This window comes from Mastacembelus armatus, chromosome 14 (genome assembly GCF_900324485.2).
Source record: "Mastacembelus armatus chromosome 14, fMasArm1.2, whole genome shotgun sequence".
In the NCBI taxonomy this organism is placed as follows: domain Eukaryota; kingdom Metazoa; phylum Chordata; class Actinopteri; order Synbranchiformes; family Mastacembelidae; genus Mastacembelus; species Mastacembelus armatus.
In genome coordinates, this window is record NC_046646.1 from 13590158 (window position 1) to 13662246 (window position 72089).

The 72089-nt window shown below is 38.9% G+C and overlaps 1 protein-coding gene across 1 annotated transcript; it reads right to left on the reverse strand.

The window, feature by feature from the left end:
- Positions 1 to 21158: 21158 nt before the first annotated feature.
- Positions 21159 to 23686, reverse strand: pou4f4 (POU class 4 homeobox 4). Its single transcript, XM_026328798.1, has 2 exons — positions 23567 to 23686; positions 21159 to 22088 (listed from the first exon to the last, which is right to left on the reverse strand). The coding sequence occupies exons 1-2, from the start codon at positions 23684 to 23686 to the stop codon at positions 21159 to 21161; spliced, it is 1050 nt and encodes a 349-aa protein (XP_026184583.1).
- Between the last annotated feature and the right edge of the window lie 48403 nt (positions 23687 to 72089).

A 72089-nucleotide genomic window follows, 5' to 3' on the forward strand; every position in this document is an offset into this window, starting at 1 on the left:
TTCACTCTGTTTGAGTAAAAGTAGTATTTTCATTCCAGCTGAGTGCTAACTGTTCATACTGTAGTAGATCAGGGTTTATTGTAAGAGATTAAATAGTAAAAATGTCAGGAGATCAGGCTGGCTGTGCATGGCGAGAGGCATGAAACTGCATATGGAAGATGGCAGCTGTAAATTGGGCGGTGGAGACAATGGAGTCTAGCGGCTGTACAAAATGCATGAACCCACAACAGTGTGGCTGTTTGCAGTTTTTTTTTTCCTATTCAGTCTTTTGCCTGTTTTTTCTTCCTTCTATCTTCAGGTTTTTTTTCTCTTCTTCCACAACAATGCTCCTCACCATATTTCTCTTTGTGGCCCAGAACAGCACAAACATTTCTCTCATTCTCTTTGTCTTGTGTTTCATGTTTTCTTTCTCAATCTTCATCTTTAGGAGTGATATGTGGCTACAGCTGTTTCTGAATGGGAGGAGAGGATGTAGGGTATGTCAGGAGGGATGCTGAGAAGGGTGCAGAGAAGGGCAGATGGCACGTGGAGGCGCGTGGAGCAGCAGTGTGGGAGAAGGCCTGATGCTTCGGGTGCCAATAGACAGAGAGGAGGTGGTGAAGGATGAGGTGAGCGGGTTGATCCCTCTAAAAGCCTTGGTTTTTACAGCAGGCTCAAATTATTACCACCGTGCAAGGAACAAGGGCTCTGCTTGAGGGTGAGCCACCCAGGAGAGCACCTAGCCTTGGGGCGATTTTTGAGAAGAAAGTAACACAGGAGAAAAATAATGGGATGTGGGAGTACAAGGAGGAAGAAGGGGATGGGGGGGGGAGTGGTGAATTGAGGGTTTTGGAGCTGTTGTTGAGAAAAGTTAAGGAGATTTTTACTCGCATGCCTGCCTCCTTGCCTCGGTGCTGCACTCCTTCATGAAAGGCCTCCTTCTCTGAGGCCTTTCATGCTTTCCACTACACTATCCTCCGCTCGGGCATTTCTCCCTTTTTATCTTTGATTTCTATCAATTCTACCATGTTTTTTTTTTTTTTTTTCAAAAAGACCATCACAATAAGGTAATAAAGCTCTTTAGGCAGATAGATGACTCCCCTGTCTGTTACCTCCCTTTTCTAGGCATGCTTTTCATTCACTTGCCCCACCTTCTCTCTCTCCCTCTCTGCTGCCATCTAACTCTTCACAATTGATCGAGGTCTGCTGGCAGGCAGTGTTGACTGGTGTTTCTCTATTTTAATGTAAATTGTCACATTCTTAGTATTTTAGTTTATACCTTCTGCTTTTTAAGTGTGGTCTAATCATTGTTTTCACCCCTGGGAACTCCAAAAAACTTCTGAACCTGCCTCTGCATTGATTGCCTCCCATTTTAGTCGCATTTCTAAAATATTTTATTCTGTGATATTAAGCCTTTTCTTTATTGGAACTAAGGGACCAAGCCCAAATCAGGATGAATATGTTATGGACAGGGTTGTCTACATATGTTTGGCCATATAGTGCATCTCTCTCCTCCCTCTGAGTCACATTTCATAATCTCCACTCTTTTCTCTTAAACACAGATGGCCCTTTTAAATATTTGAAGGATAACCACCAAAAACAAAGGCAGGGATTGTCAAACAGTTTAAATGATGTATAGCTTTATGAAATAGAAACATAAATGTGTTTTCTTCATTTCTTTGTGATTCACTGGTTCCACCAGAATCAACAGTTTATCATGCTGCAAAAATCCATGACAACATTTAAGTGACAACATTTCCGATTTGAGCCTTTATTTCTTTGTATGGAGTAAATTTGGCCACTGCATTGCTCTGTATTGACAATCATGCATGCTAATTATTAATCTACTTCACTTATCTAGTAAAAATCTCAACATCTGCTGGATGGAATAGGACAAAATTTGGTACATTCATAATCCCATAAGGGACAAATCTCAGTGTATTTGAGATGTCTGGACAATCCTTAATGAGTTTAAAGGTTGAAAATTGGCAGATGCCAATATGACATTCCAGTCCTGTAAGATGTTAAATGGGAAACACTGTTGTAGGGTGTATCCTATGTGATTGCCCAAATGGTGTGCTGTATGAGGAACTGATCAATGGAAATAAGTCAAAGGACTGGACAGTGATGATGTTTTTTCTCAGCATAAGCTACGAGAATAAACTGTAGGATGGTGAGTTTAATATATCGGGGTACTGGGAGGGTCTAACAAAGGATGTATTGACAATTGTAGGATATCCATCATATTAGGAACTAATACCTGTTGTAAACAATCTGTCATTTGTAATTCCCCTCATTTTATAAGATCTGTACAGTCACCATTTCAAAGATGAGGAATATTGTCATTATTTGCAAGAAATGCATTTTTAAAATCTGTTTCCTTTTTTAAAACTCACTTAGTTTCTCTACAAGTTGTGCTCATATAAACCAGCCTTTTTTTTAATTTTTTCTTTTACCCTCTCACCATCTTAACACAATTTTAGCTTGTTTCGGAACCTAAACCACACTACTTGTGGCCTTAGCACTTAAAGCCCAGGCTCTAAACTAACCCCTGGTAGAGATGACAACCTGCTGAAACTGCCTCACCCAATAAAACATCCTCATTCCAAAGAGATAAAACTCAACCAAGGACAAAAACACACTCACTAATGCACTTAGTCTTACCCATACCCTCTCTTTCTCTTCGTGATGTGAAAGTCTACGGGCCACAGCGTGCTGTGACTGATATATGTTCTGACATGTCAAACGGGGAGGTGGCGCGGTAGTGCCCGTGGCAACCAGGAGAAACATGCTAATAGCGGGGTGCATTAGTGCACTCACAGACAGCACCACTAATCAGAGAGGACGTTTGCCTCACTCCGAGTCTCCTGCAGTGAGACTGGCTGCTCCATCACTCTCATCGCTCATCCACCATCACCAACACCAACCCACCCATACAAGCTGTCGGCTCCTTGTCCCAGTCCACAAAGAAACTAGTAGAATGGCTTTTTTCTTATAGCAGTATCAAAATACCCAAGCTTATATATACCAATGTGATGTAATTTATATAAATTTTAATGTGTCCTCTTAAATCTGCATTTTTTGATCACCACAGGAAAGACATACTATATAAAAAGCTGATAGACTGACACTCAGGCTCCAATGATTGAGTTTGTATGGCTAACTTGTTATCAAACAATTGCTTAGCCTATTTACACAAGTTTCATTTCTTTAATTTGTTGTTTTTGTTTTGTCTTTGTGCAGCCATAGAAATAAAAGAGGTTAGGTTTAGAGCTGATTCTTATGATCCCACTGAGTTGATTCTTACTGGGATCATACACAAACATTATCAGCACATTGAACAATTTGAATCTGTGTTGAAAAGCGATGCTTTTCTTGACTAATTCTCTTTTTGTTAATTTTGAATGACATGTATGCTATTGCTATCTGTCTATGTGCACATGGTATTAAATGCAAATGTTTGCTGCTGCTGCTACATCCCTGTTGGTTGAAAAAGCTTAGCTTTGCACAACTAGCTATAGAGGCAGAGTACAGTGGTTGGAAATTAGGGTCTGCCTAGTGGAGGTTCATTATAGAGGGTTTGTTGGCAAGTCAGTCTTTTGAGTGAATTAGGTACAAATAAGCAGATCAAGCTCTAGTGGCTTAGTTGAGTCCTTTCCAAATAGTTAGTGGATGAGGCAGGTGTGAGCCCTGCTACTAGTTTGGCCTGCTGCTACAACCTTAGTTTGTTCTGTTGCTGGGCAGGCTGTGCAAGCCAGCAGCAATCAAAAAGTTACACTTGTAGTTTTGGGACTGTAACCTTTCAAGCAATAGGACCCTGAAGTCAATCAGTCCAGTTCGGGAGGAAGGTAAAAGGTACAAAACAATAAGCAAAGGTTGTAAGAGGAAGTTAACACACAGGCTAGACATGAATTGGCAACAATCAAGGAGTGAGTGGGAGTAGGAGAGCTTTATAGAGATGCAGTCTGATGAACAGCAGGTGTGTAATTGAGTGAAGCAGGGTCATACAGAGGAGAAGGCGGGGCATGTAGAGGGGATGGTGTAGAGCCTGAAAGCACAAAGGGGACACATATGATGAGAAAATGTGCAAAATGGCAAACAATGACTAAAGAAAGTGCAGAAAACATGACAGGGACCCAGGAACCACACTGTTGAGCCTTTTCAGTGCAGTGGGACCCTGTAGATTTGCCTGCACTCTCACAGCCAAACTGAAGCTGCATAGAGCTTGTACATTTAATCCAAAGGAGTTGCTGTGAGTATCCCTCCTTAGATTAATGTATCTGATAATAGTATTAGGATAGTAAGGAGAGGGCAGAAAGTAACTTAGAATATAATATGCATCAAGGTATATGATAATTAAGGGTTGGAGAGCAGGTTTGTTGTGGAGTCCTGAAGATTTATGACAGCATGGCCTGATAACCTGCTCTCTGGAGCCAAATGAAAGGGTAATCTAGATAGACAGCTTCCATGCAACATTACATTGTGTATATTGGTAATTTTGCATCACATTCAAATTTTGTAATTCTTTTCATATCAGTGGAGACGTGATATGTAAGTACAAATCCGATTGGTACAGAACTCAGGTTTAATAAACGCTGACCTGTGAATTACAGGTTTTGAAACCTCCACCAGTATCATAGCATTGTGAAGGATCAGCCCCTTTTTAGAAGAATTAGAAGAAGGTCCATTTTTCAAACAAGACTGATTCTGTGGCGAAATGTATCCCTTAATCAATTAATTAATTGATGAGTGTTACACATGGCCACAAACGTAACTCTGGTTACTGATCAAGAATAATGTGAAATCAACAATTATCTGCATCTGAATATAGAACTGAAATGATGATGGCCCAAGTTCAACACATTTCCATTTGATTACCAAGTTTTTAGCAGAAAAATAACATTTATGGACATTTAAGTCTTAACAATTAAGACTTCATATTTACTATTCCGTGAAAAAGTGTTTTCCGTAAACCTTTGTGGACAGAGCACCAGTTATTTTTGATAGAAAAACTTTTAAGGTTAATGAACGTACAAAGGAGCAACAATTTATTAAAAAGAACACTGTGCTACATAAAAAAGGCTTCTCTAAAGTATAGATTTTTTATGATTTATACTGCCTTTTAAGAAAGTTTGCAGTATATTAAATGAATGTTAAACAAAACATTTCTAAAAATGGTCAGTAGTTCTTCCAGGGAGAAAATAGGTTAAAGGAATATCCTTGAATCAATTTAGTTTTAAAGAAAATAATTTAAAAATTGCTCCTTATTTCTTTACTTGAAGAACCTCTTAGTGTATTATAATCTGAAAAAATATGAGCATATTGAACTCCATTCCATTACTTGACCATCATGAATATGCTAGCATGTACTGTATTAAGCTATTAATATTAAATCTGCCATAATATATCCTACATACTTAAGTGAACTCCCTGCCTATCAGTGTTAAGTTGCTGTGTTATATAGAAATTTTAAAATGGCCAGTAGAACTCTGATTGTGACTGTATAAAAGAAGCACAAAAATGTATTCAAATCAGTTTTTATCATAGACTGAAGGCCATCACGAGATCTAATATTCCACCAGCATTAAATATCAACCTGGTAAATTAAAGGATACCTCCAGTTTCTTTCAAAATAAGTTTTATTTTATTTATTTATTTATTTTTGTCATTTCAGTAAATATGTTGATTTCTTATAATAGCGCTGTACTGCGATGGACTGGTGTCCTGTCCAGGGTGTACCCCTGCCTTTCACCCAAGGAGAGCTAGTATAGGCTCCAGCAGATCCCTGTGACCCTAGTTAGGAATAAGCGGGTCTAGATAATGGATGGGTGGATGATAACATAATGCTGGCACACAGAAACATTAAAAAGGTTTCTAATGGCAAAAACCTTGAAGAGAAAATGAAGGCAGAAGATAAATAACTCAAATATCTCACTCCTTGTGAGATATTTACTATGTTGGATGTCACTATAAAGATGTTGCCATTTTTTTAAGGTCGAAGGACTGTAGGTGTTACATACTGTACAAAATATAAAGCTCTTTCAGGCAAATTTCTGATTTGTAATATTGAGCTAAAATCTTATGCTCAAAATCTTATGCCAAATTGCCATGAGATTCATGGCCATTCATGGCAGGCTAACAGACAGCTGCATCACATGTGGGGTTGGATAAAATGTGTTCATGCTAATTCAAAAGCTCCTGGATCAGACGAAGGATATTATTTTTTACCAAAGGCACAAGTCAAACTAACTCCTTCAGCTCTGTTATATACACACGATGGTTTGATGTTCAGGACATAAATCAAAGTCTTATCATTCTATTTGATTTCATCCATCAACCATGGGGATATTATTAAGAGCTATCAAAAAGCCCCTATTGAAACCTTTTTGCTCCATGAGAAACACGTGCCCTTTTCCCCACTACCCGTTCAGTCCCGCTTAGGGAAATTATAAAAAAACAGAATTTCATTAAAAATGATGGCCAAAAGAATATTAACACCAAGTGAGGCTGATTAAACTTTAATCATGAGCCAACAGTCTTCGGGCTCTCTTGAACAGTGGCCTCAACAGGTCTTAATCTCCAGTGGCTGACCAAACAAATGGGTCGATTAAAATGAAGCTCAGGTTTAGAAAAAGGAGAAAAATTATTGACTCATTCCTTTCCCTTTCTTCAGGAATCAAAGCCACTGACTATTTGGAATCAATAGACTTCTGCATCTTTTTGTTTGGGATCATGGCGATTCATTGGGGTGATTACAGTGTTAGTCTGTCAGATCATTTTCAGACAGTGCGCTCATTAAGATCATCCCAGCATTAATCTACTCATCAGAACTCATCAATCCATTATTTATAGCTCAAAAGGAGCCAACAAAGTCTGGATTTTTGTACGTTTTCATATCTGCACCTCCTTCTGTTCTTCATCTACCTTATCCCATCACATTAGTCCTGCTATTCTTCTTTAATAATAATAATAATAATGCATTTTATTTATATAGGCGCCTTTCTGGTCACCCAAGGTCGCCTTCCAGATAAAAGATAAAACAAAATAACTTTTATAAAGATAACATTGAAAAATATTAATAAAACAAAAACAGAGTCATAATTTAAGATACTTGAAGACAAATAACTTGAGTGGAGATTTGAGTGCAGCCTTACATCATGCAGGATAAGCGGTTCTAAATAAATGAGTCTTAAAAGTGAGATGTGAATTTCCCTGCACAGAAATGCTAACTCTCCCTGCAACTGCTCCCTATTTGTCTTCCTACTTTCTCTTGTCCAGCTCCATGCCTTTCTACTCCTCCATCTGATCTTCTTCCATCCCCTGGCTTGTGTTCATTGTTTCTCTTCTCCACCTGATCATCATCTCTTCTTTCTCCTTTCTTCATCCTATGACACTTTTTACCCTTGCTTTCTAAACTTATTCTCTTCCTTCTTTTCCTCTTCTCACCCAACCTCATCCCTGTCCTCTTTCTGCACCTTGCCTTCCTCCTCAGCCATCAGAACACAAATATCACCACACACTCACACACACATTTAGCAGCACGAGGACTGAACCTGCACACAAATGGGGAACGAAACAAATTTGAATTCATCGAGGGATTTATGGGCTGCAAGGCTTGTACGGTAATTCTGTTAACAAAAGGTATCCTTAGATGGAATTAAATATTTATCCACTCTATGAATAACAATTGGCGAGGGAACGGAGAGGCAGTGTTTACTTTTTCGGGGTTGGCAGGAGGGAGGACTGATTCCGTTCTGCATGCCGCCTCGGTGAGCTGATTACTGAAAGGGGAGGAGGGAATGAGGGTTTGGTTCAGGACAACCCAGGACTGCAGGTGGTCATTACGCACAGTTCTGAGCCGTGTTCCAGCTTTAATCCTCACCCAGAATAAAGCCGAGCTGCCTGGGACTCAGCAGGGACTCTGCTTGATGTCCGACCCGACGTTCAGGCTCCTGCTGCTTGTCTGTGAACCAGGATCCGTGGGGCAGCTGACCTCGCTCTGCTCCTTGTAATAGCATCTGTCTGATCCACATGTAGAGTCCCGTGAAGAGAGGTCACATAGAGACACATAGAGAGAAAAGGCCTCCATATAAGACATGTTTATATAGTGAGTGAGTCAGGTTGTGATTTTGAGAGTTACATTGCTTCTGTGAGAGAAGCATGACAACCAAAGACATTAAAAAAATCATCAGTATGTGTCACCGATAGCTGCAGGACAATCATCATTGCTTACAGTGCTGGTGGTCACTGGTTGGTAGGTGTGCTCTTCTCACATTGCAAGTTGCTCACTTATTAATTTAGGGAACATCTTATCAATGTAAATGCAAATTTTAAAAATAAGTTGGAGTCCAAAACTGCCAAGCTGGCTTTCAGAGTTGTGTCTGCATTAGCTACTCACCATCACCAAAACTGCTCTGGCATCTCACAGGTGTGTTGCATCAGTGGCTGATAACAAGTCAGACCAACACCAACACAAAGTCTACCAAATTCTAAAGGACTCGTTAAAACAGGCAAAGGTTCCCATCTTGCTTAGTATAAACCATCAAGATCAGGGGTGGGCAACCTTGAAGGCCCTGCTTGTTTTCCTACACACTGCTGATTACCTGGATCTGGTGTGTTCAGTGAATTAGAAGCTGGAAGATACTTTGTCATCTGAGATGGTATCTCAGATGAGGTTGGAGTTGCCCACCCCTGTACTAGACCTCACAGCCCAATGACAAAGATCAGATCACACATCTGTTTTTACATCTGTAGGGTTACATTTAGGCAAATAAAACTACTTGGTTAATGTGTGGGTGAGATTGTGGTCATATCTTATTAATTGGCTATGAAGTGCTATGAATGCACCTTAAGATTTGGACTTTGACCACTAAACAAACATAAAACACCTACACATTAAGTGCAACTCTTACTGTAATAATCTTGCCTTTATTCATTAATTCTCACAACCACTTCCTACTTGTCATGAAAACGTAAAGTTAATAATTGGTATTTAAGTTTTGGTAGCAGCAACGTTCTTTTCTTGTCTGACTGGTAATGCCTGGGAACTGTATCTGATTATGAAAACAGTGAATGCTGAACCTCATTGCATATGCATAAGCGTTTTCAATTAGTATAACTGATTAGACCTCCATTGGTGCGAGTTATCCCACCACAAAACGCACAACAAAGCGGACAATGTGTGAGTCAAGTTCAGTCTATCAGCTGCATATGAAGGTGCTGAAATGTTCTTAAAAACAGGAGCTATTTTATGAAAAAGCAGCAGGTTACTGTTCATATTTTACTGATCAAAGGAGACTCTACATTGAGAAACATTTTCACACTTTAAGACACCAGAAACATCAAACAATTTTTCAACATTGCATCTGCTTGTTTCCACCTGCTACTGCTAATTTAGGCTTCATAAATAAAAATCGGGTACTGTGAGTTCACGCAGGGTGACCCCTCCCTGACCACACGCAGGCTGGAAAGATTCTTCCAACCCTCCAGATATAGATCCTGTTTTTTTTTTTTTTTAAATAGCAGAGGCCAGTGGCTCCCTGCTATACTGAGTGGAGCTGGCAGAGGTTGGAAACACTGGTTAAGCAAATTGGTATTTAACTGGAAACTTGCTGGCCTCTGAGCCCTGCATTATTCATCACCTAGACAAGAAAGTAGCGCCTCACACATCCCTTCAGCAGCAGCAGCAGCAGCAGCAGCCTCCAGAGCAGAGAGGGAAAGAGAGAGCGAGCGAAGGCGGACAGATATATAGGGCAGAGAAATAAAGCAACTCATTCCACAAGGAGCAAATCCCCAAACACAAGCAACCGTACACACACCCTCATATCCACACATCCATCCAGCCTCCGCACACACCAATTATTGGTTTTTCTGTCAGTTTGTTTCTGTCAGTTTGTTGCATTTGAAAGGGACTGCTGGGAAGATGAGTTTGCTTTTTAATCAAAGTGGCCCAGCAGCCCAATTCCAAGTTTTTCATCCAGCCTGCTTTGCATTTTTTTTTTCCAGTGTATTGGTGTGTGGTGTTTGTACTAAAAATGCAGAGGTCCAGTGATACTCTGGAGTGGTGAAGGATTAAAACAACCACCTACAAACAAAAAAAAAAACAACTTTACATATATGTTTACTCATAAAACATGCTATTATTTACCAGGAAGCTTGCAATTTTTTTTTTTTCCTTTTGCATTAAGCAACATGCACCTATATGCAGTATATATATATATATATATACATATATACAATTTGTATGATTGATATATATATATATATATATATATATATATATATCATACAAATTGTACCTGCAAGAGTGTAACTTATTTATCAATAATAATCTGAAATGCACTGATTAAAATATTTACACACTAAGATCAAAATAATTAAAGGCTAATTACAGATGAGTTATAATAACCTTTTTGTTTGTAGTCACACGTTTCCCCATGGAAGTCATACAATACTAAATCTAATCAAATGTCAGATAAACTAGGTAAGTGGGGTTTGTAGTGATTTAATATGCAGCAGAAACATGAGCTCAAATTCGTTTTACACTATCTGAGCTTTTCATCCAGCTGAAACCAGAACTCTGCTCTCCGCCGTCAATAAATTTAATTTCATTAAAATTGTACTGTAACTAAACGCTGAAGTTTAGCCGGTGTCCGTCCGAGAAACGGGGCTTCATGTTGTAGCCGCTCTGCGTTTCGGGCATCCTGTCAGTTTTAAAATGCATTATTGATGAGACATGATTAGAGAAGCCCATACCAGTGCGTCTCTTTGAACATATTTCTCTGAATTAAGTGGAAGTTCGTATTTATATCTTGTTTCTTCCAGTCGGTTTTCAAAAATAGCGAGTTGGATTGGTTCTGGTGGATGGTTTTGGAAACTTCAGCTGTGCTGAAGAGGAAAATCCACCTATTTCAGTTTCCTCTTCAAACTGTTTCTGGGGACAGATGCGATAAAAATGTTAATTAAAGAAAAATACTGTCTAATTGAATGATTCCATTAATGAAGAAGATTAAATCACCACCTGGTAAAGGTGACAAAATCACCAAATGGAGATGTTTACTTATCAGAGGCTCTGAAGCCGCATTTTTCTGGCCTGTTACCGGTTCTGACATTTCCGGTTCAGCGGGCAGATGCAGTTGGTTCCGCAGGCCCGCGGGCTCAGTCATTAACTTTCACACTGCGGCGTCTTATTTTGTATATCGATGCGTTGCTGATGAGCATCTAGTATCAGCTGGAGGAGGCTGTTATCTGTATAAATAATTCTGTGTGCATGCGGGCGTGCACGTACGTGTGCATGAGGGAGAAACAGGGGGAACGGATTCGCCGTCCAGCTAAAATGCGCTAAAACGTTGATGGTTTTTAAAGTTTGACATCATTTAGGAGCATGGCCATCACAAATACAGTCAGACTGAAAATAATAACAGAAAAATCAGCTGTTGTGTTTCTTTTCTGACACTGTCATTGCTGTAGTTATGTTGATTTTGTATTTAAGGAAACATTTCTTTTTTACTTTCAAACAATTAACCACACCAGATCACACTTACCTCATTTCTGACCTTTCCTGAAAAAGAAGTAGCGTCTGTATAATAGCGAGCAAGTCTAATTTTCTTGACTAACCTGTGTGTCGTTCCTGTGTTCAGTTCTGTTTATGGCGGGAAAAAGTTGGAGCGTGCTCGCGTGTGCGTGCGGACCTACGGGCTCGTGGAGGTGCGGTCCCGCTCCTCTCGCGCACGCTGAATAAAGATGCACTTACAGGTGGGAACGAGAAGAGCATTTATTTATTTAATATTATTTTTTTTTTTTTTCTCAATATGACTCCTTTTAACTCCGCGCGGTAAATATAGGCTATTATCTGTATAAACGGAGTGTAAGCGCGAAATGAATATTTAAATGGCGGGTAGGTGCTACATTATTGATAAGAATTGAAATCGCCTATTTAACTTGAAGTTTGACACAAATGGCACAGAAATGCTAACGGGGGAGTGTACGCCCATAATAGGAGTTAAACTTTCATTTTTTATTGAGTAGGAGTGTCAGACGCTGCCCCAGTCAAACCATTCAGGACTCCACACCAACATAAACTGCACAAGTCGTTGACAATAATCGATAAACAACAAAAAGTGTGACTAGAATTTATACTGTGAATAATTGTGATTTATTTATCTAATCTGGACCGTGGCATGGAAAGAAGAGGCCTGTTTTAGGGTTTGTAAACATATCATACTCTTCTTTTATCTTTCCCTTCAGTGGGCTAAAGAAGGGTTTCCCAAGATCTGGGATTCCTGTTGTGTAAATATTGATATTGCTGCTACGATATTGTTATGGTTTTCATAATTCATGCCACTGCATTTTTCATTGAGGCTGGAATTTATTCAGTCGGTCCTGAGTGTTTTGTGTACAGGTACAAACACCAATAATAATAATAATAGTAATAATAATAATAATCTCACATCTCCAACTCTTTTTTTACTAGTTTTTGTTTCTCATTATTGTGTCAACAATAGAAAGTAATGATAATAATAGTGCTGAATGAACGGCAGAACTGTCATCCTGCTCTCTGCCCATTACGCCTCATAACTTGGCTGTTTGATCATCGCCTTGCCTACCCCCCCTGCTCATTAGGTCTGATTAGTTATACAATGTTCCTAATTATGGTCGCCATGTTTTAATTACGGTTTCATGTGCATAATGTCATCACCCACACTCACCCCACCACACACAAACACACACACACACACCAGCCTCACTCATTACCACACATCCAAACCTTTGCTCAGGGGTATTTTTAAGACACATCCTTATTTATGGTGGATTGAAACACTTTTCTGCAGTGCTTTGCAGCAAGACGCTGACCTTTGACCTTCCTGTTGGTTTTCTAGAAGCATGAGCCGATCATCGAATTCTGTGATCAGCTTTCACCTATAGTTAATGTTTTCCACACTGTAGCTTCCCAACATGCTCTTTGTGTCTGTGTGTGTGTGTGTGTGTCCCAAAAATAAAGACGTTTACAGATGGCTGAAAAGAAGTATTAATCTACGAACCTTGCTGATAAATCGACATTGACAGAATTGAACACTTCCACTGTGTGTTGAGAGCAACCTACTGGTGTGTGTGTGTGTGTGTGTCTGTGTGTGTTTTAGCTGCTGATATGAACTTGGTTTTTATCTCCTTAACAGAATGCTAACAGGGGTCGACCCCCCTCAAAATACAATAAATAATAACTGGTCAAAAATCACACACATGCACACACACACACAAATTAGACCTCCACTGGCTCCCTGACAACACCCTTATTCACACACACACACACACACACACATACTTTCTTCTTAATCCCCAACACACACATACACGTTTGCATTAGTGTGTGTTTGAGAGAGAGAAAAAGAGAGAGAGAGCAATAGTAATGTAACAGAGGGCTGATTCTCTAAGGCCCCAGCGCTGCACTCAAGACTCTGAGCTTCATTAAAATTTCATCTCCACGGCGCTCGGCCAAGGTCTATTTATGAAAATGTGCTTCCTTGCTTCATGGAAAACACAAGCTGGATGGAGTAAGCTGAAAGAGAGAGGAATTAACAGCATATCCTGCTTATTCATATATACTCTGCTCCCTTCTGGGCGCTTGTGTGCTGCCACGAGGTAGCACTAGGTCTGCCATGCACAGATGAGGGAACAAAAACCATACGGACCACTTTCCAGATGTTTTGATGTTTATATCTTTCCCTGGTGTTGAATGAGACTGAGTTGCATGTTATCAAACCAGAGTGGTTTTTGCACTAGGGATAGCAGAGGGTCTGGAGTATTGCATTCAGGCCTATTTTAAAGCTCTCTATTTCTGTATCAATACCTACTATATATATATATATATATATATATATATATATATATATGACATTATACACAAAAAATATACATACATACATATATATATATGTATGTATGTATATATATATATATATATTTTTTTTTTTAACAAATGCACCCAGTAAGCGTACAACAAAGACCAGTGAAAATAGATCCAGTATGTCCAAATGAAGTTCTGCCAGTGGGGAATCTGTGAACATATTCAGCCATAAAAGCATATGAAATTCTGTTTTGAACAGCAGCAAGTGGATGCTTCACTCAGAGGAATCTGGAATCACCGGTGTCGAATGAACCACTTCACTCATCTCTTTCAAATACATTTAAAGTAAACATAATTGCTGCCTGGATTACATTTCCTAGCAATGTTTTTTTTCCAATCAAGGAAGTATGACATTCTCATAGGTGCACTTAGGTGTATGGGGGAGGTTTAGGTTGGATAGCTGTCATACAAAACAAAGAAATAACAGGAGATGGAGATTTGCATCCTGCATCACACGCTGTTAGGTTTCGGCAACTGAAACATTTAGTATGGCCGTGGTCTTGGTCAAATAGTCTACACTGACTTGAAGGATGAATGGAATAAGGTTCTTTCACCAAACCCATACAAAATGTAGTGAGTTTCCAGAACCTGGTCCCACTCACTTAAATGCTGCCAACATTTTAAGATTGATTGAGTAGTTTGTCCTGAGTCCTGGGAATGACTTTCTCCAATCAGAGGGCCTGGGCTGGATGCGGTGCTGTGGTTAGAACTGTTACCTCTCAACAGGAAGGTCTGGGGTTCAACCAACCGGACTAGGGTCTTTTTGTGTAGAATATGAGCGTGGGTTTTCTTTGGGTACTCTGGTTTCCTCCCACAGTCCAGAGACATGCAGTTTGGGGTTAGGTTAATTGGTGACTCTGAATTGCCCTCAGGTGTGAATGAGAGTGTGATATGTCTGTCTATGTGTCAGGCCTGTGATAGACTGCTGATCTGTCCAGGGCGCATCCCGCCTCTTGCCCCAGGTCAGCTTGGATTGGCTCCAGCTCTCCCATGACCCTCTACAGAATAAGCAGTATAGCTAATTGACAGAAGGATGGACTAAGGTTGAAACCGAATCCAAACAAATATAGCTTCATAGAGTAAACATGGAGTACATGTACCTGTAAAATGCCTGAGTTTGGATGATCAATGACACAGAAATGGGTCAGTGCTGCTTACTGTCAGTTTTGTCTTGCAGGATGTGTGATCCACAACAACAAAAAAGTAAACAGAAAATAGTTTAAATGCAAATAACATTTTACTTGGCTCTATTTGGAAAATCCCTTGCCACCTACTCTTTGCCAATGCTAACATAGCGTCAGTTAGAGATACTGCATTCAAACAGTAAAAGCAGGCAATCTATGTTTATGTTTTCCTGCCAAGTGTCCTCCTGAGGTCACACAAATAATAACTGCTGCCTCAGCTGCTGTTATTAATGGGAGGACGTCAGGGTGGACAGTTAGACATATGAGTGTCTAACTTGGAGACCAGAAACCACAAGTAGCCTCCTCTGTCCTACCCTCAGCCAACCTCTGTTTCATTTAAAAAGTGACAAAACAGTAACCACATAGTTGTAGTTGCTTAAATTTGACCACAGAGAGGTGGATGGGAAAACAGGTCATGCTGGAAACAATGATTAGTTAGAGCACAAAACACCATAAGACACACACACATTAAAGAACACAGTGCCGCACTGAATAATGATTGTTGGGTTGCATTTTATTGGAGACACTTGAATAACCATTGTATCTTTGTTTTATTGTAATGACCAACATATTTCCTTAGAGATGTTAAGGTTTTTGTTTTGTGAGACTATAATGTATATTAACCTATGATTTGGTCCATTGCTGACTATGGGCTTATATCAATGAGGCTGTACATCACATCATTTCACCTCAGTAAGATTTAGGACGGCTGGCTGACTGAAGTTGTCTGTGTGTGTGTGTGTGTGTGTGTGTGTACACTCGCATTACCCCTCTGGTGGTTCATGATGAAGGAAAGCCTCAGTCTGATTTGCTTTTGTTTGGATCCAACACAGGCACAACACAGAGGAGGAAAACGAGGCCTCTCGTTTCTTAATTATTTAAATCAAACAATTAACTACGGCTGTCCTGGGAAAAGCTCTTTTAACCGCTAATCTACAAAGAACAACAACAGCCAGGGTGGGGTCTGGAGGACGATGGATCACATGGACAACGCCAACCAATGGAGGAAAACAGTCATATTTTTGTAGTTTTTAATTATTGAACTCACTTGTTTTTTTGACTATGCAGGTGTGTTGCAGTGAACACGCTCCTAAAAAAAGCGCCACAAATCTCTCACGTCATTTTTTTGTTTCGGTGCATTTTCTGTTGAAAAACTGATCATAACACCACAGAGGCCTGTCACAGCAAAGTGTTTGGTAAATAATCCTAAATAAAAAAAATATTTAAAACTAAAATAAGAAGATGGGATTGCTTTGGTTGTTGATTCAAATTGGATGTTGAAATTTTCAGACACTTCTCCCATTTGAACCACCCTCACTTCACAATTAACAACTTTACAGTGTATTGCATCTTGTCTTAGGTAGTGCTATTATTGTGAAGGCCAAATAAAAATACAAGGTGGCAAATTCTGTAATATAGAAATATTTTACTTACTGGGAATGGAAAACTAAAATGTAGTCACTTCTGCCTCCAAATAGAACATTTTAAAATATTGTAGTAATAATATAGCTTCTCCTTTGTTGTTTTCTTTCTTCTGTGTATAATTTGCATTCTGTCACTTTGTCTCAGGAAAACCTGATACACTGTTCACATTGATTACACGGTCAATTATATATAATTTATAGGCTTCAACTGGAGTGCTGCTCGGCAATTAAACTTTGATGAAGCCATGTACTACATTCTTTGTCATGCCAGCCACTGTCTGCTGGGCAAAAAATATCTGTCAATATTGACAAATGCATAGTTCACAAGACAAAGCCCCTAAAACCTGAAAGGTATATATGATTTTTTTTTTATTGTAATTAAATGAATGTTATGTAAAGACAAAACACTTCAAGAAAAAATATCAAAAACAATTTGCTTAGAACAAACGTTAATGGTAACCTATTTTTACATTTTGCATATTTTTTTTTTAATTTGGAAAAACTTGGCCTGTTATTAAATTTTCCTTCTGTTTATTTGTATACTACTTTAATATTTTTTTCTTTGACTTTACTGGTGTGTGACAATCTTCTTAGAATATTAATAGTTTTTTTCTTAACTGAAAGGAGAAACCCTGTCACTGTGCACACTTTGAATCATGAAATGTAAACTGTAGGTGTTTCTTGTGCTGCTGGTGAACCTGCTGGGTCATTCATCAACGCCAAGCAGCAATCAAACCCACTTTGGGACCTGCTGCATTAACGGCCTGTATTGGGTTGCTCCAAGGGGATCAGGGCCCGAGCCGCTGTTGTACAACAGAGAAAAGTAGCTTCTTAACAAACACATGCAAAAATCAATAGTATCATAACATCTGATATTTATTATTCATTAATAACAGGTTTAGGAGCCAAAACCACCTGCTGAGCTAAAGACCAAAGAAAAGCGAGATAGTAATAAATATAAAATATGCAGATATTGTAGATGTGTTATCTAATATAGAAATAACTTTCAGGTTTAGGTGGTTTAACCTCAAGACTAAAAGTGTCCATTTTAAATTCAAACCTTAGTGTTTACAGTCAGTGCTCAACATGTTATTCTGTTTTCTATCAGTTTCCAAATAAATATGCTGCCACTTTGTGATTACATTAACCATTTCACATTTATGTAACAAAAGGTCGTGAAAAATGAGGCTGTGCACACCTCATGGTAAAAACCCATTTGTTGATATATATGCTTTTGTTTTGAAGGTAAATAATAAATAAATATTTAAGGTTTGGGTAGGCTATATTATATACACAATACTTACAATGTATTGATTAATTTAATTTATATTTACACATACACTGGACTACACATATCCATTCAGTAAGCATATTTTCTGCTCTTACACTGCTTTCATCTGGAAAAGTGTGATTGGTTGTTGTCTAATGATCTAATCATAGGCAAATTTTGCATTTGGCATCTGACAGAAATGTCTTGAAGTTTTATGTAGGCTTATAGTTAATGAACAGTTGATGGCAGGAGGAAATAATCAGATTTTTTAGTAAAAACGTACTTGTACCTATCACCATGTGTGACCTCTGCTCCTCACCAAGGCAGAGAGACAGAGTGGAAAGTTAACATATAGTTTTATTGGGGCTACCATTGAAAACTAAGTGGTCATTCATTATTTTCTGTTTTCCGTTACGAATTTGAAGTGTTCGCACCTCGGAGATAGTTTAGATTCTACATATGTTGATGTTTTGTAAGATAAATTGTGTAGGTTTAAATTTTCAGTCCAAATAAATACAATGAAAAATAAAGGTAACATTTTCTTTCCAGATTTCTAATCTTGAAGGGTGGAGAAAATTTAAAAAAATAATTCAGACCTTCACACTGCAAAGCGCAACTTGCAGAACTGAGTACATGCTGTTTTGGTTTGGTTCAGTTTTTTTAGGGGGGGTGTTGGGGTCCATGACCTCAGTCGGCTACAGCCCTGGATATGCTTTGGTCTAAAGTCATTCTTCTGGTATTTCAATAATTGGTAAAATGCAGACAGTGTGTTCCCTTTTCGTTGTCTTTAAATATTTTCCTATGGGGTTTATAACTTGTTGCATAAACTAATCCACTAACATAAGAATTTGTGTCATTCATTCAGTAGAAGGCTTATAGAGTTTACACATATCTTTCTTAACTTTTTTTATTTCCTTTGTTTATTTTATATAGGCTAATTGAGTCAAAATTGCATCGTTGAGTTTTCTAACTTTGGAAAGCTGTGGCTCTTTACTGGATCTGAGGTTTCAGGGTTTTTTCTGCCTCTGAGAGAAACATCACATGCGAGGCCTGTGCTTTTCATGATGTGCTAGAGCAGTGCACTCTTCATACCCAGCAAAGTTGATCAATATTAGAGTCACTCAAGTATCAAATCCTATTCATCACCGTTGGGAAGCAGCTTTCAGATGGACCTCCTTCACCTCCAGGGCTCTCCTGTTTCAGAACAGCAGCTGCTCTGCTCTCTATGCACAGAGAGACTGCTGCTCCAATCTCATATTACATCGCTCCATTAATTCTGTCTTTTAAAGTAAGGATATTAACACCTGTATCAGCAAACACAGGCTGTAGTAGTGATAAAGCTGCATTGTGTCATTTAATTCCACACATTCAGGATAAACGCATGTTGTGACTCAGTGTAATAATAAAATGGAAGAAAAAATATTTTTTAAAATTCTTTTGAGACTGTTCTGTCCATTCCAATGTTTTATTTTCCAAAGAAAGGCTGTCAGAGAGTGAAGTAAAACGTGCACGGTTTATTTCAGCTTCTGTCGCTTACACAGACACATTTAAAGCACACTTTCACAAATGAAATATGTTTTTTCTTCTCCAAAATAAATTAAGTTCAAATAAATATAAAGGGAAAAAAAAATTAAACAAAAATGTATGTTTCTCAGAAGTGTTGAAAAAAATATGCATAAATAAGGCCGACTATTTCCCTTCATCAGAATATCTACAAAGTGCGCTCCACAAAGGTGTCAGCAATAATAATAATAATAATAATAATAATAATAATTTGATTGTCAAAGCTTCATTGCAGTGAAATTGAACATACACTAGTTTTACACATCAGTGAGTCTTCTAGGCCTAATTCACCACTGGTGGAAGAGGAACGAAAAGAAAAAAACAAAAACACATTTTAAAAAAAAAAAGAAAACAAAAAAATTAGTTTTTTTTTCTTTTCTTTTTTTTAAGCTTGTGTTTGTTTTGAAATCACCATGAACGTGCCAACACTTGCGTAATGAGGTAGACACACAGCTATACCGTGTGAATGTGTGTATATTCGTGCGTGTGTTTGTGTGTGTGTGTCTTCTTATTGCAATGCATTCACTTCGGGAGGGGTGGGGGTGATTGGGGGGGGGGGGGAATATGGGAATTAATTTCATCTTTTCAGAGCCAGAAACGTACAGATACACCCCTCTCCCTCTTACGAGTAAACCATGCAACGGATTACAGTAGTTATTGTGCCTCATGAATTAGCCCACAGACCGAGGGTTTGTTTGTTTTGTTGTTTTTTTTTTCCTAACTTGGCCCGATGTGTCCCCCCTAAGACTATCCAATTCCCTACAGAAACAAACACCTGGGAGGAGAGACAGCGAAAATTCAATACATTTCAATGAGCTTTTTCCACACACGGAGGTGTAACATATTCACAAATATGTACAATGATAAATATAAAAAGCTATTCCGACTAAGGAGAATAATAACAATTATTCTTCGATTCTCGTCATTATTATTATTCTTATTTTTTTGTACAGTAATTGCCATATGAATGAACGGGACGGAGCACTGTTCCCCTCTTTCTCTGCCACTTCCTGTGGGGGAACCATAAAGATCTGAGAGTCTTTAAGTTTATGGACAGGGTCTCAGTCTTTTCCTCCCAGTCCCGGTGCCTCCGTCTCCACTGTCAGAATAATAATTAAAAAAAGGTACACCGTTGAATCCAGCTGTTTTTGTTGCTTCGTAAAGCTGGAACCTTTCAAAAACATTTTTCAGTCGAGTCCCTGTTTATACTGAGCTGAGGAAAGTCACCAGGTGCCCCACAGACCAACCTTATCGGTGTGTCTACAATACAGCTGAAACACTCCAGAGACGAGTTTTTGTTTGCATCTGCTTTAAAAGCAAAAAGTTGCTGCCTGGGTGTGTTTTCTGTGAAACCGTTCCCACATCTGGAATTCAGGCACTGGTGCAAAAACAAACAAACAAACAAAAAAAAAAACACAGCTGTATCTGCTGCTCCTTTAAAAGGTGGACAACACTATAAAGAAACAAGCCATTTAGTCCATTATTTAGTTAGAAAATGTGATTTCTCTCAAATAAATGATAAATTCAGCCAATGGAGAGATGCAGCATCTTTTTAAATGAGGCCTTATCGAATCTTTAAAGCAAAAATTACATAATGACAAACTTTTATCACAGAAAGAAACCAACACCCCATACTTTAAGACTCCATAAGAGATTAAATGGCTTGTTTAAGATGGGTATTTATAAGTGCGCATGGCTTGTGGCAAACAGGCCCAGCCCCAGTAACAAAAGGTACAACGGTGTACCTTGTTTTTCTGACAGTGCGCAGCAGCAGCGTGTTCTGATTTGTCTGTTTTGTAAACGGGGCAGAGACCTACAGGTTCCCCCCGTTGGCCTTAGTGCGTCGCAGAAAACTTCATTCGTTTCTGCTTTTGCCTCTGATTGCAAAACCAAACCCGGACCACATTTTTTTTCAGGTCCAGTTTCTCGGCGATTGCAGCGATCTTCTCCGAGGAGGGCCTCGGCTGCACGGCGAAATAAGCCTCTAGGGAGCGCTTCTCCGGGGCTGCGATAGACGTGCGTTTCCTCTTTTTGTCACCCCCGTTGAAGATCTCCGGTTTGGACATCTTCTCCCTCTGTGCCCGCTCCGCCTCCTCCAACCAGGCTTCCAGGATCGGCTTCAGGGCCACCATGTTGTTATGTGACAGTGTCAGAGACTCAAACCTGCAGATAGTACTCTGGCTCAAACATCCGACTCCAGGGATCTTTAGGTTGGCCAGGGCCGCGCCCACGTCTGCCTGGGTCACCCCGAGTTTGATACGTCTTTGTTTGAACCTCTCGGCGAATGACTCCAGCTCTCGCGGATCGGGCTCCGAGTCTCCACCGGCGGACCCCAGGGAACTGTGAGAGCCCAGCCCGTGTGGATGCATGTTCATGGACTGTGAATGGTGGTGGTGCTGCATGTGGTTGATTGCCGACATGTGAGCGGCGGCGTGGGCGGTGTGTGAGGCCGAGGAGCAGACGTCCGAGCCGGGCATGCCTCCTAGAGAGATGCCCGGTGTGAGGTGGTCCAACAGGTCTCCCTCCAGACCCTGCGCAGGCTGGTGGTGCGCCGGGTGGTGGTGGGAGGTGAGCACCGATGGGTGATGCAGGTGCGCGGAGGAGGAGGTCGGGGTGCAGGTCATGCTGGTCATGGTGGTCATGGTGTGGTAGGTCGCGTCTGGCTTGAACGGGTGACTCTTCTGGGCCACAATATCCACAGCGGCCAGAGCCTCAGCTCTCTGCAGCAACGTCTCATCAAAGCCGGCGAAGATGTTGCCTTGAAGCTGCGAGAGGAGCAGAGTCAGGTCGGTTAGAGGAGGAAATCATTCAAACCCAAAATCTGTTCACATCGTAAAATCATCGATCACCAATTCAAACAATTTCATTTCTGCACTGTGCTTTTATGCGCACACACCTTTCTATTACGCACGAACGCTTAACCTTATTAATAAATATGGATATTTAAATTTCCTTAAGGCATTCATGTTCAAATCTCTGAAAATGAAACAATCTATTATTTTATTCGTTTCTTTCTCTTAAATTGAAAATAAAGCTGCAACAAGTTTAAAGTTAGTAAAATTTCAAAGTAAAAAACGAAGGTCTGGCCAAAAAAAATCAAATAAGCAAAAACGGAAAACCTACTGTCAGTTATCAGTTATCAGTCAGTCGAGTCTGTCATATTTTTTCACGTTAAGTATAATAAACCTCGTTATGACAACGAATTATTTTACGCCACTTTTACACGCAAAATCTTTATTTTTACCTTAACATTTTCTACCTTTGAGATGGACTACCAGGTCAACTTTTCAAACTGGAACATCAAGCAGCTAAAATTTAGCGTTTCAGGGTAAATTTCAAATATGCACAATGTTTCCATCAGGCAAAATCGATTTTTAAAGCCTAAATGCACAGAGATAAAATAAGCTCCCACTTATATAACAATGTAACCTAAAGGGCATTAACTTGTTTTGGACATTATTGGATCTGGTCAGCGCCTAGAAAGTGTGTCAGCGTGGATGGATATTCATTTAAAATTAATATTTACGATCTCCTGAATTATTTCTGTGGACAATGAAATGAGACGAGTGTGAGTTTGAATATGAATGGAACAATATGAGAGAACATGCGCTTGGAGAGTCCAAGACGCCTTTTCCTCTGCGTTTTATCTTCTTTCACATTCAGCAGCGTCACTCACACGTTCAATACAGGATTTGGCAGCTCAGAGCCGCATTTGTGCGTCTTTACGCACCGAGTTTCTGTAACCAGATACTCTTATTTTCCGAGTTGCCCTCGGTGTGACTCTTGTGCTTCTGATCCACCATGTTTCATCTATATCACGGGTGAACAGTTAATTCCATTTTTTAAAATAAATATAACACGCTCTTTTCTTTCTCTTTCGAAATGGAAAGATTTTGATTTTAGTAACGAAAAAAAAAATTTTTTTTGTTGTGAAGAAAAAATTTGGTTAATTCAAAAAACGATGAACTAAAACAGAAATTCAAATTAATTTGGAAAAAAATATTTTGAAACGCAATGCGGATCCAATGATTCCTGTGTGCGTCTGTGAGCAATAGTATCAAGCTCAAATAAAATAATTTACTTTTCAGATGGATCAAACAAAAAAAAAAGTTAAAAGGCTAAAAGCTGAAAAACATATTTACTTTTTCTTCACTGTATTTCCAGAAGTTTGGATGTGTTGAAGTTTCGCTGGCAAATGACAGGAGCTACCGAAACTCTGTATCAACGTGAATTTTGGACTCACCGACGGTGTGGGCAGACAGGCCCTGCGGATGGCCTCCGAGCTGGAGTGCAGAGGAGTGTATTTGGGTTCGTGAAGGATGGGGTGCATACTGAAAGGCTGCTTGCTGTTCATAGACATCATGATTGCAGAAGTGAGGGAGGGTCGTTGTCCGTCTTCCTCGTTCGGCTCCGTTTTGGTGGTTGTCTATAAAGAAACGCCTCAGAGAGGAAAAACCCTGCAGGACGCAGACTTATGGTGAAAAGTCTTGTGTGATCGGTGTCACAGGTGCAGTAAAAAAAGCAGAAAAAAAGAGCAGAGGTAACTCCTGTGCTCCCGCTGATCTCCTATCTCCTTCTCGTCTGTAAATGACTCATATAATAAAGATGCTCCTCGCCTCCATCGCCTATATTGGACCACTGGCGCGCAGGCTTCTCCTCATTGGTGGAATCGCTCCCCCCCACGTTAAACTCCTCCACCAATCACGTGGAGATCTCCGGGTGAAGCCACCCCTTAAACGTGCATGGCTGGCTGGAAAGGAGCAGCGAGGAGGAAGGATGCTGTGTGATTCCACTGTTCAAAATATTCGTTGAAATATCTGAAAATCAACACCTGCGAAAAGAAACTGCCACACATTCCCAAATCTCTGGATGACACACTAGATAACTGCTGTGTGTTTGCTCCCAACCCCCTGTACACACCCCCCTTTCACACGGTGAAACGACAGCACATCTTTTTCAGATCCTTAAAATACACAGGCAGATTATTACAGCAATACGTTGCTTCTTCAGCCAGACGCTCATTCTGTGTGACTCGTTCATACTTAAAAGTTTCTTGCTGATGTTTCAAAGCTGAAATGCTGAGATGAACTTCACTACAATACAGAGTCAATGCTGTGATGATCACAAGCAGCAAATATGACCGGGCAAAGACAGAAAAGCAATCAATCGATCACAGCTTCAAATGACTGATCGATTGGTTCGTTCTCTGTGATGTGGAGCGGCTCCTGAAACCCCTCAGCTCTGACCGATTAAAGCAACGACTACGCGTCTTTGATTGAACCTGCTCCAAACACGTCACTCACTCACACACACACACACACACACACACGTTTATACAGACCCCCTACCCTCACCCTAAACTAAATCCTCAGAGTAAATCTTAAGGACTGGCCAAAATGCCCTTACATGCCGCTAAATGTCCCATGGGTTAAAACTTAACCTGGTTTTCACAATGTGTATCCACACACACACACACACACACACACACACACATTTATTCAACTCCAATTATTAATTGATAGCAGACGCATAGGAATTCCTCTGCATGAACCTCATTCACTTTCTTGGCAATTAATACATTAATTAATCATGTTTCATTTACTTTGTGGCTGTAGTAAAGCGCGCGCGCGCACACACACACACACACACACCTGCAGCGAATTCTCTCAATTAGAGAATAAATAGGCCTGAACAGGACCAACAGAGCACAAGCAGCAGACAATGAAATATTTACAAATGAACCGCGGGGTCAGCGGGGCGGCAGCTTGTCAGTCACAGAGGGGATTTCCGGCAGGCAGACAAGCGCGGGATAAGACGGAATAATTATCGCGATAATCACCCAAAGGTGTTCTCAAAAAGGGAGGGGTGAAAGAGTAGACAGGGAATGGTGCGATGGGGAGGGGTTAAATAATCCCTATCTTGTGTCATTAAATTGCTAAGTAGACAATAATAGTAAGAATAATTATATATGAACTGATTTACAATATAAAGACTATATTTGTATTCAGGAAATCATAATTTAATCAACCAGAATGAGTGAAGGCTGAGTAATGCTATGAATTATTAATACAAATAAGAAAACATAGAAACTTGTAGTCAAATATTTAAGCACTCAATTCACTGACCTGGAGCATAAATAACCAATGTTTTTCTATTCTATTTTTGTGAATATGCTAATGAGAAAATAGCTGAAGTCCAGGTTGATTTTGTTGTTTCTCAAAGGAGAACAGTCAGGCCTAGGTATGTATCAACTTTACTGCAGCAGCTATGTAACTACTTAGAGACAAGGTCTTATATTATTGCTTAAATAAGGTAGTAAGTTCAAAAACTAATTAAAATGTGTAAAATATTTCCTCTACAGCATCTTATGAGCTGAAATGCCATCTGTGCATGTTAATTTTCAAACGACAGGTGACAGCATCTTGGCAGTGTCAAAATGGTCAGAGAGCTCATTCCTTTTAAAAACTAAAAGGGATCATATCTACATGTTATAACTCAGCAGTTTAATTCAGATCCAAGTGTTTATTCCACTGCTTCAGAACAGACTGCTGGGTATGGCCCCTGCTGTAACTCTGCCTCTTGGGCTGCTGCCCTAGCTGAAACTCCAGCCCTGACTCACCAGCTTCACCTACAAAGAGACCGGCGGTGTTGGTGTCGGCCAGCAAGAAACCTGAGCGAGGCCCATTGTCCTGCTACAGCCACAGCCCTCCAGAGGATCCCCAGCACACGCTCATCAAATATACATCACCCACCGCCTCTGGGACGCTGGCAGGCAGGATGCTTGTTCTGAGAAGGCAACACTGGACAGACATAACGCAGGGAGTCCAGACAGAGGAGGGCGAGAGAATGAAAGGATGGAGAATAAGTCCAGGAAAAATTAAGAGAGAAAGAAGAAAGGAGGAGTCAGAAGAAAGGGAGATTTTTCTCAAATTCTAAACTTGCATTGCTTCTGTTTGATTAGCTTTGTAAATATTTTGTATTACTCGCTGTCAACTAAATATTATTAATCATGTAGAAGTCATGATGGTAAGGAAAGAGCTAGATATGAAATGTCATGCTCTAAGGGCATATGGGGATCCACATCATGTCAATAAAACACCTCTATCACAACATATCTCACTGTTGGGATTAACCCTACTACGTTTGCCCTTCCCATACACTTATATTGGATATAACTTTAGTCATTAAAGACTTAGTTGAGCAGTCGATCAGTCTTTGTGGCTGATGAATCTACCCAATGTATTGAAATAATAAACCCTCTTTCAAAGTCACTTTTACTCCTTCCCATCTTGACCCTTGAAAAGGCATTTTTTGTATCATCCAGTGCACTTGTACAGGAGCATCTGCATTGTTGTGCAACTCCTGCAGATTCAGCTGACCATTCTGATTTGATTTTGAAAATAAAAGTAAGTAGGTTTGAAGTCTGGCTACACACTAGATGATTTTATGTCAAATTCTGGGCCCGATTTGCCCCCTCCAGTGATCATGGTGGTATGGCCCAATTCAAGGCTTGCCATAACCAATTAATTTGACTAAATAATCCCAAAGTGTGTGGTGTTTTACTGCTCCTGATTGGGTCAGAGCCTCAGACCAGTTAGATTCACAACTCCTGATCGGGGAGGCTCCAATGGAATATCCTCAATAACCAATGACAGCAAGCAGGCGATGTTGTTACTTTTACAACTCATAAACATGGCAGTGCATCACAACACAACCCGAGCAGACAAGCTTGTGTCTTTTTAACGTATTGTGCAAGACATACCACAGTGGAGCCGACAATGAAAAGGCATGGGTCATGAAGTCAATCACACAAATATCTGTGAAATCTCATGTTTTTGTCAAATCACCAACCTGAAATCATTACTACAAGCAGCAGGTGTGTGGTTTCCTGGTCTTGTCAAATTCATCCAGTGTGTGTGTGTTCAGAGGATTATGATGTTAAAAGTCAGTTGAAACTGTCCTCATGTCTGTTGTCTTCCACATTTTTTTAAGTTTGACTGATTTGAAAATCGTCCAGTGTGTAGCCAGCCTTTAACATCACTACTTTTTATAATTCCACTCAATTGTAATTCAGAGAATAATATTGTCCTTTGTACCCCATTACATTTGTTTGACAACTTTAGTTAATAATAAAGATCCTTAATACAAAACAGTCACCTAATAAATAATAACGTATTATTATGATTATTACGGATTAAGCCAATAGGCAGTATATGGAGCAATTAGAATTAGATCCACCTTTACCAGTTGCAAAGTTAGTTACAATGTTAGTTTGTACTAATATGTCATAATGTCACTAATAATTCTGATGATTTAAGTATATTTTGATGCTAATACTTTTGCTTTTCAGTACATGGCCTTTATTTGTAACAGTATTTTTACTCTGTGATAATGATACTTTTACTTAAGTGGAAGAGGCTTTCAGTGAGCAGCAGAACATGGCTGTGGATTTCTGCCACACTGAACAAACGGACACTGAAGTGCAGACTTCTGCCGACATCCACCCTACTCGACGCACCTCCTTATGGTGTTCCCTCCTCCTGCCCTCGTCTCCTTCTTTCCTTCCCTTCTTTTTCATTCACTCTTGCCCTCCTTTTCCTCCCCCTCTCTGCTGCTGTCAGCTCTGAATTATTGATAGTGAGTAAAATCTGACGTTGTAAACTTTGCAGCCATTCACCAAATCAACCTCTGCTTCTAACCGAAGGGGTCCACCGAAGGGTAGTCGGTGTCTAACCACACACTTTTAATCTAACTGCCAGTAGGGTTCCTTGTAAATATTTCATTGTCTGCCAGTACAAATTAAAGACACGAGGTTGGAAGAAAGGTTAATTCGTTAGCTTGGAGGAGAGATCTTCGGCACTTCGCCTGCACCTGTAGTTTTGAATAAGGGCTTCACATCTAGTCTTTTTCTTTCTTTGAGGAAACTGACTTGGGTAGACTGTCCTGCTCAACTTAACTTTGAGTGATGAGACACCAAAGTTATCCATATATCACCATGTGACCTTCAAGCTGTGTTGAGTGATGGTAGGTGACTTGTATGATAAAACAATAACTTGCAGCACCTCCGAAGCCACACACTCATCTTAAATAACAAGCAGCTTTGTGTGTCAGTTTTGCTGGTACTGAGTTTTACATGAGTTCATAAAGTAGCAGCAAACAGCTCTGTTCTTCTGTTTCTCATAATGTAGCTGTAGCTTTCTGAACAGCTGGTCATGGTGCATCGACAGTGTCAGCAAAAAGCGAACAAGAGGAAAACCCTTCCCCTTATTCCAATTTAGGAGAGTTCAAACATTAGTCCAATGTGGTTATCCCACTGCTAATCTTATACCCAACAGCCTAAGTGTTGTGTTATACATTCCTAGCAGATCATTTCCAAGTGAAGCCAGATACAAACAAACTGTATCGGCTCTATTGCTGTTAGCACTAGATTTTTTTTTTTTTTTTTTTGATGTAACAGCCAGTGGTGATACATTTACAGCCTTTCTGCTAACAGTATGTTGACATATCTGTATTTGTGTTCACCAAGTGGGAGATATCGTCAGTACCTGGGTTACATGGGGAAATATCTCTTTCAGTCTGATTTCTTCCAATTTCAGTTGAGGCTTTCTTATTTGTCTAGTTTCATTTTAACCATTTTTCTCTGTTTTTTTTTTTTTTTCTTATTCACGGGTTCTGCATTTTTCATGGTTACACCTTTCATTATCTTCACATCTTCATGTAGGTATCTCTCTCTCATCTTGTCTTCTTTTAATCTTCTGTTTTGTCTGTTCACATGGTGAAATTGGCCTGTTGATGGAAAAACAGCAGAAGAAGAAAGAATCAGGAAGAGAGTATGACAGAATGAGAGAAAGACAGACAGTAAATGAGACAGAAAAAGAGAGAAGACATATTTTGGATCAATAGATTAACTGAGTGCTCATGTATTATGCATCTGAGCCCTGCAGCACTTGCACATAAAGGGAATGTTGGGCAGGATTGGCGTGTAAAAGCTGAATATAACCGCGGGCCTGTTTACTCTGAGTGTACAAGGGGACCGCTGTCATGCTGAACCGAACCGAGTAAAGTTGAACCGAGATGAGACAGGTTCTGCCTGGAAACAAGTTTAAATCAAACTGCCAGTTAGTGAAGTGCAGTAAGCAACCAGGTTCGACTTCAACGCAAACATGCACAAAAATGTCCCAGTGTTTGCAAAAGCTTCTGGGAAATTCCAAAAACTGTGTTTTAGGTTCAAGTTTGGGTTTGTTTTGTGTATAAGAAGAAAAAAATGTAATATCTAAAATCAAATCCAGTCAAGAGAATATCTGATGCCATTGAGTCTTGATTAATAATTAGCACCAGGGTAGTGCAGGGTGGATTCAATCTCAGTCAGGTGTGAGGACATCTAGTCTGATTGAAAAAAATCATGACATGTTTTTGTCACACACCAGAAAAACCCTCAGTTCATTTGTTTGGATTACAATCATAAAAAGCAAATATTGGTTATATAGAAGTGAAAGACCCAACCTGTCTGAGGAACATCATCAATCCTAGAGCTGTAATCACATCATGTAGGTTGGTAGAAATTCCCATCTCTGTGACCATCATGTACTTACATTTTCACTATGTTTACATTGTTATGAAGTCCAAAGAGCTTTGCAAAAGCATTTGCAAGATTTGAGTTTTTCAGTTGCAATGAAAATTTTAAAAAATCTCATCATTTTGACAGTCCAGATAATTCCAATATGGCATTAAAATATCATAAGTCATAAGTGCATAATAAAATGTCAAAGGTGACCTACTTTATATATTGCAAAACTGCAAACTTGATAAAATCTTGAATGGGTTGCAAAACTGAACAGAGACTTGTTCATGTTCTGAGCTTGAGATGTGAATCCATCTCTGAAGACGCTTCAACTTCAAATCTGTACTTTGATACAACAATCTTTTTTAATCTTTAAATTCATAATTGAAAGTCTCTTTATACATATTTGGATATTTTTAAATGGGGAGTTTCCTAGAAGTACAACAAAATGTACCAAAATACAAAATTATACTATTTCATATCAAATCATGTTCCTTCTTCATAGATAACAGTGACCCCGTCAGAGCCAATAATCCTCTGTTTATAGACAGTTCATTCACTGTAATGACATAATTAAAGATTAACAAAACTTTTATTTAGCTCTGGCTCATTGAGACGGAATGAACCTTCTACATGCATCATGGGGGGTTTTTCACATCACACTGCCCTTTCCTCCCTTTGCTTTTCTTTTGTCCTAAGCTCAACATTTCCCAATAACAATGTCCCAACACTCTGCAGAGGACCAGGCATCAAACAGTTCAGCCCTCTGAGTGTTTCCCCAGACAGCCACCATGCTCATTTCCATACAAACAAAATCCTCAGCACTTCTCTCCTCTGTACTACAAGAATAGAGAGCAAAGGGAAAACAAGTAAACAAACAAAATGATGTATGAACATGTCACTGGGGTGAAGGGGGATATAACAAGGATTAGAAGAGTGTATGTATGTAAATTAAAATGTAATTGTTTTTTTTTATGTCTCTGGTGTTTGGGACTTGAGGGAGAAGCGGGAAAAGAGATGGTGATACTCAGAAGAATCAAATGACATGTGTCAAAGCTATTTGAAGAAGCTGCATTCTCCCAAATGCAGCCATAGTACAGTGACAAGTAAATAACCTCCAAATGGAGACTTGACTTTCAGAGGCAGAGAAAATATGTTTACATACAACTAATGTGCAATGTGATGCTGCCTTGGTAATGTTATCAGTATAATGATGAGATGCTGTTAATTAATATATCTGGCAAATTGCAAAACTTCTTCTTTTCCTTTCGACTGCTCCCTTCAGGGGTCACCACAGCCAATCATCTGCCTCCATTCAACCCTATCCTCTGTATCCTCCTCACCCACACCAACTATCCTCATGTCCTCCTTCACTACATCCAAGAACCTCCTCTTTGGTCTTCCTCTAGGCCTCCTTCCTGGCAGCTCTAACCTCAGCATCCTTTTACCAATGTATTCACTGTCCCTCCTCTGAACATGTCCAAACCATCTCAATCTGGCTTCCCTGGCTTCTTCTCCATAACATCTAACATGAGCTGTCCCTCTGATGTCCTCATTCCTGATCCTATCCATCCTCGTCACTCCCAGAGAGAACCTCAACATCTTCAGCTCTGCTACCTCCAGCTCTGCCTCCTGTCTTTTTCTCAGTGCCACTGTCTCTAAACCAGACAACATTGCTGGTCTCACCACTGTCTTGTCCACCTTTCCTTTCATTCTTGCTGACACTCTTTTGTAACACATCACACTTGAAACCATACTGCTGCTCACAAATGCTCACTTCTGACCTCTTCCTAGCCTCCACTACTCTTTCCCATAACTTCATTGTGTCTCATCAACTTTATTCCTCTGTAGTTTCCACAACTCTGCACGTCTCCCTTGTTCTTAAATGGCAAATTGTAAAACAAATATATCATATTTCATTAGATTTGACTTTTACTTATGTATACCTGTTGAGATATCACCATTCTGTTTTGTTTGAAGCCTAACTAACTCTTGCAGGTTAAAGGTGTGACAGAGGGGGTGATGGTTATTGGGGCTACAGGAACAGCTGAATAGGAAAGAAAACATTTTTTATAACTTACTGTCAACTAGCAAATGTTAGCATTGTAAGTGTGTGTAGGGTTTAGGGCTGCACCTATCGATCATTTCTGGAATCGAGTCTTCTACTGAATATTTCAGCGATTACTGGAGTAATCGGATAAAACAGACTTTTTCATTTTTAAACCATAATGCTATTGTGTAATACCTGACAGAGACGACATGTTAGCTTCAAATGACGTTACCTTGTGTCGACTCCGCTGAGTGAACTGGTCTGGTTGACACCCGGATACTTTCTGTCCAGATGTGGAAGCATTGATGAAGTGCTGTTGTGGTTCGTCAGTTCTACTTCACAATACACACACTGCACCGTGTTGTCATCTTTTTTTAAGTTTTCCCAAACTTTGGACATTTTCTGCCTTTTACGGATGGGTTCGCTCTCTGCTATGGCGCCAACTTTTGATATGGAAATGCCTTGTGCGACAGTGATTACGGTCCGTGTGGAACAATGATCCCTAGGCCGAGCAGGTCCGATAACGTAAGTGATTAAACGAATTCTCGAAACAAAGAATTTGCCTCGACGATATTTTGTAATCGAATTACTCGATAATTAACTAATGTTCACTAGTTAACTGATGGATCAGCTCTAGTGTACCAGAGCTTATGGGTAATGTGAGAGATTTGATGTTGTAGCTTTGGCTACAGACACTGGTAGGTGCAGCATTTGAATTCAAATCAGATCATGAGTTCTTCTTTACTTGGTTTATTAGAATACTGCCTTACAGCAGCATGTATACTTTTTTGGAAAGGCTGAGGCCACTGGGAATTAAAAGCCCTGACATTGTTAGCGTCGCAGTCATTCAGCAACACTGAACCATATATGAATGAATAAATGAATATACTGTATGGGTGTGCTGCAAGAGGGAGTATTCAGGTTTCACATGACTCCAGCTGGTGCTGGCCTGTGGGGGTCTTTGTGTCCCATGTACCCCCCTACAATAGACACACACATGCATGCACGCACATGCACACAAACTCACACACACATACCCCTTATACCCTGCTCCCCTTTGACTCCCCTGTCTCACACTAACAGGATTAGAGGACGGAAGGTGCACGCTCGGCAGACCTCGCGACGTATGTGTATGCGAGAGACGTCAAGCTATAGAGGTGGTCTCTCTCTCTCTGTGTTTGGGTGTGAGTGGGGCCCAGTGGGAAAATACCCTCTCTCATGTATGTAGCTCTGATGGATCCCAAAAGCTTTGAGACAGTTGCCCCAAGGGACAAGAGACACAGCTGGGACTGGGAGTGTGTTTGTGTGACCATGTGTCAAATATAATAATGATTGTTCACTATTTATTAGACAGTCACTGTGCTTTTGTTCAGCGTGCATCTATTAAAAGTAGCACACAGGGGAGATGGCAAAGTTGGTCTATGATGCAGCTTTAACCTAACCTTTACTTAGATCAAGAAATAACTGAACAATATGCCAACAAGCATCACGAAATGTACAAAGTAGTATAAGCAAGTAGTATTCAGTGTAAAACTTTCAAAATCACAGTAATACAATAATATGGAGACGGAGATGTGGAGATCAAAGAGACAGGGCTGTAAAAAGGTATTTGTTGCATGTTGCGGTCTGTGTGTGTGTGTGTGCGTGTGTGTGTCTGTTGCCTGAAGCCTCTGCCATGAGGAGAGATATAAAGAGTATCACACACCTTGACTCAATATCAACCTACTTTTTGTTTGAGGTCACCTTTTCCTCTTGTCTGTCTAGAACCAATGCTTAAAAAGTGACAGATACTGGATTATTTAAAAGCCTTGCACAAACACTGAGCCAACAGCCAGCTAGTAAGCACTGTTGGAAAAAAATAACCTATAGTTGTTTTTGTTTTTTTTGCCTGAACCTTTTCTACTTTCTTAAGCAAGAGACCAAATGCAGTCAAAAAAAGGCAAAGAAAAAATCAACAGCGCCAGTCCATGTGCAAATCTCAGCAAAAGACTGAAGATACAGACGGAAACTTTGGTCTTTGCAGTAGTTATTCCAAACTACTACTGCTTATTGTTTCTGAGCCCAGTGATATTACTTGCTGTCGAGGTCTTGTTATTGAGAACTAAAAGTTGTGCAATGATGAAATTTAATTGAAACTCATACTGGTTTGCACCGAACTGCCTGAGCATACTCTATTAGAAATAAAAAATAACCTAATGTAGGTATTTATTTATGGTTTAAAGTGGCAGGCATTTGTTACTAAGTGATTAGGTAGTCTAGCCTTAGCCATGCTGTGCTAATCATACAACGGTATAGTAACTATCATTAAACACTGGTACATAAGTTAAAAAAAATTGCAACTCAACACAATCAGTAGTTTGATAGAATCAATTCGTTTGGCAAGTGTGTTGGTTTTAGTTAAGTAGTTGAAAAAGTCACCAACACTGGACCATCTAGAGATTCATAGATTATCACATCATCTGTCATACTCTGCCACTGTATTATCATTCAACAGATGTTTCCAGAGAAACCAATTAATAATGTCAGGGCTGTGCCATGTGTACAGCTACAGCACTAGGCCACCTCTTGCCTCTGGGCCCTGGTTTCTGGAGAGGCCTACCTGCCAGCACAGGGCGCATCAGGAGGGCCAGCGCTCTCATTACAGCTACAATGAAATAATTATGAATGGCGCACTGAGACCTCATCACAGGAATATCTATTGTATTATTTATTCAGCCAGTCCCCTGGTTCAGGGGGAGAGAACACATATAAACTTCCAGTCTCATTCCTCTCCTCCTCACTCAAGCTCCTGTTTGCTGCTCAAAGCAGAGGTGCCTGTTCGCTCGCTCTCCTTCTTTCATTCTTTCTGTTTTTCAGTCTTTTTTGTTGTTTTTTTCTTCCAAGATGCGGCACAGGGAGCATCCATCGGGGCCCTGAGGCCCTAATACAGTCTGGCCTGCCAACTCAGGACACACAACACTTGCCCTCTTCTTTATTTTTTTATTTGCTCTGTCTTGTTTTTTTGTATTTTTTTCTTTTTTGGAGCAGCTAAATTTTACCAAAGGACTACAAACAAGGAATAACTGGGATTTATGGGATGCTCTCAGTTTTCATACACATACTTTGGCCAAGACCAGATGTTTACAACATACAAAGGATGTAGGCATTTACTGTATATAAACATCTGGAACATATGGGGCATCATTTTTATTATTCCCTAATGGCTTTAGATTTACATTCCTCTCAAGCCTGCACAGAAGATGAGAATAAAAAAATTCTTCCATGTGTGGGAACATAATAACGCTGCATGATATAGGATGGCAAATTCATACTGGACTATGAAGAGATATTTAGTTTGCACTGAGGTTCATGGAGGGCGATACGGCGGCGGCAGTACGCACGCTCCACACTTAACCCCATCATTCAGAGGCAAAGCTTTATGTGTAGTGCAAGGTATGATGAACAACAAAGAAGGCTGAAGAGAGAGAGAGAGCGAGCAGTGGAGTGGATGGGATGACAGCTGCATCATGGAGATCAGGAGGGAGGCGTCGCCTGGGGCACAACAGGTGAGTGATGCTGTTGCCCGGCTGACTGTCCGGCTGGTTGACTGGAAGCACTGAGGAATAGCTAATTATTACTGATTGGTTAGCCTGGATGGTGTACTGTTTAAAGAAAGCCTACTCTTTAAATGACACAATTTAAAACTAATAGTTTAGAAAAGAAAGGGATTAATACGAGACTGTTTTTATTCAACAGTCATTACAAAATGCACGTAAAATACAACTATGAAAGCACAATACTGTTAAAATTCAACCATAGGTTTATACACCTTTGGGAGAGGATACTCCAACGTCTTTGTTATTGAATGGTTAATTTGAAGAAAAGGTCCAATATTCCTTCAGGGTCCTTCAGTCAGTGTAAATGACTGTCAGTCTCTGTTCTTAAGCTATTGTCTCATTGGCTTGAAAGCCTCCAAGTGCTGTGTTAAGACCTTGTTTCACACTGGGAGTCAGAACAAGCGTTGGCAGTCTGCCTTGTTTTAACAACATGAATTAAAACAGTCATTCTGAATGTAGAGACTCAACATTTATTAACCATTTATTAACTGCAGACTTTTAAATATAAACCTCTGTAGTAACAAGGCTTTGAATATATAAAAACAAAATGACCTGGGTTTAAGCTATAAATAGATGCATGGTTTTGATCAAATGTGAATGAACATGTATCAGAAGTCACTGTGGACTAAATATTCCCTTAGCATTAGCTTAAAAAAGGTTTTATATACGGTTTTATAAGTCAGCGTTGTAGTCGAAGACAAATATGTGTCTGTGTATGTTGTCTCCACTCCAACCCTACTCAGGAGTTCAATATTTGTATCTGTATCTGTATTTGTAGAAGCAGCAAAATTATTTTTATTTTTATTTATATAAATGCGGAAATAGCTCCATCACTGGTGTTTTTGTTAATAGTTAAAGAAAAAAATCCTAAAACTATAGGCTAATATGAAGTTACAACTCTAAACAGGCGAATGCTAACATTAGCCTAATGTGCCTTGGCTCAACAAGTTAGTCAGAATAGTTAGACATGGTGCTCCATTGCCATGTGACAAACTATTTGTGCTTTTCCAAATACAAACATCTTACTGATAAGTTCAGTAATAACATGTTTCTCACTTGTTAAATAGGGTTAGATTAAAGGCTGACTTGGTTTAGCATATGCAAATAATGTAATCAATGTAATAAAATAAGCATATTTGCATTTTGACTATATCAGTTTTAGTTACTCTTACAGCAACCTTTCAATATGTTCAGTAATTCAAACATTAATGCAGGATGAGTTCTTATCCCTTTATAAAAAAATTTAATCTTTAATACAGGATCTCAGGAAAAACTTTTAACATCAGAAAACTGCACAGATACAAAATTAAGATCTTGGTCAGCTGATACTTAAAGCTTTGTGGAAATCTTACTGTTATTATTTGTCTTTTTTTTTTTTTCACCCTTCCTGCCTCGTGTCCTTTCAGCGAGTTAGAAAGCAGCGTTGGTTCTTGTGCTCTGCTGGGACAGTTTGGGTGCTGCTTGGTGGAACGCAAAGAGCGGGATCCATCAATAATGCAGAATGTTTCCGTGGTAGCTGCCTGGCAACCATGGGCGCAGCACTCGCATCCTCTATTAGAGATATAGGGGGAATAAATGAGATAGATGAGGGCAGAAAAGTGAGAAAAAGTGTGCTCAGAGAAAAGCGATAAAAAAAAGGAGTGGAAGAAGTAAAAAAAATAGATAAAGGAAACAAGATAAAGAGATGAACCTCCACCATAATATCAGCTTTGTGTAGATGCCAAGAGAGTGACAGTGTGTGTTATTGTGCTTCTGTGTCTATTTCAGTGATTATCACCTGTCTAAAAACTCAATATTACTCTACATTGTTCTCTATTTACACTTTTGTCTTCAAGTTTTTCCTTTAATTTATTTGTAATTCCAACAGGCCAAATGGCACACTGCTGCTGAGTACCTGCCCTCTTTACTTGCTACTAACAATGTTCATAGAGTGTCATAAGCCGCACCTTAACGCTGGTATCCAGATAGCAAATATGAACATCCTGACACACATCACAATCTTTTCCACATAAACTCAATTACTATCATGGGTTAAAACTTGTCAGACCAGCAGCATGATCCTTTAAAGTAGCTATCTGGTAAATAATGGGGCTTGACCACTAGCAGTACTTGACACGACGCGACACGACGCGACGCGACTCGACTCGTGACGTCAACAGACTGCGGGTTACTGTTTGGCCAGGGAGTGATGTCACTGTGACGACACAAGAATCAAACCCGGTATTTTTTAAACCGGCAACAGCGACTATTTGTTTTTCCATTTTTATAGTCTTTAGTGAGGCAAATTGATAACACTACTCGCAAAACAACACTGTGGTCCTACATGCCGCTGTGCTATGACGACCCCGCCCACGTAGAGGTGGTACTCAAAGGTAATGGAAAAGGTCCAAAACTGCACCAAGCTGCAGAAAACAATTAGCTTAGACCTGTGTGTCCATGTAGCAAGCCAGCAGTCAGTTGGAGCCTGTTTAAAACATTCATCATTCCCACCCTTCCCTAATTTGTACCAGTGAATTATTAAACACTTACCTATTTTTTCAATTATTCAAATGGGAGATTTCTTTTCTGCTTAATCTTGGATTTACACACAGATCCAAATGGTTTTTGATATTTATGTAATTAATTCAGTTGGTGTCTGTCACTTGTCATCAAACACATGTAAAACTTCACTTTCAGAGTTATATGCTTATAGGAAAGAAGAAAACATAAGGCAAAAAGCAGGGCAACTATATTCTGACGGCGACTTGATTGGTGTTTTACTTACTAACTGAACCAAGATGAGTGTTTGTATGACAGCTGCAGTAATCAGAGCATCGCATTACTTTAGCTATAGCTGAATTATTACAGCATAAATCAGTGGAGAATTTTGTGTTTCTGAAAGTGGGAGTTTCTTTCTTATAACCCACGCAATCCCCCAACAAAACCTCTTTCTCTGTCAGATAGTGGATTGGGACTCCCTAGTCTCTCTGTCTTTCTCTGGTGAGACAGTGCACTTGGACAGGGATTCCTTCCTCCCCTTTCTTCCTCCCTAAAACATGATTAATACTTGATGCTGTGATGATAGCTATCCCTTGTATGGTAGCATTCAGTGGATGTGTAAGACTATGGGGAGATGTCCCTCTTTCCGTCTTTATATATGTATGTGTGTGTGGGAGGGTTTTATACAACTTTGTCAGGGTGATTAAGGCCACATGTTATTGATTGGTGGACTGCTTGAAGTGCAACATCATCATAAATAATTCTCCTGCCTTCTAGAATAAACTATCACCTTTGTTGGCCACTGTGACAGTCTTCATTGAAGAGGAAATGCATTTTTTATGCTCTTACTTGACCTTAATTTAAGTCGTACAAGAGCAATTTCTTATTTACGAGGTCTGGCGGCAATCAACAGATGTGCAAACCACTGAAGGTACTCAGTTTATTTATATGTACTAGTGGATATCTTAGGTATAAGTACTCTGCGATTTTAGACAAGCCTGAAAATACTTTAAATGTTGGTAATTCTCTCTGCAAAACCACAGTGATATTGTATCTTTTCACTGGGGAAATTTAAACTTCTATTTCCCACTTGTTTGTATAATAAAGTCCACACTGTGGTATAATAGCAGTTTTCTCAATAATAATAGAAATCTCTTTTTAAAACCCATGTTTCCCCCATGTAGCAGTCACATGACAATGACTTCACACAAGAGAGTACAAATATTTAAGTTTTGGCATTGGTACAGTGTTAAAGTATTATCATTCAGAAAACAGATAAGATGCAGTACGACTGCCAGGATGTGCATCTTGGTGCTTAAAAGCCCTCTGTACAATAAGCCAAACACACACTTCCATGTTCAAAGAGAAACAAACCCATGCTAACCGCACACAGAGGACCAGAGATGAAGAAAGAGATGGGATCAGAGCCAAGGGGGAGCATTGAATGAGGGATAAAAGGGACGAAAAGACGTCTCTCAGCATTTCTCTGCATGTGAAGTTGGTCCCTCGGCCTTCTGGGATGCTCTGCCGCTGGTTTGAAGCCTTTGAGACAGCATCATCCATATTACATCATCTTTATGATGAATGAGCTCTGATCGTTTCTCATTGAGACATAAAGGAGCACAGAGCGAGGAGGTGAAGGAGTCAAGAAGGAGCGAAGGAAAGGATAGGAAGGAGAAATAAAGGGCAGACGACTGAAAGACAAATTGGGCAGACTGCGAGGAAAAGGATGAGAATGGAGAGAAGACAATGGGCACAAAAAAAGAGGAATGGTGGTGAAGAGAGGGAGAAGGAGAAAATGGGAGCAGGAGAGGAGGAATGAAGAGAGAACTCAAAACAGGTTAAAGGAAAACGAGCAAGAAAGAAAGAAAAAGGAGGATCATGAAGAACAAAGAAAGGAAATGAAACATCTAAAATGGAAGATGGGATGTTCGAAAAACGGAAAAAGAAAGGGAGATGCTTTTATGCTGAATGACACACCCGACTCGAGTCATCTTTCTATTACCCCATCTCTCTCTCTCTCTCTCTCACACACACACATAAACCTCCTGTCCCTCTGCATTAGGAGCTGCCTGGGGGCATTGGCGGCAGAAAGATACTGAGTGAGAGAATAGAGTGGTGGTGGGGATTGGTCTGTTAAGAGCTGTCATTTAAATAAAAGTTAGCTGAGGGATTGAATGGGAGAATCCTGGTTGGTGGGGTCACAGTGGGGAGGGGGCTGGGGTTTGGTATTTTCTAGTTTTTATTGATATAATTCATATAATTTCATTAGCTTTATTAGCTGAAGCTAATACAATTTTTTTAACAGTCCTAATAAGCCAATAATAAGGGTCCTTCATTCTAACAGTCCCATAGAGGTTTAATGCTGGTGTTGAGTTCCAGCTGCAAGATAAGACCCTAAAAAGATAAGTCGCTCTGCCCCAGCAAAACCATATCCAGTATTTTACAAAGTAAAGTAGTGAGCTCAAATATCCCAGTCCCACAATTTAAAAGATAAAATACAAAATGACACAAAAATGTTTTCTGATCTGTGTGACTCTATTTTGTCTTATGAACAAGAGTTCAAAAATGTTTCCGCTACAGAGTCTTTTGCCTACAGTGCAAAAATATTGCTAGATAGATAGAGTAGCATGACTAAACAGTTCATTTGAATGTTATAACCCCCTTAAATGCTAATTATCACACACCATTTGGGAAAACTACACCTACCAGCAGGTCAGAAGGTACATATCATTGATATGTGTTATAAGACTTATATGTCAAAATTATTAGAGTAATAGAACAAGACCCATAAATTAAACAACACATATAAAAAAATAGAAGTTTCACTGCAGACCTTCTAAAATGTTATGTAGAGCACCTGGACATCTACACTCATTGTTCTCACACTGCTAAACACATTAACACATATATACAAAAGATTATTTTATTATTATAATATCAAATAAACATTTCTATTCTTAGATTTTTATTATATTTTATTAATAGTAGCTGGTTTGTAGTTTTTTTCTATTTTGCTTCTATTGAAATCTTACCTTTCCCCGTTGCTGTGTTGTGACAATGTGAATTTCCCTTATTTATTTTTTTCTTATCTTGACATAAGATGATGGAAATGAAGAGGGCAAATGTTTACAGTGACTAGTAACCTAAACTTTCATATGGGATGTGCTGATGTATTAAGATAGAACATAAAAAAACGTATTCTTTGATGTAACACTGCTGTTTTTGTTCCAGTCTTGACTGTACGTATTTGTTACTATTCATTGAAATAAAGTAGAGGAAGCGAATGAGAGCGTAACAGAGAGAAGGGGGGAGGGAGGGATGATGGGCGCTTTAGTGGTTGTATGATCTCGGCCACCAGTTCCACAGCTGGTGCACCAGCAGGCAGCCCAGCCTAGCCATATGCTGCCTGGGCTGCTCCCATTGCTCCCATTATCCTTGGTGCAGCAGCCCCACCCCCCAACCCCAAACCACCATCACCACTACTATGCTCTCCTACGGCACCTCACCCTATCCCACCAGAGAGAGAGAGAGACAGACAGAGTTAGATATATAGTTAGATATAGATATATATATATACTGTCCACAGCGAAAAAAAGATACTGACAAATGATATTGGGACATCAGATCGACCTCTTGTTTAGTTTGGAGAAGTTTGTTTTCTTTCTGGGGAGTGCACTCAGTGCTGTTCTGCATTGCTGCTTCATTTCCTTGAAAGTGAGACAAATCCTAAACATTGCTCATGCAAGAATGCATGAGGAAATCAGATTTACTGTTATTTAACAATGTATATGGTATGTAGAATTCAGAAAATAAGGGAATGTGATGTCTTACAATTTCTCATTTGGTCTTATCATCATAGATAAAGAGCAGTACGCATTAATGGCATGAAACTGAGAAAGGGAAGGTAGTCTTTAATTAGCGTGAGAAGTAATATCAATTTGTGTATGCAAATGGGAGTTTTGTTTTCAGATATGTTTCTCCTAAAATCTGAAGAAAGAAGAATTGAAATAAGCTGTAAGATCAATTTGTTCAGCAGTTGTAGTCTTTTTTTTTTCACCTTGAGCCTTTTTCAGCCACCCTCCCTCTCAGCTTTTACCCCCAGGCTTTTGTCAGTTCTCAGAGGCCTCTTGCACCCCTTACTCACCCTCCCTCTCTGTGTCCCATCATGTGTGGGCCCCTGCGAGCAGCTCAGTCAGCTACTGTTTCACAATTCCTGCTCTCACTGCTGTCACCTACCTACTTAGCTGACCCCCGACACACACAAGCCACATAACCATAGTGTTGATGCTGCCTTTTCATCTTCTCCTCCTTTTGCTTTTCTAATTGGGTTTCCTTTGACCTCTGTCACCCTTCTGAGGTCCAGAGTTGAATCGTGTGATACATATGAATCTGAATCAAATTTCCCATTTGTGTCTTTAAGTATTAGTGGATTTTTTTGGGAATATTTTCTTTTTTAAATCTCACAAATCATTTAAAAATGAGAAATTAAAAATAAATACAAGTTGTGGTTTTGCTGAAAGATATAGCATTTTAGACATTAAAATAAAAATAATTTACATATTCATACTTTCGTCTAATGTTTTTTATGTCATTATATCTAGAAATAATGCCAATCCCAAAAGTCATATATTTTTTAAGATTACATTTGTTTTGTAAAACTTCTTTTCCCTCCTTCCACCAAAACAAGAAAACACAATTTGCATTTTTTTCCACATTTTTTGATTGACATTTGTAAACCATGCATTAATAACCTAGCTATAACTGAAAGCATCACATTTAGGTTTAGCAACATGCTATCAAATGCAATTTGACTTTAACATATAGATAATCATTTATATTCACGCTCCGAGGATTAAAAACTGATGAAAAAAGACCTGCAGTCCTGGTACTGACTCTGCACTTAATAGCACTTTAAAAGCAGCTTTGGTCAGTTGTTGGTTAGTATCACTTTTTTGGATTGGATTAGAATGAGCAGCCTGTGTCAACAGGTTGGAAAATTGTTTGTAGAAAATGATTACAACAATAAGTTGTCACATTTCACATCATCACTATACAGGAGCAAAACTGGATTAATGGACTAGCAGTTAGTCCTCATTACATATTGATATGACAGAACATACTGTAAAGTGTGTATTAAGTATTAAGCACTTTAAATTTTTCCCACTCTCCAAATTTGTGAGTCTTTAATGTTTTATTTACTTGAAGCTGGTGAGCTGCGGTATGATAATTTCTGCCTCTGCTAGGGGAACTTGGGGTTTCTTGTGTCACACACTTCTGGGTGACAGACATAGTAGGGTTGCAGCATGCGCACGCACACACACACACACACACACACACACAAACACACAGAGGCACATATGGATTGATATGCACAAACAGGATGAAATACATAAACATGGATTTAGACACACATAAAATCAATATGCATACATAATGTTGTTGCTTGAGTGTTATTTCTCTGAGGTAGAGCTGTTCTGGATACAGAAACAATCTTACTTGAGGAATTAAACTCCAGTGGATTGTGCCAGACAGTGTTTTGCATGATAAGTTCTTAACCCTGATAACCAACTTACTTAAGCGCAATAGTTCATGATAAAAATCATAAAGTCATGTACACAGATTCTTTGCTTTTACCTCGGATTTAGTCATTTGCACATGCTGCGTTATCTTTAACACAGGTTTATGTTTAAAGGAATCAAATCAAAATTGCGCCAACCCTGTGTGGCTAATTTATATTAGAATGACCCTCCATGAAAACGTAGACCACTATAATACATTCCCAGGGAAACAAACACACACATTATTAATTAGTTATAGTGTGTACCTGATGCTGCAGGCTGGGGTTTGTGGGTCAGGCCTTCTTTTTTTAATTTGCTCCACACAGGACGCAGCAGTGGTCAGTGTTTGTTTGGTTAAACGCCACAACAAGGTCAAATTTCAGAGAGAGGAGGAGAGCAGAGAGAAAGAGAAGGAAGAGACCAGAGACATGTAGAAGGCAAATATGACACCTCTTCTCAGCGTCCCTCAGTTACTCCAAAACAACACACACACACACACACACACCTTTGTTTACTAAACTTTCCGTCTTTGAAATATTTATTAGAGTTGGGACACACTGTGTTTGTGTGTGTGTGCAGAGGTGGGAGGTTGCCCATGAGACAGCCAACTGTCAGGGGAACAGGTGATATGTGTGTGTGAAACAGCAATGTTCAGTATATGTTTGTTTGTGTGATTTGCACACATTTTTTGTGTGGACACGTTGACGTTTTTGAACACGCATATGCAATGAGGTTGATTTGCATATGTTCAATTTACTTGTGTATGTGTGAGTTAGACAGTATGTGTGTGTGCAAGCTACAAACTGTGTGGAGCCTGTTTCTGGGAGTATTTGTACCTCAACACAAATCAAACTGTACATCTGCTTTATTTCAGCATCGAAATGTACAAATACATTAATTTAAAAAAAAAACTCCATTCAGCCATCAAAACCCACAAGCGCACAATAACAAAACAGTCATGAAATATTATAGAAAAATGATGGTGGTTTTGAATTCACAGTCACATGTAGCAATCAGGTTAAAGGTCAAACAGGACCAGAGAGTGACAACAAACATAAACTGATGATCTGTTCCTTCCTTTTTTTTTTAATCTCCTGCTCATTGAATATTTTCTTTCATTTAAATTTAATTTCAAAGAGGTTTTTCCATGGCTTGAAAGCAGCTGTCCCAACCACAGACATCCACTCACAGTCGGAATCTCTCGCTCACTTTCTAATCACATTTAGTTTCCCTGTTTTAATTTGCCAGCCCTTCCATTTCCCGTCTCTCTCCTGAATCTCATTGGACAATGAAATTGTGTGTAAAGTGGGACTGATCCTCATAAATCATTAAGCAAGGTTTGTTTTGCGTTGTGAATGTAATTAATACATAATTAATATTTAAAGTTCGACTCGTTTATCAAATTTAATTTCTCCACTGCAAGAGAAGCAGCAGAACAAGAAAAACAAACAAATAGAGGAGGTGTTTTTGTTTTGGGTGATGGGGGGGGGGGGGGGGGGGCTGTAGAAAGAAGAGAGAATAGGAAATCAACAAAGGGGGGAGGGGGATGACAAATTACCACTAATGAGGTAGAAATGAGGCGGCGTCTTAATTAGCTGACAGGTAGCAGCATAATCCCAGAGGCCAATGAAGTTAACTCAGCATCACTGTTGAGTGAATTGAGTCGCAATTGGGTCTTTTTTTTTTTCTTTTTTATTTGAGAAAATTGCTACAGGAAATAATATTCATCGATCAGTCAATAGATAGTTCATAAAATATAATCACTGGTGTGTTGGTGTCTGCTGCTGACAAAAGTGGTTTCACCCCACTTTTTATTTTGCCTGTATGAACATAGTAGATTTGTAGTCAGCCATTCAAAATCTGCTTTTATTTTTCCATCCTTCCTTCTCTCTCTTTCCCCCTCCCTTTTCCTCGTCCTTGCTCGTCCTGTGCCTCTGGAGACTGTCATGAGAGCGAGGCGCTCTGCGCTGTTAAGTAGGACCACTTTAGCCTGTCAATACATTCAATAGAGCACTATTGACCTGAGCTGTGAGAAATGGGAATCAAAAAGGGAAAGGAATGAGCAGGAGAAAGGAAGAAAGGAAAAGGGAAATGAGGTATTACTGCACTAATGAGCCAAGTATAAAATCTGAATCCATCTTAGAACTGCATTAACTTCTTTTAATAAAGTATACAAGCACTTTTAGCACAGAGCATGTTGGGATGCAAGGTGAACATCCGACACTCCAGCCAAAGAGGTAGGAATAAGAAAGAAATCTGTGAAATCTATTAACCTTTCTGTGTGGAAAAAAACAACAGTTAATAGGTTAAAGGATATTTTATTAATTGACCAATAAAAATAGTTTATTCAAAACACAAATTCATTATTTCAAGGACACATGCACAAAATGTTATTCAGAGGCAGTAAGAAAAATGAGTTATTGGGTTTCTTCTTGTTCTTTCAATAATTAGTTGACAGTGGAATGAAATAGAATGAAGAGAGGAATAAAGAAACTATAAATAAATTAATTCATTTTTACAAAAGTGTTTTAAGAAGTATTTTTGGGAGATGAGGCAGACTCAGCTAACTGGATTTCTTCAGTCAGGCTGTTTTATAGTCTCACACACACTGTGAGCTCTGACTGCAAATACTTCATCTCCTTTGTTTGTGGATGGAGAACAGGCCTGCATGTAGGGGATTAGAAAGTCTATGATGTAGCTCAGAGTCAGCCAGCATATCTCAGCTTCAAAAATAACAAGTTACATTTTTAAATCGTATTGAAGAAATTGTACTAAATAAATTAATCACAAACACATCTGCCTTCAGACAGTCAGGTCTCTGAATCTGAATCAAACAAAGAAATCCTTTATTAATCTCTTGCAGGAAATTGTTTTGTTACCCTCCATATCACATATAAAGTTATGGTAAAAACGAAAATCTAAACACACACACACACATAATATACTATATATATTAGCACACACATTTCCTGGGCCTGCTGCTCGATGAAAGCAGTTCCTGGCTAATGGGTTAATTTCATTCCACTGCTCTCTGCCATGTTGAGGACAATTAGCCCAGAATGGAGCCGTGAATATTTAATGATCACAAGGCACACAGAGACAGAGAGAAGGAGGAAGAAACGAGGAAGGAGAGAGGGAAACCTGGACTGGAGGAGTGAAGAGTCTAAAAGAGACAGAAAGGAGAGGAGAGAAATACCTTTCAGCAGGAGAAGCATGAGAGATGGTGGCTGACACTTTCACTAGTGGCACCTCAGATTTAAACCATGTTACCAAATATAAACATCAATACTGGATGATTCTCCAAAGCCCTGGATTGTGCTCAGTGATCAAGGCCATTGCTGTTGAATTCTCTCTTTCCATCTTTAGTGTAGTTAGACAAAGGTTGTGATTATAGCAAATACACACAGTTGGGCCAAGGCAGCTACAGTGAAACACTATGGAGGCAATAAAAGGAACATCTCTCCTACATGAGCCTGGCAGACTAAATACCCATTTACCACCCAGAGCTCCATACCATTACATTCACTTCTTTGGTACTGAATATATACATTGGACATAAACTGTCTGATAATTTCAGTTTCCACCATCCTAGGAATTATATCCCAGTTATACTGGACTGCTAAAGCTGAGTCCTTGCCCCAGACTTTACAGTCTTTGTTGGGTAAGTCTGTTCATCACCTGCATTTAAGGGAAACTACATTTTGAACCTATGCTGACTCACTCCTTCACACACACAGTTAATTATATGGTCACTATCTTGACTCCCTTACTTCCTGCCTGGAATATACCAAAGTGAAACAGTAACCAGATTATTTCATAATTTTGCCAAAAATGACTTGTCATGTTCCTTGAGTCTTTTGTGAATTAATTGTTGGTTGGGTCTGTAGAAATTTAAAACATCTTCATTTAATGGCAAAATTTACAGTATTTCTAACCTGAAGTAGAAGTTTGAGCAGAGGATTCCACCTGAGGATTTGTACTTGTATTGGTTGACTTCTACCACCAGAGTTGACAAAAACCGAAGAAACAATCATTTTATACAACTTTTTAGTACTTTGACTGGAGTACAACTTCGAATGAAAGAAAGAAGTGAATGAAAAATGAAGAGTTGTTTACCTTTTACTCCATGGGGGCATCATTGCCTTTATTTACAAATGTAACTTCTATCACCTGTTGCCTAAAAAAGAAAGAATTTGAAATTACAGTGAATTTGAAATGGCATATTGGCAGATGGACTTCTGATCAGCTGGACCTTTCACTTTGTGCCCTGAGGTGACAAATGTGATGGCTACACTATGGCCTGTCAGTCAAAATCAGCCCCAGTAGTTATGGTTTCCCACAGAAAAGACAGAAACCAGGGCAAAACCAAATGTCATCCAAGACCCTTAATTGGTTAACTGGCCCTCATCTGCCAATCAAACATCTGAATTATTAATTGCACAGATGACTGTGCTGAGGAGGAGACCTGTGGAAAGAGTCAGATTGATTGGAAGATGCTGATGGGTTGTTATGGTAATGAGGGTTGTTATGGCGTTAATGGAAGGCTCATCACTGAACAGAAAAAATTTATTGATTGTTCGTCAGGTTGTACTGCTTCTCACTGTAAAGGATTATATTCCATAGTTTCTAAAAATGTGTACATATAGATGTTATATACTGTTTATTTTATAATTTCATGTGTCAGATATGTAATGGGAAATCATCTAGGGCCTCAAACTGACCTTTGTTATGTAAAATGTATAATAATTACATATTCAGTTGCTCATGGGGAGCTATCAAATTAATAGGTAATACAAGCAGTGTGTTTTCTGTAGCAAAATCTTTAACCAGTCAAGTCAATTGCATTTATCAAATCCAATGCCTCAAAGAGATTTACAATCTGAAGCATATGTCAGTATATAAAGTCCACTCCAACACAGACCTGGACTCTCCAACATAAAGTTTAACAATTAAACTTTATTTTGTTTTTCAAATAATTGTATCATAAATCTACACTTTCACCTTAAAATCATTAAAAAACATTAAAATAGAAAATCAGTCTTTCTTTGTTTATAGTAGAAAAACAGATACAGAGACCATTTTGAATAACGGTACCAAGGATATAGTCTGAGATAAACACAGTAACTTTGGAAATGAGAAACTGCACCACATACACCAAGCCTTCTGGTTAAGCTTTACCTGGAGCCGTGGGAGAGCATATGGCACATGGACCGAAGGATCATCTATGCAAAGTACTGAATGCTATCCTATTACTGTGTGGTGACATACAACTAGTTGTTGTCACTGACATATGCTGCTCATGAATGGCACATTTGTGCCAGGCTTGATTCTGAAGCCAGAACAACATGTATGTATTGAATAAAAGATCTGAGGAGGTGGTTTACATAATGGAGCGAGCAAGAATTAATCAAGCAACTTTCAAGAGGTGCAGTGCTAAAAAACATTAAAATGAGCTACCAGCAACAATAAATATACAGGAAGAAACTACCAAACTACTTAAACTTACTCTATTTCAGAAAAAAGCCCTAAAATGGTGTAGATCCAGTAATTGTATCCAATATTACCTCCTTTATAAGTTGATTTGGGATGTGGGGACATTAAAATTCTCTAGGATACAGTGTGAGTGATGGTTTCACTTTGTGTAATATACAAGTCTACTTGAGGCTCCATGGTCTGTTCATTTCCGTGTATGTCCTAAGAATAATTGACATTCCTTTGCATACAAATAAAAGTCTGTACTGAACAAATGTCCCATGAGAACATTGTTCTTAAGCAGAGCATTTTCATTTTCAGCAACTAAAAACAAAGATTTAAATGAATTACTCTTTGTTCAAAGCCATTTTCTCAAATCTTTAAGTCACCGTCAATTTTCTATCATGCAGTGTAAGCAGTTTTCTACTCTTATTCCTCTGTGTATCTAGATAAAATTAAGTGCAAGAGCATAATGCACCATATTGATATCTGACATGTCAAAACACAGCAAATTACCATCCCATCCTAGAGGCTTGCTATGCCTCCGACTTGACCTCAAGTACATAACATCTGCACTTGGTGCTCAAGTGCTGTCATTCATTGGTCGACAAATGCGCTTAGTTGCCTGCTTCTCTAAGCTTTAAGCTGCTACCCTCCTGTATCACAACCCTCCCTATTACCCAGTTCAACAGGTTCATTTCTAATGGAAATGCCCCAAAACCAACAACGATTCTATTGTATTAATATTGTGCATTAAAATATTGATACCACACATTCTACTGCCCATTTTTCATATACACCTCCATGACAGATGTTGGCTTTATTAAAAAGCCGAGCGATGAAGTGGCTTTTTAATCTACAGCATGTATATCTTATTCAGAAATCGTCCAAACGCCAACAGCTTCAGCAGTTTGATTAAAGCGTTTCATTTTTATATGAATTGGCAGGAAAACAAAGACTGATTAACTCTTGAGTTGATGGTTCTGTCCCGCAGGTACTTCTGGACATCAAGGACTTTCCGTAACCTTATGGAAAAACTGCACCTACGATGTCACAAGCTCAGTGCCGTGCAGCTCTCAGACCACCCACACATTTGTGACCATGCTGGAGGATTCCTGAGGAAAGAACTCGACCTCTGCTTTTGTCATTGTGGATTCATGTCATCCATACCTCCTGCAAAATATCTACTTTTTCTTGTTCTGCAGTTTCATATTTTGAGCAGTGTTGGAGTATTTTGTTGTTGTTTTGTCAAGTTATGCTCTTGACGTTACTCTCTGGATAACAGGTCCATCGTGATTTTAGTCCAGACTCAAATATCTGAACAAGCCCTGAGTGGACTGCAGTAAAACTCTAGAGAGATCCAGGTAATCTTCTGACTTTATTTTCACAGTCATCAAATACTTTGTATAGCTGTATTTACTACATTTTCCCATGCTAATATGCTAAAGTAAGAAGGTGAAGATTATACCCACTAATCAGCACGTTAGCACTGTCAGTGTTAGCATGCAATGTTAGCGTTCACATGGTTTTTGCTTATCCCCGTGCATCTTAAATGTTCAAATCCAGAAATGATGTTCTTGTGTTTCAAATACATGGGCCAAACAGGCCAGGGGGGTCTGGCACCACATAGTTCCTAGAGCACTTCCTCTTTTGGCATTCTTCCTATGGGATACAAATAAAGTAACGTTGGTTATCTTAATATTTAATATTTTCAGTCTTTTGGTTTGAGGTTTTTTTTTCTTTTTGAAAATAAGTAAATTATCGGTGCAGATATTTATTCTAACAATAATCCTTATCCTTAGCTTTCTGTTTTCTGTGCTCTAAATGATGTTTTTTTTACTCATATTCCCTGGTGTGTTTGGCTGAAATGAAGTGCACAGGCATAATGCACCGTATTGATATTTGGACATGTCAAAGCACAACAAATTATCATCCTGCTGTCTTAGAGAGAGACTACCTATCATTTGATCCATAGATCATCCGCACTTGGCACTCATCAAGCTGTCTCACTCACAGGAGCATTAATGCGTTTTGTTGATATCAGCATTTCAGAGGCCATTAAGATGAGCAGAGAGCATTGATAGAAAAACTGTATGAAAAACGAGCACAGGAAAGTTACAGACCTACCTGATGATGAGTTGTCATTTTTCATAACCATAATGACACACACAAGGTTACAGGGATACTAACTATTTGGGAAACTGCTACTAAAACCACACCCTGAAAGCACTCAGCACCAAAATCCTACTTGTATCTGAAGCAGATCATTTGATTGTGTGCAACACGTTAACATTTCATGTCCAGTGATGGTTTTAAAACTGTATAAGATTAGTTTCATTTCCAGATTGCAGGTACACATGCAATATATATTGTATGTGACCCTTCAGCGATGCAAGACATGCACATTGACATGAATGATGATGCAAAAATACACACAAACAGGTGAAAATAAACAAAGTAACCACAGTTACATAGCAACACACACACTGTGAATCACAGGCATGTTTACAGACAGACAGAACGGACGGATGAATAAATGATGTGTGTGATCTATAATGAATGCCTCTTGTTCATTACACATTCTCACAATCAACAGGCCATTCCACAAGCCACAACACTGTCCTCACTGGCTGGGTCTTTATGTGGCACATCAGAGTGTTATTTATACAAATGTGTCTGAGAAACAGAAATAATCTCATTGGTTCATTTGGACCTAATTGGGGGGAGCCGCAAGACCACAGGTATATTTTCGGCTAAAGTGGTGTCACACATGAATTCACCCAATGATCCAATCCAACGGTGAATAAAACGTTCTGATTTTACTCACAGTTGTGGTGGCTATTTAAAATCTGTGGTAAACGACTAGCTAAGTAGCTATTAATTGGTTAATACTAGTTAACATTTAATTATATAGAAACTGACTCTGGAGATATGGGTTGGTGAAAAATGCTCTGTACTGTTTTTTATAGTTAATGGTTAACTAAAATGAATTCTCTGCTGCTGAGTGTCCTCTGAGTCATGATAACAGTCAGCCAGTGAATGTATTGCAATTGGTCTCTGAATCTTACTGGGCGGAAACAAAGAAATGTTAAAGAGAAAAGCAATTAAACACAAATGAAGCTAGACATGGGTGTGTGTGGCTGTTACAGTGTTGAGTATTCACACAGAGTTTGTTATAATAATTTCAGTGTGAACATGGTGGTGTTAGCATTTAGCTCACAGCAACACTGTGCTGAAAGTCTTGTAGTTGCTTGGAAAAATGGGTTCAGACAAAATGATCAATTCACATTTTCCAATTATTTTTTTTCTTTTTGGTTTAGCTGCTTACACATATCAACACACTGTGCATCTTTCAATTTTTGTATAGTTACTGGACACATGTTTTGTGTAATTGTTTTCAGTTTTCACTGGAGCCTTAAATTTGCTAGCGTTTTTCTAATTTGTACAATTTTGTTTGTTCTTATTTCCATATTTTATTTAAAGTGTTTCATAAAAACTTGTAGACTGATTCAGTCAGCAAAATTTGTGTCTCCTTTTCAGTGCACAGGAGCATTTGGTGCCAATAACAAAACTATAGTGTGCATAATATTGCTTTTGTCATGTTACCATTTCTTTTGCTCTTTTTAATGCTTTTACTATATAGTTTCATTTTGAGTTTAAAAATAAAGAAACAGTTAAAATTACACACAGAAGTACAATTATTTCATGTATGTACCTCAGTATTTTTGGCAACACAACCCTGTCAGGTCAGCTGGGACAGGAAAGGGAAGGGAGGCAGAGGGGGGTACTTAATTGGGGGTCATCTGGAAAACAAGGTCCTGGGGTTGAATCGAGCAGAACAATAGGACCTGCAGGCCAACGTGCTGCTCTACAAGTGTTACAGCACCGGGGGTCGGCCATGTTATCATACATTCATGTCTGGATCTTTTAGTGCTGGCTTGACTGCACACACGCACAGACACACACACACACACACACACACACAAAAGTTTCTACTCTCAGCTCTCAATTAGTTCTTACATAGTTGGTGGACTAATTGGATTTTCTCAAGCATATTGATTCAACTTTCACTGATCGTCTGTTTAAATTAATCCAAGCAGAAAGACTCAAAAGTGAGCATCTGTCCAACAATAGACATGACAGTGATGTTAAATTAAACTTAATATTCTTGAAAAAAGTATATGATGATTATGATGTGTCATGTAGAAATAATTGTTTCTACCTAACTTAAACATATTTTATGGTAATTCAACTTAAATTGACTGTTTTTGCTTTAACTTAAAAACCCAGCACTTTGTCTCACTTAATATGCTGTAAGTAATTAACACAAAAAATGTAAGTGTCTGAAGAACCATACAGATATTAACCCCTCATCTCCCATCTGTATCTTCCTGTCAAATCACTTCATCCCTTTGAATTTGAACAGATTCACCTTTTCTTCCAGGTGTAGGCACATTGTTAAAAAAAATCCTTTGTTCTTCTTGTCTTTCATTGTTTTCAAGATAACAGCTCAAACCGACACACTCCTCTGGTATCTGCTCGGCTTTGTGTGGCACGTGGCGTTACTTATTGTTAGAAGAACAGATTTTTCTTTTGTGGCCATGTGTGTGACACTTCAGGTGTGTGTATCAGATGACCTGTTTACGTTGAGCTGGCGGGAGATTCAAAAAGGTGAAAGCTTATATTGTGTATGTGTGAAGACTGAAACTGTTTTAAAGCATGTTTTCCTAAGCTAAAGCCACAAGTCTGATGTGTCATCTTTTAAATGACTACATCTAGGCCAAGTGGAGGTAAATATACGTAATTTTGTGTGTGCCTGTTATAATTAATTAATAAATATAATATTGTGCAATAGCAATGATGGGAAAAATATTTTTTATAGAGCTGGCTTGGAGCATGAGGTGATATTCATTTGATTATGCTATTGTATGCATCAGCGGTATACATAGTGTATTTCAAAAACTTGTGAATACTTGAAAATGAATGCAAGGAATAAAACAAATAAAAGCAAATCCATAACATCTTAAAAAATTTTACCAGAAAAAGTACTTGAATTAAAGAAAATTGAACATATATCCAAATATATATTAAAGATAAATTGTTTTAAATAACCGTGTATTACATTATTCTATTATAAATCAGTATAGGGAGCATTTAAATGTTCTTACAATTATCAACATTTTCTATCAACAAAAAATATTTTTCCATCTAAACTTGTCCCATCTTCCTACTAATTACTTAATAATACACCTGTAATGTCTGTATGGAATGTTTTAACTCAAGTAATCAATAATTACTTGCAACAAAAATAATATTCCTCCTGGTGTGTGTGAGGGTGTGTGTGTGTGTGTGTGTGTGTGTGTGTGTTCATGAGTGTGTGTACTTGTACTTCCCATTGTGCTCTGAGTAGCTGTCGTTTGGCCTGAGGCCTGGCAGATAATGCAGCGCGGATCTATAGTAGCAGCCACATCTGTCTCTGTCCTGCTGCTCTCAGACAAACCTCCAACTGCTGCTGTTACCACTATTGACCTGATGCGCTCTGCTTGGTGTCTGTCACCGTCTGTAAAACAGCTGACTAACCAAAGCCTCACAGCCATTTTCTCCACAGGAGTTATTCCTAACGATGAGTGACTCAATGATTAACTTTTATTTTGCTCTTTAGAAACAGGAAGATCTGTTTAAGCCAAGATACAGTTCAGCAGCAACAAACTATACAATACTATACTCAAAAGAACTGTTAATACATCTTGTAAAATTAAATCTTCCAATTATCTTCCATCCCAATCTGAACAACAGTTTTATGCACTGTGCTTGTTTTGAAAGTACACCACAAAGGGCAAAGTTGGAAAATTGTAATCACAAATTGAGAAATTTTAACCATCATGTGAATTACATCCTAACAGTATATAACATTCAATCAATTAATAATCACAAGGTTTAACAGTATATACTTTTTTCAAGAAGAATCTGATTTTTAACTTTGGAATATATTAATAATGTATTAGTGAATTAATATTTCAACAAATAATGCTTTATTCAATGCCAGTAAAAAGTATTTAACTAATACTAGTTGACAATGCTGACATAAAAAAATAGCTCATATAAGATCAAGTCTGTTTAATGTTTGTTGTCAGATGATGATACATTAGCAAATTAATACCACCAGAAAATCCTGTTTTTGCTACACTGATATAGACATATACTGCAGTGTGTTTCACTGTTGTGTGTATATACAAGGGTAACAAGGCATGTGCTCAGTCTTGAGGTTTTAAACCAGAGGGCAGTGAAATTGTGGTTTTGAGCCTGTAAGATCATATATGTAAGATCCATTGTAAGAGTGGACAGTATGTCTCTTTTTAAAATCCAAATCTCTTTTAAAGGTGCAATGTGTAAAATGTGAAAGATTTAAAGGCGTCTAGTGGTGAGATTGCAAAATGTGACTTTTTTCAACCCTGCTCACGACCCAATCCACCCACTACAAGGAAGGGTCGCCTTTAAAACAAAATTCAATTCCCTGTCTTAGAGCCAGTGTTTGGTTTGTTCATTTTTGGCTACTGTAGCAACATGGTGGCGCAACATGACTGCCTCTGTGAAAGAAGACCCGCTCCCTATGTAGATTTAAAAGGCTCAGTCTATGAAAATGAAATAAATCTCTAGAACTGAGAGAGAAACAATAAACCAGTTGTGCAGCATGTTGACAAACTTAGGCTTGTTTTGATTGTTAAACACAAATGCAAAAATTACCCTTTTTTTGGTTAAAGTTCCTTAAAACATAACTTTCCCAATGCTTCACTAACAGTGTCCTGTCTCATTTAGTGTCCTCAGCCCACCATGCTGCAGATATTCCACATGATGATAAATCACTTGCTTCATCTGCAAGGCATTGCCATGATGGATCATTTGAATCAGTGCAGTGTTACTAATTATCAGTGTAATGGCCGATCCCTCTGAATGTCAAGACCCATAATCAGATGCTGCTTTTGAGGGAAATGCCAATAAACAAGCTGCATGCTAAAATGTTGCGTGCAGATTGCATGCGACCACTATTGACTGACCGATAGGGAAATGTCTGCAGTGATTGTGAACTAAAGCCTGTGAAACGCCTTCTAGATGGGATGAATAATGGGTTTGTAGTTTGAATCCAATCAGCCAAAAAAAAAGAAGAAGAAAAGGTTGGCAATTAAAAAACATGATTATTGTTTTGTTTCCATCAACTCCTCTAACCGTATTCTTCTTGTCCTGATACTTTGGCAAACAAAACATCATTACCTGAAATATTTAAAAAAGGAGAAGAAAAACACAAAATGAGTATAGATGCATCAAAGTAAACAGTCCAACTGTATTGGTATAACACCAACAGTATCTCTAACAATTTATTAAAACTATCTCTGACTGCTACTTTGTCTGCATTTTTTAGAAGCATTTGTTTCTGAAGTGCTGTTTTTCTTCTCTGAGCTCCATCTCAAACATGTAAAAACTGCAGTGACCCTAGAAAGATAAGCAGTAGATAATGGACAGATGGATGGATGGATGAATATAATACAGCAACAACATATTGTCTAAAAAAATGCTCTCGTTATTGCAATATGTTCCCTCAAAGGGCTGGAGCTAAAGTGGTTTGCAGTTGTTTACTAGTGTGAATACTCTATGTAGTTGAGGTTTAAGCGGAAGCTCCACCCAAATTTACTTGGTTTTAGTGATTGGTTGTGGTGATTCCAGTGTAATAATTCCTTATTCAAAATGTAAATGGTGGTTGAGTCCTTAACTGTGTTTGGTATTGTTCAACAGCACAAAGTTGCATATTAAAATTCACCAAAGTTGAACTCGTAACTAATGTTCCAAGCAACTTTGACTTTACTGCTGTGAACAAACACACTGATCATGGCAGTTTCATTCAGATGGATTGATTTGCCATGAAATTGACCTTCTGGAGCTGCTGGTGGTGCAATCAGGCTCAGAGGATCAGCATTTATCTCTCTCTGTTCTCTTGTGTGTACTTGTGGGACTCACTTTCCTCCATGTCCCCTGTGGAGTCTTGTCACCCGGTTGTTCTGATCGGCCTAAGAACACAACACAGCGTCATCTCATCGATCAATAAATGGAGACGGGATGAGTGAGTTCAGTGAGTGAGAGAGAAGATGGATGGAGGGCGGTCGCCTCTTGTTTGTTCTCCTGTTCACTCTCTGATCTGCATTACCTGGATCACAGAGCACACACTCCCTATGGGGCACGCACACACACACACACACACATGTACACAAGAATATAGGCATAGACAGGAAGACACAATCACACACATTTACATACACAGTGGTACAGCAGGGAAAAACAATCAATTTACACCACTTAGTCGGTCATTTGGAGTTCATCATTTAGTTTTTATCATTACTCTGTATTGATTTCACACAGAGTGAGAAAAAGAGATTACAATAAAAAAAAAAAAATTCCAGATGGTATCTGATTCATATTGCAAGCAATGACCTAGATCATATTTTTTAAAAGTAGTGAGAACATAAAAATCTCATTATATTGTATAAACAGCTGATATTTTAAAAATTTTTTAACTACAAGAAAACATAGATACTAATCATACTTTTTGGAAAACATACAGCCCATAAATCTCTTTAACACATAGTAAAAAGTGCTTTCCAGTTGAGGTGTAACTAGTAATTTGGCCCTTTTTCACTGTTTGGTACCGGCTGGACTTTTTTGGTTTTCCATCATGTAGAAGGTGTGGGTACCTGGTACCTGGCACATTTTTAGTACCACCTCTGCCCTGGTTCCAAGTGAGCTGAGGCAGCACCAAAAAGTGACACAGCAGACTGCTTGTCTGCAGTTATTATGTGACACAGGACATACTAAATACACCCACTGTTTTTAAATAGCCATTCCTTTTGGTTTTCCTTTATCAGGAGTTATCTGTCTTACTGCCTCCTGAAACAAATACCTCCTTGATGTGATAAACCACATACGGGGAATCCAAAACAACATCTCTTTGATATTCTCTGTTTTTCTTATCTCTGCTGGCTCAGATAGTAAAAAGGCACTGAAGTGTGATGCGGTCATGTCAGGACTGCAGTACAGGGGCTACCTGGGAGCACCTGAGTGCAGAAAGAGGAACCCACACAAAGGTGTCTTTGCTGGACCATCAGCACAGTTTGCAGACTGATGTTTGGAGCGACTCATGCAAATTACTGTTGTGTTTTTAATTATCTGGTAAAGTGGGAGTCGGTTATGACACAGAAACAAACTGTTTTGAGTTCTTTTATGTATGAACCCCACATATTCTCAGTATTGACTAGGGCTGTGTCTATAGTGCAACATGGCTCCACATGTTAAAGAAGTGCCTAAACAAGTGAGAAACCAGATTGTGACACCAGATAAAGATGGAATGACAGTTTCAGAAGAAGTTAGGAGGAATAGGAAGACTCATACTTCCAATAACAGCAGCACTGGCAGTTACTCAAAAAAAAACAACACCACACGCCCAATATGTTACTTTACGCATGTTTGCATTGAAAAACATAAAGTTAAATGCTTCAGATTCGGCGTATGGACTATCTGTGGAATTTCAGTGACTGAACACTGTGAAAAGGACTAAAAACGAAGTCACCTTTGATGTACGACATCCAAGATGAAAACCACTTTGACAACAGAACACCTTGAAAATATGACCATTATTTAAGAAAAATACTGGTCATCTTCCATCTTTTTCTTTTAAGGTCAACAAAAGTTCTCGCAACAGAAAAAGCACCTAATTTTAGCAACTGCTTTCAGTTGGATGACTGCACTTAAACAGACATTTAAGGCATAAATGAAAACTCTGCGGCATAACAAGTGCCCATTAAGTAGGTTTTGCGCTTCACGTGCCACCAATAATGTAGGTTAAAGGTTGAATTAAGTGAAGCTGATGTACATTGTCCAAATGTGGTGAATCATAAGTTGAATGAGTCATAATACTTTTGTTCGGTTTTCTGTTATTCTTATCTCTGCTGGTTCAGATATCATGAAAAGGCAATGGAGTTTGGCGCGGTCATGCCAGACTGCAGCGCAGGGGCTACTGGGCACGACTTGAGTGCAGAAAGAGGAACCCATGCACAGCTGGCTTCACTGGAACACCAGCACAACTTGTTTGTTTGTATTTATTGTAAAAGGGCCTTATCTGGTACAGTGTGTGTTTTTCTTGTGCGTGGTTTTGCTATATAAAGTTACAACATTAATGGGGTTGTCAGTTACAACTTTTATTGTACTCTGCCAAAAAACAGACTTTGATGTTAATGTGCTATTGTCTTACACTAGCAGTCAAAAGAATAGACATACTTTTGGATTCATGATATAGTATTTCCATGAGTTGCCAGGTGAGTTAGTCAAAATGATGTAAGTTCACCTTTGAGATTTTTTTTTTACTCTGGTCTTGATGCCCACATTAATACATTTCTGATGAGGTGTGGGTACCTTAAACAAATTCCCAAAACATGTTGTTCATGTATCCAGATATCTAACCCAGCTCACATGGCGTTTCTTCACAAAGATAAAGATATTATGACAGCTGCTATGTAAACATAAGCTGCTAGGTAAACTTAAATGGTGAAAATCTGTTTAAATAAAACAAAAAATTATAATTTATTTATTAAATGCAATAAGAATTCATTTTTGTGTTATTATTGAGCTTTTTATTTTACATTATTTTGGTTGACTCTAAAGTACATTTTGGTCACATTAGCCTTCCATGCTCTTGTCTTTAAGTGTGAATAGGCACATTGTAAATCACTTTGTTTTAAAGTGTAATAAAAATAACAATGACAAAAACATGTTTTCCAGTTACAGTTTTGTGACCCTCTAAATGTTGATGAGCTTTTTGAGCTGTCAGCATCACGCACTAATGGATGGGTTTCTGTGCAGGTAGACATCAAAATGGCAGAAGAGTCAGGCTGATTGTCTCTACTTGTCTACCCGCCTCCAAGTTTATCCTTTTTCAGGTTCATTTTCTGCCTGCCAACCTGTCTTTCCATCTGTTTGTCTGTCTGTCTGCAGTATTTATGTCGAGGGACTTTTTTCCTCAATCATGTCATATCACCTTGAGTGTAACCTTCTTATCAGCCAACAAAACTTACAGAAACACAGAGCCAACACGTCCACACCAGGGAGTAAAAGTCAGGATATCTCAGCCTCAGACGCTTTTGACCATTTGTTTTGTTCTGTCTCTCACAAGTGCAAACTTTATAGGACAGCAATATCACTGTATTGGTTAAGTGGTTTTCATGTTGTGACAGGTATGTAGATTTGGGAGTTTATATGCACAGGATGAATTGGATGACTTCCCCATTCTCAGTCCTGCTCACAAAGCTTTGATTGGCTTGATTGTTTTTCCTCTACCAAAAGTGATTCTGTGCATTACACTTTATTTAAGCATCACAATAACCTGCAACATGATAAAATACAATTATCTCAGTTTGGATCCATTACCTGAAGGGTTCTAGACAAAAAAATTAATTGATATTCAGTCTTAGGTTTGTGTGAAATCTATAATTTTTATGTAAACAAAATGGAATAAATTGGGATGTTCTGTCATCTACTTCTTTTTCTTTCTCTGCTTTCCATTCCCTCACTCTCCAGACACACTGTATTACAGAAAACATATCACTCCAATTTTTACCATACACCATCTGTGTGTGTGTGTGTGTAACTGTTTGTAGTGTGTAACAGTACAATGCATCATTCATGTCATCATGTTTCTTTGATGCCAGGGGGGAGTGTGTATGTTCTTCACCTACTTATATTTGTTTGTACACACATGTACAGTGAGAGCAGGTTCTGGGGGCAGCAGGTTGTATTTGTTCTCATCACCCTGACAGCCTGACACTACACGATCACAGCAGATCGCCATTCAAGTGACCTGCCTTAATCTCCTGTGATTGACACCTCTTATGATTGCAACATCTCATGCCCTGAGACAAGTGACAGCTAAAACTCACTGCAAATTCAGTTGTCTTGAAACTGCTGCAGCGATTCACCCTGAGGCTGCTGGTTGAGGATGGACTCAGGTCCCTGGGCCCTTCTTCCTCATCCTCACTGTCATCCCGCACCCCAAACTCTGCCCTTTAAAAACCCTGACGTCCTTTGGATCAGTTTGCTGTATATGCTGGGTCAGTCAAAGGAGTACACCTTTAATATTTAATCTTTTTTTTCACTTTGTGTATTCAACCCATACCTCTACCTGTTCTATTGCCCCAAAGAAATGAGTGACAGATACATAGTACTAAATGAAAATTTAAACATGTACCAGTGACACCCGCACAGACACACACACATACACACACATTCACACACCCCGCCACGCCACAAGCACAACACCCACACACACAAGGTAATGCTGATTGATTGTTTGACATTGTGGGAAGCTTGATCTGAATCTGCCTCCACAAACTATGAAATAATGATGCTGTGATGCCTCTCCACTTCTGCACTTCTCTCCATCCAATGATTTCTCCTCATCATATGATAGGAGGCCCTTATTTTCTTTTCCCCTCGATTCCATTTCACGCTCCTCTTATCCCCTATCCCTTTGTAGTTATTACTCTTCTTTTTAGTCATCGGTTTCTCAGTCCTCTTTTTTATACTTCAGTAATAACAAATTCATCATATCTTTGCATGTATTAACAAAGATGCTGATATGATGTGAAGCCAACACAGTGTTGGTGGTGGGCATTGCACAGCTGTGCGTGAATGTAGGAAGTATTTACAATCACCATGACCACCATGAAAAGAAGAGGCTGAAGATGAAGTTCGTGTTCATAACGGGATTAACTAAAAGGGATACATATTTAATTTAATGTTGTCTTAACACACTATATGCTTTGATGAACTTTTCTGCATAGTCAGAACCTGCAACATCTGTGCTCTCACTGTAGAAATAATTTCGATTATGGTTTCAGTCAAGATTATTCTTTAAAATTTTTGGGTTCAACATGCAAGATTTTGGACATGCCAGAAATCCCCACTAACACGATTTCCATGGAAATTACAGAACTACAACATACTTGTAAAAAGAAAGCCTTTCTAATTTGAGGCCCAGTGTACTTCTTATGTCAATCAATTAAAACAGGAGAAGAACCTTTAGAATAGACAGATTTCTTTGGATATAGTTCACACTTTTTCATTTACTTCTGGAGAGTCCGTCCTTATTTAACCCTTTTGCCCGATAGGATTTTCCCACTTTGTACTGGGCTTATTTTGGAAAGTGTCAGTGAACAATCCCATTCGTAAGTAAAAGGAAAAGTTGTAATACATTCCAGAAGGGTTAGTGAGATAAATAATTTTCCAATTTTCCATTTCTTCGCTCTCATAAAAGCATGTTGGCAGAGATCAGCTATTACCATGAGATATGCCGAGGAACACGACATTAGCTCGTTACTTCTGGAGAAGGGGAATCACAGAATACTCATACGCCTGTTTGCAGAAAGTGTGAGATTGAGATGACAACAATGAGCTGGTCGAGGCTCTAGAGGAAGAATTAAAATAAGAGCTTGTTGGTAATGAATCTAAAAAAAAACACACCATGAATATAAAAACAAAAACTCACTCTTGTCACTGTGCTTGTACATGTTTGTGTGCCTTTGTGTGTAAGTGTGTGTGTGTGTCTCAGAGGTGTAGTAAAGGCAGGGAGTGGTGGTCTGGGGGAAGGAAAGGCAGGCTAATGGATATTATACTAATGGGCAGCAGCAGTACGACTATTCGTGCAATTAGAACAGGAAAGAGAGCAAGCGAGGATTGGTGATGATGGACCTGGAGTGACTGCTACCACTCAAACCCCTGAACTAATGAACACAGCAGATACAGACCATCATCTACGCTGGACGTTAAAGTGATTTTTCACTTTAAAAGGTAAAACATTTTAGCAGGAGATTCCTCTTAGCACAGAGGGTTCCAACGGACACAAGCAGAACAACTAACACTTGAGTATTGTTCTGTGAATGATGGTGTGTGAAAAGCTTTACTCTATCAAATTTCATCAGTTCTGTTTTTTGCTAAATGTTTCCCAGAGCCCACACATTAAGAAAACTGGTCAGCGTATGGCTCCTGAGGTGACTTTGTTAAAGTGTTGAGTTAATCAGCTTACGATGGTTTGTCTGTTAAACCTTTGAGGTAATTTATCATAACTCTGGTTTTACTTGGCCTATCAACACCATTCAAAAACTGATATGGAGTTTAAAGTCCTCACTTTTCAAATAAGTCAAAATCGATGGAGCTTTGTCTTGCTGCTATATCATCTTAAATCGCTCATGTGATTTGGACGCGCGGGTGCATCCAGCGACTCCTGAGGGTTAATTTGCCACCCTTCCACTTTTTTGCAGCATGTTAGCAACTCTGTGAGATTGTACGTTTGTAAGCCAAGCAGTGCTTTGAGCTAAATCCTAATGCTAAGCAAGGCAGCATGCTCACAATGACAATGCTAACATCTTATTGTAATGTTTATCATATTCACCCTCTTGAAGTAACTTGTTAGGGCCTGATATGAAAATGTGCAAATAAACAGATAAACTTGCAACCTGATCAACAAACAGTGTGCACACAGAATTGCATCTTTCCATTGTGCATAATAACAGGCCTTCCCCATTAAATACATTTGTCTTAATCAATATTACAAGCTAATTTTTTTTTGTTCTTCGCTTTAAATCTTGTCATCTTCTCTTGATTTCATCTGTTGTTGTTTTCCCAATGGCATTTACTTTTGGGACGACACCATCCCATGTAGCGTTTGTTTTGAGAAACCGATAAATTTGTTCGCTTTAATGCGCCAATATGTTTATTTGCTTCTTCAACTACACGTGCAATCTGTTAGCATGCACATCTAATTTACTACTAGTTTCTTGGGATCTACCTTACCTTACTTGGGATCTTACCTTTTTATTACACATTGCATAGTAGTCTAACACAAACCTGCTGAGACATACTTAAATGACAAATATTGCCAGAGGCACAACATGATTTTTTTGTGCCAATTCACATTGAGCTATTTCCCAGGATAAATGAAACATCTGACCTGCTGGTGGTGATACTATAAGTCACCAAAGTCAATCAGCTTCATTTTCTAGATCTCACAAATGTCTTTTTTAAAAATCACTCTGCAGAACTTATTGCCAAGTGTTGCCATCCTTACATCTGTGCTATTAGCGTGGCTACAAAACATCATAATGAAATAGTAGTTTATATATCAGCACCAGGATACACAACAATTGTGTTAAAAGTGTATTTCTACTGAAAAGTTGGAGGTTTCCCAGTTCACGTCAATACTTCAAGCTTACTGGCTGTGAGACAGGCTGCAACTTAAGGATCTTTCTAGCAGAGAGGATCCAACACTCAGCCGTGGTGCTTACTACTGTAACACCAAGGCTCTACTTCAATTTTGCATCCTGCAGATGTACAGTATCTGACACTGTTATATTTCTTAATGTTTTATTAAGAAGAGATAGCTCAATCCACCTGTGAGCTCAGGAGTATTCACCTTCCAAACAAATCCTTAAATATACTGACATGACTAATGGGGCTTTTCCACCACTTGACTTGATTCGACTCAACTTGGGTTTTTGGGTTTCCATTAGCAGATAGCTCCTGGTAACAGATACTTTTTTAGTACCTGCTCGGCTGAGGTTCCAAGTGAGCCGACCTGATACTAAAATGTGACGTCAACAGACTGTGGGCCACTGATTGGCCGTGACGTGACTGAGTGACGTCACTGTGATGACAAGAATCAAACCCGGTATTTTTAAAAAACGGCAAGAGCGACCATTTGTTTTTCCATTTTTATGTCTTTAGTGAGGCAAATGGCTAACACTGCTCATAAAAGTAGTCCTACAAGGAGGTGCGGACATTTCTGTGCTTGGTGGCGTCACAGCAGTTTTATGCCACCATGCTATGACAACCCCACCAATGTTGAGGTGGCACTCAACTGTAATGGAAAATGACCAAATGACCAAATACCTAAATCTATGAAAATGTGACATTTCAAAACCACAATATAGCATCCTGTATAAAAGGTTTACATAAGTGAGACCCAGATGCATTCAATGCAAAAGTGATCTAACTTCAGCATCTGCAGAAATTCCTAAACAGTGCTGTCTTTACTTGGATAAATGACGTTGTAATCGGAAGATGCTGCTGTTTGAGCAGCAAGTCTAAGCTTCAGACTATATGAGTAAGAGTTTCTAGCAGCACAGAGCTTGGTGAATTTGGTAAACGGGAGAGGTTTTGACACTCGCACGAACTTTCATTACACGCACTGAAATGCTAGATGCAATTTTAATGAAGCCTTTTTATAAACCTTTATACTAATGAACCACAGTCTGTCTGTTAGGGCAGTTCTTCACACTGCAGGGTGGAAACACTGAGATGAGTTTAGAAACATTTAACTTTCCCAGATGATTCATTGTTCAGCTTTATCACCCTCAAACATTTGACATATATTCTTAGCCTATATGCTAAGAATAGCATTTATGCTGTAATTCGAAAGATCTTACAGCCAGCATGTGATACCTTAATAAGGTCTTTGTGAGGATTAATTAGCAGTGCCATTCAAAAAGTGGAGTTTGACTTATGCATCCCAGTATAATTATTGTGTAATTTCCTGTCAGTACAAAAAGGTTAATCATATAGATTTCTTGTATACTGACTAAAAAACTAAAAACTATATAAAAACAGTAAAGACTGTAGTGTATATTGTCTAGCTGCTGCTTATGTAGATCAATTAACAAACCTGAGATGTTCCCATCACTAAATACTCACTGTAAGACTGAGCAGAAATCCTCTTATCTATTTATATGATCATAATGATCAAAAAGCCCTGTTTACATTTTATTTAATGTAGTCAGAGTATTGGAATTCATCAGAGGACTGATATATGAGATAAAACTTTGTTTGTAAATTAAATAAGTTTGTAAGTAATGTGTGAAAAGTGTGTGTCAAATTGTACTCTATGTATCAAGTAAAAATAATTTCAGAGTTGTGACTTTTTATACACGTGGCATATTTAAGCAAAATGTCACAGGTTTATTCTCCACATGCGTTTTTTAATCAGTTACTGCTTGGCCTGTCAAGGATTAACTAAACAAAACAGGGCTTTACCCTTCGAGTATTTCATCGCATGTGATATCATGCTAACACATCATGCTTTCAATCAGTGAAGATTGTTTTTAAATTGTTTTCTACATGTATTTTACAAAATAGGTATTAGGTCATTTTGCCAGAAAATATGCACACACAATTTTATTACATAGATTTTTTTATGACACAAAATTAGCTGAAGTTAAAAAAGTAATCTTTTCAACTGCTAAAAAATACATTAGGTCATCTCAATCCTATTAAGCATGAAAGTACTTCAGGTAAGGTATAACATGTCTTTAATGAAGCCTTTAAATTAAGTTTACTTGGCTTGAATATTTACTTTGTGCAAAAACCACTACAAACATACCAAAATGCAAACACCAAACTTATCAAATTAACATCACAAAAAATCCCTCCAGGCACCTCCAAGTGACAGGTTCTCCAGTTAATTTGCTTGATGATGTTTTGATTAGAACAGGTTGTTGAGCTCATTAGCGTTTTGTGTGTGTTTGTGCATTTGTACGCACATGTAGGGATGTCTAGTGTGTTTCTGTGTAAATGTTTGCATCTTAATCACTGGGAGTTGGTATCACTTCTACATCATGTCAGGAGATTTGCCTCCCAGGGCCCCTCTGTCTGTCTCTGTCTTCATTAGTGAACATCAGGTGCAAATTAGCCCAGAATAATTTGTCCCTAATATAAATATGGCTCTCTGCCAAGTAGAGGAAACTACCTTGACTGGAAACCAGAAGGTAACTGTGAGCTCTGACTTCTACTGCCACCTGGCGATGAGATGGGTCTCTTACACCTTCTCTAGATGTGCAGCCCACCTCTGCTCTCTGCTGGCAGGTGATCTACATTGAAGCTGATGGTAGCCTAAGGTGGTGTTACGGCTAATCATGTCAGCTCTGCCAGACGATGAAGCTCTCCTCCCACAGCAGCCTGGGAGAGGTGAGTGAAAATATGGAAAGGCTTCTGTTAAAAACTAAATTTGTTATGTTTTTCTTCGTTCTTCTTTTAATACTTTGGCAGAGTTGTACCGCCACAGGGGGGAGAGTATAAATGCAACATATACCTGTTGTCAGAATCACCTTCCTGAGATGGAGTTGCAGCTTCTGTCCAAACACTGATGTCTTAAAAACCTTCCTTTTGCCTTTCATCTGTACCAGCAGAGGCGGATTGAAGAAGTGAAGCTGTGTGGGAGATCAAAGTGCTCACCTGGATTCACTCAGATGTGAGCTTTCATCACAGGTGTGGTTTATATTTTTTGTTTGCATTAGAGGAGCATGTGTAATACATCCAGACTTTCTCATGATTTACCCAATTGTTTCTATGTTGCACATAAAAACTGTTGCTGGATTATTTTGATTTTACAATTGGATTTCAATATAGGGTTTCACATAATAAATAAAGTCCTTTTTGAAGCTAACAATGCCAAACATTCTTGGGTTAAAACTTCTCAAATTTAATTATAGGGTTTTTTTTATTCATTGCAAAGTGAATATATCGGTGTTTTGAACAGTTAGAATAAAACAAGCAATTCAAACACTTCATCATGGCCTGTATAGAGCAATCTCCTGTCAAAATGATGCCTAGAAAGAAAATGTCTGAACTTATACCTTATGCTGTGGTTTCTTATTTGGTTACAAAATACCTGTAAACAGAATATGCTTGTAATCTCAAACATTTTGTTGACCTGGCAAAAGTGCTTTTTCTCCATGACTGCTTTTAAATACATACATACACATATATCACACATCTGTCCACACACTCACCCCTGCTAAAGACCCTTTGACCTGTCTCATAACCCCATCCATCGAGTCGTCACCAGACTAGAACCAAATGCACCCCCATGAGAGTGGGCTGGAAGTGGGGAATCACAATGTGTGTGTGTGTGTGTGTGTGTGTGTGTGTGTGTGTGTGTGTGTGTGTGTGTGTGTGTGTGTGTTTATGTGTCCCAGAAGTGCAGTGGATTAGCTGAGGTCTCTCTGGAGGGGTCATTAAGAAGCTCTGCTTATCTCTGATCCCATCAACATTCAGACACTCTGCCACACACGAAAACACACACATGCATTGATCTTTATTTATTAAGGATTGGACCATGTTGCAAGAGGAAATCTGACACCTCATCACCTCAATCTTTGAAACGTGTGTGTGTGTTGTGTGTGTGTGAGTGTGTGTGTGTGTGTGTGCCAGGTATCACTCACATTGTGGGGACTGACACATGCTTGGGGACTCTTGCCTTCTTTGTGGTGACTGGGTGTTCACCCATACTATGGAAATTGCTGAATTTTAGAGTTAGACTTTGGTTTAGGTTTAGATTTAGGGTTAGGATCAGTTATGAGGTTGGGGGTTAGGGGTATGAATTGTATCTTGATGACTCTTCCCTGTTTCCCTGACAGGGTGGTTTTGGAGTGTCAAATGTAAGGCATGGGCCAACACGTAACTCAAGTCCCTTGAGCTGCCTGTCACCTTTTTCTTGTATTGATTGAATGTTGTCTGTTGAGTTAATTGTATTCTGGTAAGAGAACTGATTAAAGTTAGTAAAAAAATAAGAAGTAGCAGTAGGATTTTTAGAGCCTTAGTTCGATTTGCTAAAGAGATGAACAGTTGAGTTTAGGCATTTCAGGTTAGAGATACCATGCCATATTGCGGTTAATTGGATTGAGTCAGGTCATCTTAGAGTTAGTTGGTTTAATAGAGGTTGGCATCCAGATCGTGCGGTTAAGGTTAGGTGTAGGCACTGGGTAGGGTGGAGTGGGTTGGCTGAGAGATCGGTTTGGGTTAGGCATCAAAACAAGTGGTTAGGGTTAATGAACAATGCTGGATTAAGGCTAATTGGTTGGAAAGATTACTTAAGGTTAGGCATACAGTGTTATACTTTCTCAGTTGTAATGATTATTTGGAGTTTCTACTGTTAATTTGTGGGACTATCATCAGTAGTGTGCCTCAGTCTCATCAGGTGTTTTGGCCACTTATCACTAGACACTCTCATCTGAGGAACACCCCACTGGGGTTGATCAAGTCCCGGGATTAGGTCTAGGGTTAGGATTGGGGTACAGCAAGGTTGAGATTGCCCGAAAAAGGGTTAGAGGTTAGATTAAATCTTCAGAAAATTAATGTAAGTTAATGTATAGTCCCCACAAGGGTGTGCATGTGTATGTCGGTTAGGGTTGTTTGTGTGTAATTTTTTGCACCTGGTTCATGCTCATTCCACTTGAAACTATTGCTTTTGTTTTTTGTTTTAGGCCCTGCTGGTGATCTCATTACATTTCAGTTTCTGAAATCACCTTTAGCTGGCTGGATAGAGGTTAGTTTGCACAAATTACACAATACATGCTCACTTGTGTGTAGTTTGTGAAATCTGTCTTTGCCAATGCTGCCTCCACTTTGATGCAGTTAAGGTGAATTAATAAAATTCGCCATTATAGTTTTCTTAGCTTTTTAAAATAATGCTCTTTTTTGTCCAGCAGAGGGAGATGTAACCCACTGATCACTGTTAAATTCACAGGCTATGTTTACACATTAGATATAATCCAATATATTGTTAAAATGTGTCAGATCAGACTGTTCTTTCCTAACCCAATTTAGGCCACTTTAGAAAAGATTTAAAATAACTAAATTCTGATATCTGTGTTCATTTTTTATTTCCAACCAAACAAACGTTGCAGCTTAAAATGCTATTTATGGAAGATAGGACCTGGAAGATATTTGATCAGATATAGTTTTTGGGTTAAAGTTTTAATTCTGATTAATTAAATAGTAGGTGATTTTAAAGTAAGCCCTTTTGAAAATGAATGTAATACACTTTACCCACATTGCAAATGTTATGTTTAAATGTTGTGTGCTATGACAGAGAGTGAGTGTATGAATGTCACTGTTTGGATAGTCAGTTAGCTTTAGCATCTATCCATCACAGACTAATACAGTAAGTGTCAGAAGGAACCTGGTCGAAGGTCGCAGCATATCACTGCTTTTGTTGCTATAATCTCAGAGAAAACAGACTGAACTATGCACTGACAAAGCAAACTGTCCACACATCCCCTACTTTCCATATCTCTTTCACTATTCTTTCTTGTATAGGCTACTAAATAAAGTATTGTTTAAAAAAACGGTGAGCTGCAACAAAATCATTTCGAGTGTGAACACTACCTTTCTGATGCCTTATTATGTAATTAGGACCAAACACCAAAGTCTATAGCAGCACACGTGCCAAATGTTTTTCATTGTAATAAGATATAGAATGCATAATAAAATATCACACTAAAAGGAAATCAATAAGATCAATGTGCGTTTGTGTGATCCTTCAACAGCTTCCCTCAAGTTAGCCAAAATTACAGAATGAAATTGATTTATTTTTCGATGTTTAATTTTCTTGTCTATGTCGCCCCTTGAGGATTCAAAACGGCTGAAAGTGGTGCAGCTTTTGTTTTGTCAGCAGCCCTGTGTCAGTCCATATTCTTCACATTTGTCTTGCATATTCCTGTCTCTCCCTCTCTCACTGGCATTTCCTCTATGTGTGTATTCAATGCAGGTCTTTAAAATCTGAATCATGTGTAGGTGTGTAAGAGCACATTGTTAAGCCTGAGTCAGCGGGGTTGCATAGGTTGGCACACGTCGCTGATGAAGTAACTGCTGACGCCACTTCTCACGCCACTGCTGACGCCCACTTGAACGGACATAGAAAAATGTCGTCTTAGTAAGAACAAGGGTGAGTGGAAAACTCCTCTCTGACGTCCTGCAACAGTCATCCGCTATGCATCCGCTATGTACCACAAACCCAAAACGTCCATGCGAACACGAGGTTGAAACCCTAGGACTGTTTTTTTGAAAAAAATTTTCTAAGTACCACAAACCACTGCAGCTTGTCCCTCGTCTTGACTTCAGAAGATAATAGTTTAGTACTCAGATGGACATGCTTCCACTATTGGGGAAGAGAGATACTGGACATTTTTCAAACCATTTTCAACCCTCTCCATCACTGACAAAACCAGGAACATTACTAAATAGTTAAATACAAAGGAGGAAAAAAATATTTAAAAAGAGCTGATAAATATTAGTCTAATTTTATCAGCTCCACCTTGCAACATGTTATCTCATCAAAGCCACTTATATGCAATATGTAAGTAAGTATACCTGTAATTAATGCTTGATAGATACAGAAAAAAACTATTTGAATGAAAGAGATGGACATAATGTATAAAAAGCCATCCTGATCGTTCTGCTTTTAAAGGGGGACTAGAGCTACCTGCTACCAAAATCAACAAAAAAATGAAGAAGTCCTGGCCTTATCATCTTTTGATTTGCTGCTCCGGTTAAACTATACCACCTATTCTGCTATTCTGACAATATCTCCTCTACACAACACAATACAAATCCCCACTATGTATCTACATGCAACTTCTCATGATCTCCTGAAACTTGTCATACTGCCATGCACTTGCTATAATCCGTCAATGTATTTAAAGACAGGCCAAGAGCTAAATCACAGAATGTTCTGCAGCACAAAAGGGCAAATTAAGGTCAAAGATGCAATAAGAAAGACCAACTGTAACCTGGATGACAGCATTTAATGACTGCTATGAAGATTGGCTGTAATAACATCCCTTTGTGAAGACAAGATGTAGAATCTCTGGTTTCTCTCTTTTTCCGGTCCTTTTTTTAACTTTAATAATACCTTAAACGAGAGAATGCCATTTCTTTTATTCTTCAAATCACATCATGTTTAGCAACCTGGAACAGTCTGTTCTGTAAATAAACATGGATAGATGGTTGTTTTCTGCAAAACAGCTAAGTGTTTCTGTCATGCCTCAACCAGTCCTAAAGCCTCAGAGGGTTTTTCCTCGGAGCAGTTTGGCAATCGACAAAATGGTAGCATGCAGAACCATGAAAGGAAAAAGTTTAGTGAGTATTTTATAAAAATTGCATCAAATTTGGCAACCACCAAA

Excerpts from the sequence above, each read along its gene's own strand:
- pou4f4 (XM_026328798.1), bottom strand. The coding sequence starts at position 23,686 with ATGATGTCTATGAACAGCAAGCAGCCTTTCAGTATGCACCCCATCCTT. Across the intron at positions 22,089-23,566 it reads CCTGTCTGCCCACACCGTCG|CTTCAAGGCAACATCTTCGC; the intron begins GTGAGTCCAAAA and ends CTCCTCTCGCAG.